Source organism: Anopheles coluzzii, chromosome 2 (genome assembly GCF_943734685.1).
Source record: "Anopheles coluzzii chromosome 2, AcolN3, whole genome shotgun sequence".
In the NCBI taxonomy this organism is placed as follows: Eukaryota; Metazoa; Arthropoda; class Insecta; order Diptera; family Culicidae; genus Anopheles; species Anopheles coluzzii.
In genome coordinates, this window is record NC_064670.1 from 69,328,222 (window position 1) to 69,400,310 (window position 72,089).

The following is a 72,089-nucleotide window of genomic DNA, read 5'->3' on the forward strand; positions in this document are numbered from 1 at the left end:
CGTGTGGAATACCCGGGTATGGTGGTTGCCAACTTAGGCCGAAAATATACGGACCGGAATTTCGCAGCCGCGGAATTCCGCCTGCTGTCAAACCCATATACAAAGTGTCAACGGCAACTTTCCCGAACTGTCATATCCATACATTTTTCAGCAAGCGGAATTCCGCGGCCACAAAATTCCGGTAGCGGAATTTGGGGCAAGTGTGCCATACGGGGCAAGAGTGCCACCTAGCATTTTTCCTTAAAAACTCTAGTTTAATGATCAATTGTGTATACAGTTGGTTCCTTTCCAATGACTAGGTATACTGAGCCGAATTTCATATAGACCAATCGATATTCCCCATTGTTTTGAACTGATTTATATTGAGTTTCAAAATTGAGCAGAATATTATAATTTTTTAATTCAACCAAATAAGCTCTCAAAAATCATGCGAACAATCAACCGAGAAAATATTTACACCACCGTATAGCTGAGAAAACGTGAAATTTTTTGTGGGGTTAGTTGAAAAAAACTTTCTTTTTGTCACTGAAAAATTCAATTTCAAAAAAGTTACAACTTTTGGGGCAAGTGTGCCATCTCTGTTTGGGGCAAGTGTGCCACCATCTTTCATAGGCGCGAGCTGTCAAAAATGTAAACATTGTTGTAGCGTGCTGCGGTATGGTGCGCTTTTACGAGCGGATTCTACTCCGGAAAAACAGACCAGCAACAACCCATATTGCGATACAGTTTGTGATGAAAAGGGGTTCATTGGTGACTTAAGACATGTAGGAATACATACATTAGTGGTACAAACGTAATAATTTCCAATTATCTAAGAAATACGGTTATTTTAACCAGGTGGCCGTCTTGCCCCATACGAGTGGCACTCTTGCCCCATAGCCCAAAAAACAACGTCTTTTTGGACCCTTTATAAAACGCTTCAAAAACAATTTTGTTTGCACGTTTTTCAAGCGAAACTCATTTATAAGTGAGGAAATAGATGTAAAATGGTTATGAGATTTAAATCGGCTTTTGAAAAACACGTTTTAGTGAGTTATAACTTGAAATGCTTAAGGTGGCACACTTGCCCCATGTTCCGCTACGTGTATTTTCGGCCTTACGTGTGTAAATCTGGTTGCCAACTTTACGGTTAAGCTTAAGCTGTTGCGCTTGGGAATCAGCCGCAAAGTTTCAAAGAGTACCGTGTACTTGTTAAAAAGCTTTATGGTTCCATCAAGTACCGTTTCATCTCTTAATCACCCGCAAAGCTCAACATTGGAACGATTTTTCGCTAAACAGCCCCAAATCAGCTATAGAGTTCGAACTGGCTATTTGGGTTTTAGCTGTGTGTGATAACCGCTTAAATGACTACTTTTAAATGTCAAAATCAAAATCGTGCAATCATGGTAAGTCAAGTGGTCGTATCTCGAGGGTCGCCTGTAATTGAAATGAGAAACGGAGAGAACGATAGAAATATGTCAGCATAGCTAACGAAAGCATATCCCATTCAGCAAACGAACTATTTTGTCTTGCTCTACTTAACGCACAGTTATACGATTTAAAGCAAGATAGCATGTCACTTTTGTTGGTTGGGATTGCTTTCTTAATGCTCACAGTTAGCTTAGAGAAAGAGAAACTTCATACTTGGTGCGCGAGTCAGTTGTTGTGCGTAATGTATTACAAATAATACAATATATGACTATTGTTGTGCGTAATGCGTTGTTAGAACAGTGAATACAAGTAAATGTTTTATCAAACAACCAATTATCAATATTTAAAGATATGCCGTGATAGAGACTGCTTATACATACTACGTGTTGTGCATTGCATTCCTTGTTTTGTGTGGAGCTTCATTGACCAACTACGCATTATCCATGACTCAAGTCTGCTGATGATGTAGGCTATACACTATATATATATATATATATATACATATATATATATATATATATATATATATATATATATATATATATATATATATATATATATATATATATATATATATATATATATATATATATATATATATATATATATATATGTGTGTGTGTGTGTGTGTGTGTGTGTAGGTGTGTGTGGTTGTGTGTATTTGCGTGTGCGGGTGTGTTTGTATGTGTGTGGGTGTTCCAGTTTCAGCTAAACCAATTCAAGTTGAATACATAGCACTCATCATGTTAGGTGACTTTGGGTGTCGATCATTTCAATCGATTTAAAAAAAATTGTTTTATTTTTAAGCATATGCAACCGCGAACAGAGTATACATGATTTAAAACGAAAAATAAATTGTATTATCGTCGAACATAAATGTTGGATTCAATTTATAAGAATCGTTTGAATCAACAGGAATCCTTTGTTTTACAAAACGAACAAATGTTAGTTGAATAAAATCGAAATACATTATCATAATTATTGACAGAACGAAAAGATTGAAGTTAATTCAGTTTTGGAATTTTACGTATGGCTTCCGACGCATTATTCCCGTCCACCGCGGAATCTTCTCGCCGAAGATCAACATTCTATGTACCATTGACCCAAACATCTGAGGAAATTGAAAGTATACATGAGATCGCAGAAACCACAGTTTCTGTTGAAAAAGAGTGCACGCAGAATATCCAGCACTTTTCTATAGAGAGCACCTATCAACCGGACCTGAGTGCATGTAGCTTTGCTTGGAGTTTGAATGATTCATTTAATGACAATTTGGACCATGCGGCATGTAAAAGTGAACAAGAAAACAAAATAAAACGCTATGGTGTGGTTTTGAACGCTAGTGTAAACATAGACGATGACGAAACAAAGTGCCATGAGGAACAAACTTCTTGTCGCCTTCAATCGAATACGTCAACACCGATTCGGTTGAGAAAATCTCGAAGCCGAAGCAACATCTTATCCAATCTATCAAAGGATCATGGTATCGCGGTAGAAAACCTCGCAAGCCGCAGTGGAATCGTATGTGATTTGATTAGAAGAGAACAGTCCAATACAATGTCAGACAATTCAATACTAACGGCAAAAGACAAATCTAAGACGTTGCCACAGAATTTATTTCTTGTGAATTCAATGCCACCGAAGAGTTCTTTCTTACACCATTCCTCATCACGCATTGGGAACAACAGCACTTTCGATAGTAAAAAATCGAGTAGCATTGCAGGACTATCTTCTAAACTACCCGCACCTGCCATGGATTATATGATTAGTCCTACAAAATCTATCAGTTTCATACGCCGAACCCATTCCACCAAACTTTCGAGAAGCAATTCATTGCTGAAAAGCCTTACTTCTAAATGTGTTGATCAAAGCGGTTGTAACACAAGTCTGCTTCGAATACCAGTCAAAGAATTAGAATACGATCGACTATGCCGTATATTGGAAAAACCTGCACAATTAGATCATATGATAAGAGATATCTTTATTTTATGTAAAGACGAGAAAGTGGAAGAAAACGCTGTACATTCAGGTAAACATGAAACTTGTTCTTATATTTTAAAGAAATTTGAGTCAATCCTCGTGATCTAAACGCAAACATGAGTTCATATCTAGAATTGATTGATGAGAACGACGTGTGTATAATGACGTGTTCTATTTCTTTTTTGACACAACAACCGTTGTCTACCTGGATCTATTGAGGTATATTTTACTTTTTCTTTATATTTTTTCTTTCTTTTTTCTTTGGCACAACAACCATTGTCGGCCAAGGCCTGCCTTAACTATTAGTGAGTTTGGCTTTCAGTGATTTATCCATAGCAGGATAGTAAGCCCTAAGTATAGAGGTTTCACCATCTGTGTTCAATGATGTATGCCTGGACACTTCAACATGAATTCAAATTCCTTATGCTAAATGAAAATTAATTATAATATTTCCTTTGATCTCGACAAAGCATGGCTCGCGAGTCGCAAACAGCTATTTACTGTCTATAGGGAAGATGGTTTTTTTTTTCTAATTTATTAATATTATTGTAATTATCATTATTATTATTTTATTATTATTATTATTATTATTATTATTCTTATTACTATTATTATTAGTATTGCAATTATTACTATCAAATTTATTGTTTATATTCCTTCTTTTTTCTTTTCTGTTGGGAATTTTTCAATTTTGCGCTTGGCTAGTAAATCATCACATAGAAACAGGGAAGATGGCTTGATTTTACGATTTTGATATAAAGGTTCAGTAATTGTTTCTCATAATTACAGAGGACCAAGAAACTGGACCCTGATGCGTAATCACTGTCGCGTAATCGCGTGCCTTTTACATAGAAAAAGAAACAGCGGCAGAAAGTTTAAGCAAATTATAAATAGTGTTGCGATTACTGCACTTTTTTTGTTTTAAACAATTCGATTTACAAAAGCAATGTATTCTACAATTACAGGGTTTCGAATCATATAAGGGAATAGTTCAATAACTTGGGGTAATGTGCAAATCAGTAGGGACAATCGGCAAATCGGTTGCAATCATATAGGGGAGCGTTACAATCGACTGGGGCAATTTTGCAAGCATACTGTGGAGCTGTCATCAGACTGTGGGTGCCGGAGTAAAAAGCATCGAATAGATACAGACGATGTTTTCTCAAAAACATCATTAAAAGTTTTTTTCGTGTAGCATTCAGCTGTACACATGACAAAACTAAATAAATCCAGCTGCTGAGCCATAATGTAACATCAAAAATTAGTAAAATTAACGAAAATATTTTAAGGGATTTACGGCGGCACCTACAGTCTGGCGACAGCTCCACAGTACGCTTGCTAAATTCCCCTAGTCGATTGCAACACTCCCCTAGATGATTGGAAACTTCCTCTGCATGCTTGTAACATTCCCCTAAGTGTTTTAATTACTGCCTTATATAATTCGAAACCCTGTATTGTTTATTATTCAGCTGTTATTTTATCTTACCTTATAATTTAATACGTTAAAAAACATGATTTTTTTATGTTGTTTCTTTGTGTTTCAGACACATCGTATGAAAAGGCGTGTCGTCGAGGATCAGCACCTAGCACACCTGTTATGGGTCAAAAGGGAGAGTCAACATCAAGATTTACAAATTTCTTCTCTAAAAGGTTATTCACGTAGTACAAATATTGTTGTTGAACAATAATTCTTATTTCTTAATATATATTTTTTTCAGATCCTTTCGATCTATTCCTTTAAAACGGACTAAATCTGTAATTAAATTAGAACGTTCTAAACGTGGACAAGGAGGTATCAGAGGTTCTAGGTCACACGAAAGTCTGCTATCCACTCACGTAGTAATGTCTAACATTGATTTAGCTTGTATCGGAACTATCGAAGTGGTTCCTGTGCATTCATCTGTCCTTGGCAGGCGCCATTGTTTTCAAGTGCGAGGTATTTCGCATGAAGAGCGATATTACAGCTGTGGGACACGCCAAGAACGTGATATATGGATACATAGCTTGCGTAAATCTATCTCTCCAAACAAAGACAATCGGCGACGACTAGATAATTCATTGAAAATGTGGGTTTATGAAGCAAAATCATTGCCACCAAAAAAGCGTTACTTTTGTGAGATATATATCGATAAAACGTTGTACGGTCGAACATCCGTCAAATTGCGAGCAGATCTCCTTTTTTGGGGTGAATACTTCGATTTTCCAGATATTCCAGAAGCAAGCATTATCACCGTAAATGTGTATCGAGAAGCAGAAAAGAAGAAAAAAAAAGATAAACATGTGCTTGTTGGATCGGTAGTCATTCCCATTGAAAAAGTTGCAGCGAGAACTTTTTCCGAAGATTGGTATCAAATTTTGATGGAGAAACAGGACAACGTAATAAAAAGCCCATCCAAAGAACCGGCACCAACACTTAGAATCAAATGTCGATACCAATCGATTGATATTATGCCATTGGATGTCTACGGAGAATTTCACGAATTTTTGAAAAAAAATTACAAAAAAATTTGCGAAGTTATTGAACCAATCATCGGAGTTAAAGCAAAAGAAGATATTGGACAAGCATTGGTACTTCAAATGCATTCTCAAGGAATGGCTGCCATATTTTTGTCTGATGTGGTTGCATTAGATTTATTGCGAGTGGATGATCAAAGACTAACGTTTCGCGGCAATTCTTTAGCCACAAAAAGTATGGAAGCGTTTCTTAAGCTCATCGGAGAGCAATATTTACAGGACACGTTGTCTATTCCAATAGCGGAAATAATTGCGTCCGATCGAGATTGCGAAGTAGATCCAACAAAAGTGAATGGATCGTTATCGCGTCAACAGCAGGCCCTTCGAAGAACTGTTAAATCCGTGTGGATAGCAATTGCTGAGAGTAGTAAGAATTTTCCCAAGCAGCTACGAGATTGTTTTGCAACATTTCGTGAACGATTACATGATTTGGATCGCGAAGACATGGCAGACAATTTAATAAGCGCTTCTATATTTCTACGTTTCTTATGTCCAGCCATTATGTCACCTAGCTTGTTTAACATCACTAATGAGCTTCCATCAGCGCGTGCAACACGAAATTTGACCCTTGTTGCCAAGACACTCCAAACGTTGGCAAATTTCACACGCTTTCAAGGAAAAGAAAATTTTATGGAATTTTTAAACGATTTTCTGGAACAAGAAGCACCACGTATGAAGCAGTTTCTTTACGACATATCGTGCTCCAATTTTAGTAATCCAGACAATTTTATGGATTGGTCTGGATGTATCGATCAGGGTAAACAGTTGTCCATTTTGCATAGCTTACTGTACGAAATAGTGCTAAAACTACCAGCTGATAAACAACATGAAATTCAGCCACTACCAGCGATTCTTGCGACGATTACGCATTGCAAGCAAGTAAATTGCACAACATTAAATGCAGATCAATATTGTACTGGAAAACCGCACATTGTTCAGGTCAAAGAAAACTTACTATCAAAAAAAGAAGACATTCTTCAAAGTGCTGGTTCCGCCAACATGTCATCCAAAGAATATTCCACGAAGAGAAACCCAAAAATACTCAAAAACGAATGTACCGTACAATCGTCAAATACTCTTCAACCGTCGACACATTCATCTAGTTTTTCTCTGCATTATTCTACGAGTACTTCTACTAACTCATTAGTCAATAACACAAAACAGTTGGACAAAGATGCCACAGATAAAAATGACGACATATGTGCAATGGGCAAGCTTAATTTCAATAGCCAATATGGCTCGAACATCATCTGTAGTGGTAGTTTACGGACTTATTCATCTACAGGAGCTACATCTTTCGGTGCCGTGAACAGCCTGATGACGAACAGTTTGCGAAACGAAAAAGAAAAATCGAATAATTTACAAGGTGATATTAGAGCCAATACGTTACCACGTTATAACAATTATACGACAAGCGTTTCCATTCGCGAAAATACTTATCCAGAGAGCAGTAACTCGGTAGGGTACGATCACGAAGTCAACGGAAATTCAAGGTTAAATGGAATCAATAAGAATCTTATCCAAATTGACATCGATCCCACAAATCCTATAAACAGGAAAAGTCCCACGCCATTATTAAAAAACATATCGTGTTGTCATTACATCGCTAACAATCGAATTCAAGAAGGGTCTCATCAACGTCTTACAAGTCCAGGCTCTAATCTTAGCGACTTGGATAAGAATGCATTTAATTTGGGTATTCCGCACAATGATACAAATCGAGAACAGCAATATTCTCAACATATCTACCCAGCACCTGCGCTGAAAGCTTCGAATATCACAACAATATCTTCGTTTGTACCGCGTCAGTCGACAACAACATTCAACCCATCCAAAATGCCAATGAGTCTAGAAGATTTGGAAGATTTGTTAAATTATGCTGATGAACAAAATCAAACTTCGTTTAGCGAAAGTGTTTCCAACCGTGGTGGATGCGATCCATGTGGTACAAATACCAAAGCAAATATAGCTTCCAACGGTAGCAATGCGTCTATTAGTCAAATCTCGAACATATGTAGTTCCGGCTATCAAAGTATCCCTACGCAATCGACGAGCTCAAGCCCGGTAGAATCAACAGGCGAGCAACATAGTCTAGTTACTAATAGAGCACCACCATCACGTAAATTAACAACTACCCTTATTGGTTACAATATAGGAACAAGTCAAAAATTATGCATGAATGATCAAGCAATCGCCAAAGCAGATTTACCAGTATCCAGTATTAACATGCAGCTATCCAATAAAAGCGACCCGCTCGTCACATCACACGGAACCATTCATCACTATTACGATCGTAAAACGCCAAATGAACAAAGCAATGTGAACAGAATTTTAAACAACAATTACGTTGATATCTCGTACGATGTCTTGTCACCGTGTAAAAGTCCGATTGCAAGCAAAAAAACTGAATGCACCAGCCTTGGAATTGATGAACACAACGATTTAGCACATCCTGTAGAGTATTTTGGAATAAATCGAACTAATCATCATTCACGACATAAAAGAAAAGTTATACATGGTATCCGCAGAAGTGGTAGTAGCATACAAAGTGAGTCGAGCGACGATGAACGAGTCAGCAATACCACATCAGAAAACTTTAATGATATTGATTCGTTAACCACGGGAAACGTATCAGCTTTAGAACGAAATCATATTTTGATAAGCAATGGTAACGATTATGATCAAGCTTCTTCCGGTTTATTTGGATGTCGATTAGGATGCAGGCGTATGCCGCGAACTAATCCATTGATGCAGGTAAGTTCAATTTTGTATTGACCGTTTATTGTTATTTTTTGCATTTTTTTCGTTGAGATATTATGATATTATTGTTGTGATTTTAAATAAATGGTTGAAACAACTTAAATTGTTCTGTAGATGCAACAACACAACGTTGTATACTATGATATCTAACAATTACCAATCCATCCAATGTATTCAGCCATTTAGGGTTGTTTCGAATGTGACTCTTGTATTATGCGGAATAACAACTATAATGTTTAAACAGATAAACAAATAATAATATTACATTTTCGTTTCAGTATGATAAGGATGATGTATCGGATATCATTGGAAATAGCGGTGTCGACACTGCTTTGACAAACCATCAAAGAAATCAAAGTTTTCAAAGCCGCTTTCATCGACGTCTATCGATAGAGTGTGCACGAGCACTGTCAGATAGCTCTACCGACGAAACCGAAAGTGAAAAAACGAAAACTTTCAACTCGAACCAGCACACAGCGCAGCATCATAATCTTAGCATTTCTACTACAACCCATACAAATATTTTCCACGAAAATGACACCAGAAGGCGACGGAATGCAAACAAATCAGTTGAGCAGTGTGAGAGAGAAATTCAGAGACTACAGGCATCATTAGACTCCATGCGGAAAAAACTAGAAATGTCTGAGCCAGCAGAAGGAAATGCCAATAAACTGGCAGCAATTACACAGCAAAGCGACAGTAAAATTCGAAGCATAATAGGAAGGTACGTATCAGTTTAAGTATGATTGACTTTTCAATCAAATTCAGTCGAACCCCTCATAACGAGAGTAATCCGTTCCAATGACTCACTCGTTATGCGGGAGGTTATTTTCAATACATGTTTATGAAAAAAGAAATAACTGATTCCAGGTCAAGAAAAGTGCAGATATATAGGGATTATATACATCACAACCTCCAAGTGGCAACAGTAATGCATTGAACAATTCTAAGTATCGAAATTCTCGCCTTCACGAGCAAGTAGATCAAGAATGCATACAAGAACACACTCATCAATACACCTAAGACTTGTGAAACACACGGTTCTTAGTAAGGTACACTAAACGCTAAAATACACGTTCTGCACACTTCCACGGCCGTAGCCGAAAAGCGCCTCCAATATTGTGAAATAAGAAGCAAGGAAATGGAGTGATTAAACTGATACTCCATCTCGCTTACTCCACCTGTCGATAAGCACAGCAAAGTTATTAGCTCCGCTATCTGATCTGAAAAGAGTTATCTGGACGTGGAGTCAAGGCGCTGACGGCCCACTCCGATTTTTTAGATTTTTGAATGACTTTGTGAGTTTTGGTTTGGTAGTGGGCATTACACTGTTGCCCGGTACGGTGTGAACAGCATTATTCAAAACTTACAATATGTATTTCAACAGCTGTCATTACTTGTGAGTGCTGTGCTGTTAAAAAAACCTCTCGCGATTGTTGCATAATGCCGTTCACATTAGAAAATGACTCGGAAAACAGTGTAATGTGTCACTTACACTTTTCCTCCCCAAATAACCAAATCGGCTTTAACCCACTGTAAAGCTACTTGAAACCCACGTGGATTACTGGTGGTCGATTCAGTCGTTAATCCACCAAATTTTAGAACAATCGGAGCTGTCAGTTCCGATCATATGTATTGACTTTGCCCGCGCTTGGCCCACCTTTTCCAAAAATGTTGACGAGGAAAAGATGGATCAAGGGCAGGCTAGGGTCAATATGCTGGACAGGATTTTAACACATCGATTACTTTAACTCATTCATTTACATCACAGCATAACTTCGGCAATTGAACATTGAAGTGGCCGCTTCTGCAGATGTGTGGTTTAACCCACCAAACTGACAGTTTTTTGGCTTTGTAACTGCAACTGGATTTTTAGTACAGGAAACTGATGGCGTTTTCAGTATCTTGGTTATTTGGGATGTTTTACAACAAATCAACTGAAATCCACAGGTTTAATCGCTTCCTTTGCATAATGAAACACATTTTGGGGTGAAACATGCCCAAATAACCAAATCGTCCTTAACCCACTGTAAAACCACTTCAAACCCACGTGGGTTTGTGGTGGTCGATTCAGTCGTTAACCCACCAAATTTTAGAACAATCGGAGCTGCCAGTTCCGATCCGATGTATTTATCCTGCCCACACTTAACCCACCTTTTCCAAAAATGCTTTGAGGAAAAGTTTGGTCAAGGGTTGGCTAAGGTCAATATTTTAACTCCTCAATTGATAAAATTCATTCACTTACATCACTGCACTTCAACTTCAGCAATATTATTAGTCTATAAACTATGCACTGACCAGCGAAATGGAAGATATCATTCGCAAGTAAACAAACACACATATACACATATTAAACATGAATGTTTTACAACAAACCAACTTAAACACACACGTTTAATTGTTTCCTTTGCACAATTAAATCACATTTTAACACAGGTGAAACATGTTGAGCAAATAAATTGCCCGTGCATAAAAAACTGATTTCAAGAACATTGAAGTGGCTGCTTCTGTGGTCATGTGGCTTAACCCACCAAACTGATAGTTTTTTAGTTTTGTTTGATGGAACTGGATTTTTAGTACAAGAAATTGGTGGCGTTTTCGGTATCTTGGTTATATGGGATGTTGAGCAAATGAATTATATAAAAACTATAAAATTAAGGATTGTATAAAAACTTACTTCAACAACATTGAAGTGAGCGCTTCTGTGGCCGTGTAGCTCAACCCACCAAACTGACAGTGCTTTTGCTTTGTTGCATGTAACTGGATTTTTAGTACAGGAAATTGGTGGCGTTTTCGGTATCTTAGTTAGTTTTGTCTACACCTATATTTTGCCCTTTTTAGAAATAACTTGATATTTAATGATTCTTAGTATTGAAATTCTCGAAATGATCACGATTTCTTATCGGGAACAAAAATGAAATTGCTCTTTATTCGAGATTTTACTCGTTAAGAGAGGTAATTCTGGAGCATTTAGATTTGCTCGTTATGCGAAAACTCGTTAATCGAGATACCCGCTATGAGGGGTTCCAATAGTATAACCGTTCAAATAGACATAGACGACAACGTCGCGCGCGACGAATAATAGCTCAAAATTTCACTCCGTGTAGATCAAAGTAGCTCACTTGGCTCAGTCAACCAACTTGTTTTATATTTGAAAACACACAAAAATAGGTTAAAATGTGTTCAAATCTATTTTTGCGTTTGGTATTAATCTGACTTGTAAACAAACTAGATAATTTGATTATTTCGAATAAAGTAAAAATGTCGTGCGATACGAGTAGCACTGTTTGCAAAATTGAGCTACTTTTTGTCGCGCGCCACGTTGTCGCTGTATGTTTATTTGAACGGTAATCGTTTAATAGCCGCGTTCTCACACGGCATATTCTACTAGAAAATATCTGTCAAACATACATGTTCACTGAGGTAGGGGAAGTCTAGCAGCCTGTGGCTACCCGCTGCGTAAATTCGAGCAGTTTCCTGCGCAGGACTTCAGCGAATCCTGCGCAGGCCTGCACAGGTTTGACGCCCTCTATTGGCGAAATGGACGAACTATTTTAGGTGGCGAAGCAAAAAATAAGGTCAAAAAATTTAAAAATATTCGTCCCAATTTTTCAGCCACTTCTTCACCCTCCTTCCTTAGTGCCTTGCTAGTTGAGCTTCAGCCCGTGCCTTTCGCCGCCAGCTCATTGGGTGTTGTGGTGTATGCGTTGATTCATATATGTGCATTGCGGTTGTGCATTGTAATTGGTGGGTGTTAGCATTTATTAATTTGTGTGTGACCTTGAGACGATGCCGGAGAAGCTGGTTCATTTGGGATTTAAAGTATTACCAGTGTATTGATGGATTATTTTATTTGGTGCCGCTGCTGATGAGACCATTCGATGCCCGTGCCAATCGAGGGAGAAGAAACGTATTTCACGCACGCACGCACGCACGCACGCACGTACGCACACAAAAACACTCTCTCTCTCTCTCTCTCTCTCTCTCTCTCTCTCTCTCTCTCTCTCTCTCTCTCTCTCTCTCTCACACACACACACACACACACACACACTGCATGGCTGCAAAACAAATCAAAACAAAGTGCAACGCGAAACGCAAGAAGTATCGTACCAATTTATAATTATTTATACGTGTGGCATATCTTTAAATGTTTTTGGCAATGTCATGCAAAGTAGCGCTTATGTTATGTTTCTCTAATTTCTGTGCATTTTTATATTCCCGGCCTTTTAAAGTAAATAGTTTCAAAACATCCTTTCAGAATATAAGTACTTGCAATTCGTGTGGTTTAAAAATATGTATTTAGTAGTTAAACCGTAAAACTAAACGCTTTCCGTAGCTTTAATCTGCCGGAAAGCTGTTGGACAAAAACCGGTTTCCCTTTTGAGTCAGGTAATGCAAATGACCTTCGTTCAGTTAGATAGAGCAATCATCCGCAGTAAGCGATACCCGATAAACGCGATTTCGCAATACGCGATTCCTCTAAATTTGACAGCTCAGAGTATTTTTCGAAAACATTTTTGTTTTGAAATTATCGACCCTGAAACCAGTAGTATAAACTCTCTTTCCATAGAAATCCGCTATACACGAAAACTCGAGATGCGCTATTGTACTCGGATCCGTACGATAGCGTATGTCGGATAGTGACTGTATCTTGAAGTTTTCAAAGCGGTTTAAATTAAAACAAACATCTTCTTCTTTGGCACAACTACCGCTGTCGCTCAAGTCCTGCCTGTATCCTCTTAGTGGAGTGAGCTTGGCTTTCAGTGACTTATTGTTACAATTGCAGGAAAGGCAGTCCTACGTATGGGTGCACTGTCTATTCGGGACTTGAACCCATGACGGGCGTGTTGTTATGTCGTACGAGTTGACGACTGTACCACCAGACCGGCCCACAAAACAAACATCAGTGTTTTTTTTTAATTATCAGAAAGATAATTATAAACTAAGTACAGTGGAGCGCCGTTTATCCGGGCTTCTCGGGACTTGACATCGCCCGGATAAGCAAATAACACGAATAATTAGTCAAATGATATATTTTATCATCAATTCCTCATTAGGTTTTGGAAAATTTTCTTATTTTTTGATTAAAATAACCCAGTTTTTATTAAATTCATGTTTTTCCACTGAGAATATTTGAAATATGCCATGACTTATAATGTTTTTTGTTAAGACGATGTGCTCTTATAACCGCTTTTTCAAATACCCTCCTCAGAACGCAATGTCATCTTTGTATTGAACTATCATTTCTCAACAGCACGGATAAACGGAAAGCCGGATAATAGGTACCCGGATAAACGGCGCTCCACTGTAATGATTAAAATGTAATTTATAAAATTTGCGTATAACGATAACCTAACTAGTAAGCATATACATGCACGTGTGTTATTAATTAATTCAATTTTTGTGATCCACATATGAGTGTAATTAAGTAAAACAGACAATTTGCTCTATTCCTTTTTCAATTTTTCAAGATATTTTTTTAAATATAAACTTGTAAATTTCACATTCTTAAAAGTGAAGTAACATGTACATAAATATATATTTAAATAAATATATACGCCGCTTCCCTTTATATGTATATATAACTAAATGGAAAGATGTCCGGTGTATATATATTTTTTTATATTTATGTTATATTTCTACGTTGTTTATATAATTATTTTTTATATCATTACATCGACATTTCATTATCATTATTTATATCATTATGTATCTTAGAATACATGATGAATATTTTATGAGAATGATCTTAAAATATTCATCATTCATCTTTGCCAAATTCAACCTGTCAATTTCACTTTGCTTTGAATTCTAAGTTAGAGTAGTGGGTGCGCGTTTTAAAAAAATAACATCAATAGCTGGCATCGCGAAAGATAAGGTATAAATTAACAGTCGTTAAAAATTAACCAGAGTTGTTAAAAATTGCTAGAATTTGGCATCGCGAACGTATTGAGTTCATTTGTTAATTTTGACGACTGGTCCTATGCCGTCGTTAAACGTCTGTCAAGAGCGTATGCGATACAAATTAACAGTCGTTTAATTATACTGCTCCAAATTCCCTCCTGTGTTTGTCTATATGCGATATCGAACAGTCGTTAGCTGTTTTGACGATCGTTTCTTTTAAAAGGAATGAACAACAAATGAACTCGGTTAAACCAAAATGAATTTTAAACGGCTGTTGAAATGTGTTCATTTATTCACTATGCCGGCTGATAGCTGGTATCGCGAACGTAATATCTCGAGAACGAATAGTCCGATCGTAGATTCCAGCCGGTTGTGATACCAGCCGACTCCGAACGAACCCGGACGACTCGGGAATACTCATGACTGCCCCGAAAACTCCGGATGGCTTCAGACTATTCCAACTAATACAATCAATATGCTTTTCAGTTCTGCCCAACAAAACAGACAACGTCCATCACGCTTTTCAGTGATAATCTCCACGACTCCGAACGACTCCATACGACTCCGGACGGCTTCGGACGACTCCGGACGACTCCGGACGACTCCGGACGACTCCGGACGACTCTGGGCGACTCTGATTCCGGGCGGATCTAGTGGTTCCATTTTGCCGGAGTCGGAATCGGACTAACAATAGTAGGAGTTGGATCGGAGTCGTACGTGCGCCAATACGTAGCGAGAAGAACAAGATAGCTCGCGAGTAGAAGAACAAGACCAACTTGCATAGTGAGAAAGTCAAAGTTAGCTCGCGACCGCGCTGCCTGTCCAAAATACGCATCGAGAACAAATGTGGCGCTCGCGAATTACTTTGTTTTTGAAGATACTTGGTAATCTTTAACGTTGGTAATCTTTTAAAACGTTCTGACAACGCATATAACACTGACTTATAAAACTTATAAGATGGTTGCAACAAACATCCTGTAAACGTATTCTTAAGCACGTTTTAAAACTTGTTTTTTGAGACTAAGGAAACAAGATCAACAGATCTTGTTGAATGCATATTATGTCTTGAATGAAGGTAACTTGGAACAAATTGTACAGGCTCTAGCTGAGATATGCTATTAACGCAAAACGGTTTTCCGCCATTATATCTTGTTAGTTTGCATAGTTTGCATATTTAAATTTGTTAGTTTGCACAAGTGCTTCCTAAAGCTATGTGCTGTTCAAAACTATCTTAGCCATACATATAGCACTACAAATCGACTGAAGTTGTGATCAAAAAAGTTCTTCTGATCTTAAGACAATGGAATCCATTTTTATTTATATGATTTTGATTTGTGCGTCCAATATGTGTCAGCCATATTAATATTGTGATAAACAAATTCATGGTTTACATGAAAAATTGAAAAAGGCAAATGGCAATCAAGACGCTTTTCACGTCTTGTTTATTATGGCACAGCCTTGAAATAGCTTTTGGTTCAAATTGAGGGCGTTCCAAACAAATCTATATTTTTAAAATAATTAATTTTTACAAAGATGCATATTATTGATATGTTCAAGAAGCCCTGCGGTAACGCATCGTTAGATGCCACAGCTTAGGTTTAAATATGGTTTTATAAAAGGGTGTAGCGCTATGTACGCAAAAATAGTGTATTTTTTGCACAGTTTCTTTATTCTTCATTATTTTTACAGATAAAATCGTTGATAAACACCTGTCGTCGCTTATTTCCACTTCCAATGAAGTGGCTACCTAAATCACAGCTTTAGTTTCTTCCACCTTCACAGATAATAAGCGCTCCAAAGTCTCCAACGTCTTGAACAGCTACATGCTAAACGAGAAAATTACAAGAGCTGATTTTTTTTTACCGGCCTCGTGGAACAGTCGTCACCTCGTTCGACTTAACAACATACCCATCATGGGTTCAAGCCCCAAATGGGCCGTGTTCCCATATATGTCAGTCCTATATTCTGCTATGGGTAAATCAATAAGTCACTGAAAGCCCAGCCCACTAGTGCTACAAGCAGGCTTTGACCGACAACGGTTGATGTGCTATGCAAGAAATTTTCTGCGCTCTGGAGACTATGGCCGTTCATTACTCCTCAATACCAGGTGCTAATGCGAATTTGTTTAAGACAATGATTCCGGACAGCCAAATTGCTGCCAAGCTAGAGATAGGACGCACAAAATTTCCCTATTTCATAATCATAGTCCATATAGGATAAAGGTCGATGCATAGCTCTTTTTTGCACTAATACAAAGCTCTTGGATTTGACAATTGGTTTGAAACATTGAAACATGAAATTAAGTGTCGCAGCGCCAACAGATGGATTGCAGTGTGAGATTTTAGAACGTAAATAACGAACAGGAGGAAAGCCATTATCTAGGGTCAGCGGTTTTTGGATTTTACTGGTGCTATTGATGTATTTAACTAATTGAAATAGTGTACAGAAAGAATGTCAGCTCTTTTAAATAACGTGGTGCAACTTAGCATGGATGGGCGAAACGTAAATTGGCGTTTAATGAATGACTTCAACTAAGGATTGCAAAATTGTTGTGAGTAATACAGGGTTTACCTAGCCCATCCGGCATCGTCAAAATGTTATTGGTCGCCATAAATACTTTTTCGGGTGACGCAAACCCTCAATTGGCCATTGTCATTTCTATTCGGACCTTATGAAGTATGAATCGGGCATAGAAGAGAATTAAAGCCCATCTCCCTGAATGCCCATCCTTTCCTGGGCTACGGTTTTTTGGTGAATTTCGAATTGTATCGTAAATGTTTTTCATTGTTAGTTCTTTTGTTATAGTTCGATTTAATTCACAATTCTCTGGAATTCTAGAAGAACATGTAAAATTAGAGTCTTAGATCTGTTCTTCTGTTGAGAAAAGCTGTTGTTTGGTATGAAAAAAATGTTTGGTATGTAGTCATGAATCTCTCTAGCGTTTTCTAATACAGGGTTTTCGGGGGCCGTCATTTGAAATCATATGACGCGGCGCTTAAGGTGTTAATACATAAATTAGTTGAAATAAGCCTATTTTTTTGAAAACCGTTTATTTACCTTTTGATGAGAATGATGCATGTTGCAGTCCAAGGGGTACGAAAGTGACAGCTCTACAGTATAACCGAACATGTCAACGCATAATTCCGAACAATTCTATCAGTCGTATCGGGGAACTCGTTCGTCGAAGAACGTTCGTCGCTCATGAGTGGACAGGGTTGTAACACCAGATTGGGCAGTACAAAACCTAGACGGTTTTCTAATTTTTGACAATAGAGGGCTATGAAAAGAGTGAAAATGAGCGTCGCGGCGAACGTTCCCGGGAACGAACGAGCTCCCCGATACGGCCGATTATTGCTGGATGTTGATCGGCCAGACCATGCCCGTCCGGCAAAATGAGTGTATTTTTTGAGTGATTTGAGTGACGCTGTCGAAATACAGTGTCTCTTCGACCAATGAGTTACACAATCACGCGAGCCCTCCCCCACCCCACCCGCAGCGCACGGTGCGCTCTGCAGTTCTCAATGTGTTTGTGTTCTTTCGATCCATGCTACGAACACATGTAAAGATAGTTGTTTCTTTCGTTTCTCGTTTTTTTTCATGAATAGACACGATCGCAAATGCGCACTAATTCTAAAAGCAAACACAAACACGGTCATTTTTGGTTACATTAAACACTTTATTGAAACTTAATGTAAACTTTCGTCACACATTTAGAACCTGACAAAAACACACATCATGTCGTCGTCCTGCTAAGTACGACCTCCATCCAGCAAACACATATCTGTGAATAAATGGATCCTTACCTGTCGATGTCCGCACTGCATGTGCGTCTGTGCACACTGTTTTTTTACTTCACACTTCACCAAAACACACCAGCGCATGAGACTTTGACGAAATGCGCACCAACGCACAAACACTGAGCGCGGGAACAAAACGCGCACAACCATCTCCGACAAAGCGTCGCGCTGTACTGGTGGTTTTGTACTCGTACCCAACGGGACAAAAGTAGAAAGCTTGGAGCAAAATAATCGTTTGTCTCCCTCTATCCTCTATACCGCGCTTGCTTGCACTCATGCGCGAGCGCTCGATTATATTCTCTCAGAACTGAGCATTCGCAGTTCAACCCATGCAGTGAGAATGTATGTGTTAATGTACAGCGAAATTTGTCTCTGTATCTCATTCCCCCACCCCCAAAAACCACAATCACTCTCCGCGCACTCTTAAAATTTTGGCGCGCACGCTACGTACAACACAATACAAAAGGTCGTTTTAACCGCGCGCATTGATCAAAGTCGCGATGGTTCAATCGGTACGCCGACGCTCCATGTCAGAGATTGGTGTGAAGAAAAAGTTTTTCTGACCAAATCGACAACACACACGCGACGACACACATCGTCACATCGACCGCCGTCGATGGAAGTGTGATGATCTAAAAATAGATCTGTGGGGCGAGTGAGAAGGGGGAGGGGCGTAGAACAAGAACGTGTAAGCGTGAGTCGTCGCGTGTGCGTGTGTGTACACTCAAGAACTCATTTTTTGCTCTTTCCTGGAAACCACATGTTTCTACATTCTTCTGATTTTAAGCAACAAAAGTAGAAGGGGAAGTAGAAGGCTACTTCATTTCTACTTTCCTTGCTACTTTCGAGCGTGTTGACTCGCTTGGGTAGGAGGGGGGGCGACATACGTAGCGATGGTTCGATGCTGCAGTATAAGCGAGACAACACGATGTGACGAGCAGCTCCAAGTTGAGCTCGCTGAAAGAAGACACACACACACATTCACAGACGGCTCGTCAAAGCACGGTATTTGTATTGGTGTTAGTGAAGCGCGCGTGTAAAACAGAATGCGAACTCTCATCGCAGTGCGTTTCTCCTTGCTTCCTCAAGCTTCCTCATACCCCTCGGCCTGAATCACTCAAAATTTGGGGTCTCAGCGCCGTCACTATCTCATGAGTGCAAATGAGTGCAGATTGGGTGTCGCGGCGAACGGAGTCTATACTCTGGCCGGGTATCTCATTCGCAGGGAGGGAGTTCTATGGGGACTGATACATTTGTAACACGTTCCCTACACATAACGTTTCCTATACCTAAATTTGCAGAAGGGGGAGAGAACACCGATATGAATGTGCTTAATTTCCTTTGTTCTCACTGATAATGATAGGGGCACTCAGCAAAAGTTAGTGACTCTCAGCTCGGTTACCTTGTTCCATTTCTGTTCTGCCTCACAAGGTGGGAACAGAACTGGAACTAAATTTTGCCCGTTTTGAATGGAATAAGATGTTCTATGTAGGGAACGTGTCACAAATGTATGGCCACGGGGCCATGGGGTTTCTCAACGCTCATTTTCTCAAGCACTCATTAGTGCCTTTGAGAAACCTACGTTCTAAACGTTTGTTGATTCGGCACAAAATCGGTTTGAGATTCTTTGAGAATCTTTGAGAATGTTGACGATGCAGCGATCGGCTAACTGAAATATAGTCAATTGTGCTATTTGTTTTTCGGTTATCACTTTTAAAAATGTATTCAAAGTTTATAACTGAAAAAAATGCGATCAAAAACATATTTTCTATTTAAAGCTCCAAATAAAGCTTGAGTGGCTTTATCAGTTTCTCAGAATGAGAAAAAATGACAACGGCCACGAGCTCGCGTGTGAGAACAAGTTTTGAGTGCTTGAGAAACTTAAATGAGTGCTTGAGAATGTTTTCCCAGCTTGAGAAAGCCCCGTAGCCCCGCGACCTATCAGTCCCCTATCAGTCCCTATAGTCGATGGTTAATGTCGTTTGTTTTACTTATTAGCCGGCGATTTAAGTTACACGTTATACTGTGGTTTACGTGTTGCCCACAACATCTACATGTGGGTTTCTGACCTCTGTGTGTGGCCAGCGTGGATTCATCTTGTAGTCCTATGTACGAAGGGAGAGGTTTTGCTATCACAATTCTCACCAAGCGATGTCCGTTTGGCAAACTGAAAGCCCGTTTTTCTTCTTTCCAACATCCTTAGAGATGTGGAGCACTTTCTCATAGCGTTGAAAGTGGTATTTAATTTTTTCAACCGCAATTCGGGGAGAGATGTCGTGCAGTTTGAAAATAAAATAAATAAAATAAACCAAAAGAAACTAAAAAAATAAAAAATATGAGAATGAATACTTGTGTGGCTTGACACAAAAGGGCATGCTTACCATCGTGTTCTTCCACAATCTTCAGAGACTGGTCTCTGGTTCAGACAATGGTCTTTTACGTCGATATAGGCGCAAATGGATGTTTTTCGTAGGTGAATATGACTCACATGTTCTTGTGCTAAGCATAGTTTTGAAGTGATGAAGTCCATTACTTCCTTAGACGTTGGTTTCTCAGCCATCTTCGAGAAGTCCACTCTAAGCGAAGCTCCTCCTGACGCCATGACGGATGTATTAGACTTACACTTTTGATCGCTCTCTCTCTCTCTCTAAACACATCAGTTCACTCAGAGCTCTAGAGCCGAACTGTAACTAGTACACTCGAAACGCCCTGGTACGCTAGCTGGAGAGTCTGGGCAAAAGAAGAAGGAAAATGCACCAATAGGCAATGCCAGTGTAAGGTATTATTATTACAAAATGGGTAACAAAACTGTTCATTAGAAAATAGTCTTTTTCTAAATTCGCTAAAATAATATGTCATAAAACAAAACCTTACTACATACTTATTTACTTACTTACTTATCCGGCGCTACAACTGCTTTCCGGTCTAAGTCTGTCTCATGAGTGTCCGAAGCCGCTCACGGTCTTGCGCCTTCGTCTACCAAGCCGTTATCCCGGCCGTAATGGCGGACGCTTCCACGCCATCCTTTCATCTCAATTTGGGCCTACCACGCTTCCTTTGTCTTTGTGGATGGCCTAAAAAGACTTAAGACATTCAACATTAAACATTACTGCACTCAACATGTTAAAGGAGCCAAAAATCTAACGATTTTTTTTCATTTTGATTTCAGATTGCTGACCATGGAGGAAGAACTGCGACAAGAGCAATACAAAATGTCTTTAGTTTTGTCTCACAAACAACGTGTAATTGAAGCTCAAGGGAAACAAATCGCAGCTTTAGATGCGGCAAACAATCGACTTCTATCCGCATTATCTACCTTGCAGAACCGATATGAAAGTCAATCAAATCAAAGTGATGATACTTCATCATCGCATCCAAACGCGGGTGCATCCTCTTGCTAGATGTATAGAATTATCATGTAATACCACATTATCATGTCTAGACGACCCAAAAAATCTTTAGTAACAATGTTTGGCGACTCTTTCTTTGATAGATGTTTTAGCACGAAAGTATGGCTAAGTTGGGTTGTTTCGTCTGTGAAAAACTCACAAACCCGCTACAAACACAGTTGCTCCTGATTTTGTTCTAAAATTGAGAATGTTTGTTTAGAATAAAGAGTTTGCAAAAATACGTCGCGGTACAAAAGTTGGTCGTCTGGAAGTAGTAGCCGGCATCGGGAAAGAAATAATTTCACTTTCTTTCTGGTTTTTTAATTGAATTTAGACTAGCGGCATACTTTTTTTGTACCGTCGCAATAGGTTTTGACTAGCATAATCTATTTTTGATTACGAGCAATGTATTATTAACTAGGAGCAATTTATTTCTGCATGTCCCTGCATGACAGCCTAAGAGTCTCGCGTTTATAACACCCGGTGTGACAGATCGACCTGAATAATAATCTGTGGATAATATTTAATTTCATCCACCTATTACTTTAAAGGATTTGTTTTACTGTATATATCATCCACAAAATACAGGGTTTTACAAGTCAGAATCGAATGTCAGCAAAACAATTTCATACGCTCAAGATCAAGGATAATGTATTTAGAAGGTTGATTTTTATCGTTTTTGCTGGGCGACATTGTGGGGGACATCTGTCACTCTCTTCATACAAATTTCATTACCCCGCACCAGCCCTCCCCGATTTTTATACCGGAGCCTGCGGAAGAGATAAGTCAAGTCGAGAAATGTCATTTTGCTCTGAACAACTTCACCTTGTCATTTATAATACCTTGCTCAAGATGCAGTTTAGCTGTCAAAAGTTGTTGATTCACCGCACCGATGTTATTTTTAACAAGCGCAAAAAAGAGGCCTTTCGCATTGTTTTGCAAATTCAAACACGCATTTTGAGATTATTTGTATAAACATCAATTATTTTCAATTAAAAAACAATTATTTTCAATTCAAAAATCAATAAATACGTTGTACAAGTATTTTAGCCAGTATCGCATAAAAAAACGGTGGAAAAGCTACTTAAATTTGGGATCCGGCACGACTATTCCCTCGATGAAACTGAGAGCGAAAAAACTGCTAAAAAACTTCTTCAATACCCGTCAAACATTGCGAGGGTTGCAAGTGGTATCATCTGCTCGAAATCTTAAGATATTCTAAAAATATTTTAAAATATCTATTTTTTATTCATTTATTATTGTTTTGCTGTGTGATTTGTCGAAAAGATCACTATTTAAATTTTTGTGGATTTTTTCAAAATAAAATCTCAAAATTTAGGTGTTTAGTAAGCTATAATTGGCAATGTTATACCTCCCGCTGCGCAAAGCGACGGAAGGCGTTATGGCGTTCTGAGAATTTTATCATGCCTTCCTTTTCTCTCCAACGGCAAATTTGTCAAGCAGCTCGTCGAGCTACCCGTCCCTGGCTCCGCCTCGTACCCCTCGCCTGAGCACGCTGTCGAAGGTTTGAATGTGTTGGTGCGTCAGACGGCCAATCGCTGTCAGCCGTCGTCCGTGCTTTTTCCCACCATAGCGCTATCTCTTTCTCGCGTGTGGTCAATGCTCGCGAGCTGTTGTGGCGCCTAAAAATGCCGTTAACAAACATTGCGGCGATGAAGTTGTATTTTCACAAATCAAACCAAAAAAGCGCAATAAGTTCAAACACTGCAATGTAAAAATGACCAAGGAAACGCCAGCTCACTCGCAGAACCCTAATTCGCATTAACACGTTTATCCCGACGCTGATTTTAATCAACTTTCCGTTCCGCCAGCATCAAGAACGCAAGCTGATTGTGAAACCAGCATCCTGGAAAGTTCACTGGTAGTCCCTGGGACATGTCATCGTGCTGAACGTGTTAAGCATTAAGCATAACTTTGTTACCCTAAGCTTTTGCTTTCGTATGCTGTAGATTACATAGATATCCTGAGCTATCCGCGCGTGGGTGTGAGCGTGCGTGTGTGTGCAACACTTTCTCCAAATGTGTTTTCTTCCGGAATGTTATGATCCATCGGTCAAAGAAAGGAAGGTGTTCATGAAAGGCGGAAAGACGAATTGAGGCCCCTGTCAATGGTAACTGATGACCGGGAGCAGGGGGTACTGGCACACAGCTGTTGGAAGATTGAACGGTATACTTAAATTGCCGGCGGATGGGGGGGAGAGAGGGTGGCCATGGGACCCCTACGATCATCGGTCACAGGCCCTAAAATTGTAGTAGCAATGGGGGAAGGGGAGATGCAAATGGTTCTCCAGCCACGGAGCCCCAACGACCATCTTTCCGGGGGCCCTTGTCGTTAATACTCTGTACACTTGTAGAGATCATCGGCGACCGCCTAGTCCGCCTACCGTTAGGTCCGCCGCTGGTTCATGACGATTTTTTTTATCGTGGAGGTCCATCCTTCCCCCTACCTGCAGCGTATGCATCGGGCAAGAGACAGTGTGGCAGTATGCAAGTTGCCCGCTGGATAGGAGCGGTCCCGCGGCACCGCTATCATTCAGCACATCTGCATGCCCGTCGTGGGTTCTAACCGCGTATGAACCGTCCGCCGTAGCAAGAGGTGACTATCCGGCTACGTGGTACTCAAGTCCTGAAAAGGCCGGCATGATCGCGTAGGCCATTACGCCAATAATAATAATTATAATAATAAGAAGAACTTAGCATAGCAGTCCACACTCGGGGAAGGTTTTTGTTTTGACTTTGGTGCTGCCGGGTCTACTGCTGTGGCGCGACAAATGCACGGAATGCAATCGACCAAAACATGAACCTACCAATCCGAACCCATTCCAAGGCATTGCCGGTCAATCGGCGTCATGATAACTACTCCAAACCAACAAGCCACCAGATTCTGGACGGACAGGTGCAGCACCATACGCGCACCGTAATAAACAAATCCAGAATCCTCTTTTGTATGAATTCAATTCAAAATGTTGTTTCAACTTGCGTCCGCTAGCTGAATTCGAAATAAATGTGCAATATATCACACGCACGTTTGGTTAGATCGTGTGTCTTTTTAATACCCCCAACAGCAGAGCCGATCGCAAAGATGTCAATGCCAATGGTTGTGTTGTCTCTCAGGTAGCGAGATCGAAAATGCATGGACTTTGTAGCTGCTACCTCGATTCAGGCTACCTTATCGGAAGAAAGGCTGGTTCAGCTATCATGTAGCGCATCCTCATCCCTAGCGCCGGGCGGGGTGGGGAATCGCGACATGATAGAGTGAACGGTCACTTTCCCCGCGCTGTGTGTGTGCGTGTGTGTGACGAGACCCGAAAACGCGAGACAGATTTCGGCACATTAAAAAAAATATTTTATTGCCACTATACACTGTGCTACATGATGCTTAGACGGTCGCTGAAGCATCAAACATGTTCAAATTAAAAAAATATTAGATTAGTGTTAGACGTTCTCGTACGCTTGTTTTAAATAGGCTTCTTCACCCTCAATTGGCAGGGGCATCGAATGGTCTCATCAGCAGCGGCACGAAATAAAATAAACCATCAATACACCGATAACACTTTGAATCCCAATCCAGCTTCTACCACAGCGTCTCAAGGTCACACACAAATTAATAAATGCTAACACCCACCAATAACAATACACAACCGCAATGCACATATGAGTATCAACGCATACACCGCAACAGCCAATCAGCTGGCGGCGGTAGGCACGGGCAGAAGCGCAAGTAAGGCAAGGCAGGGTGAGAGAGGGAGAAGAAGCGGACGAAAAAATGGGCGCCAATATTTTTAAATTTTTTGACCGTTTTTTTTTGCTCCGCCGCCATAAATAGTTCGTCCATTTCGCCAGCAGATGGCGCTAAACTTGCTCGACCCAGCGCAGGATTGAAGTCCAGCGCGGGGAACGGGCCAAAATCTGCGCTGGCCAGCGCAGATTTTGGTGCATTTTCTGCGCTGGAAACTGCTCGAATTTGCGCAGCGGGCATTCACAACCCTCGCAATGTTTGACGGGGCGTGCTCGTAGACTGCTCGAATTTGTTTAGCGGGGAGACGTTTAAAATTGCTCGAATTTGTTAAGGCGAACGCATTGAGTTCATTTCTTTATTTTAACGTCTGGTCCTAAACCGTCGTTAAACAAACGACGTTTAATTATACTGCTCGATTTTTTTTTCTGGTCTTTGCCCATATGCGATATCGAGCAGTCGTTAACTGTTTTGACAATATGTAAATTTTATCATAATGATACTCTCTAATCTTTTCATGTGTGTATGATTTATTATTATTCACTTAGAAAAACTTTTTTTTTAAATTACAACTTGAGTTTTTATGTATTCAGTGATGCTTTAATCTCAATTTGTGTTGCTATCTCTCGGTACATTTCGCATAATAATATTGATTCTTAACCCAAGTGACTCTCTCTCTGTCTCTCTCTCTCTCTTGTTGACCTGCTCACGATATAGCACGTCCCAACAGTTAAAGCCGAAGTCGCTCAAACCTTTTACTCTGTGCCAGTGCAAGAAAGCATGCATTCTGCATCAAGTTCTACAGATTCAAACACAGCGCGTGTAGATGTGTGTGTGCGCGGAGCGAATGTATGGATGAAGATAGGAAGCAGCGGGGCTTTCTCGTTCAGTTGACGAGACCCGAACAATTCCCCATGGTTTGGTCAGTCGAATACAAACGCTGCTGAGGAAAGGATGCGCTGGTTTTTCGCACGGTGAGATTCATGCTCATGATGTTGAATACTGTATTTTCTATGCAATATATGTTTCCTTTGTTATTGTTTTTACCATTTTTTCAGTTTTATTCATTTTTCATGAGACAATCTTGAAATTCTGGGGAGTAAAAATGAAATGTATTAAAATAATAACTCCGAGCTCATATCGTGTAATGAATAATAGTCAGCCGTATCGGGGAGCTCGTTCGTCGAAGAACGTTCGTTGCTCATGAGTGACCAGGGTTGTACCACTAGACTGGGCAGAACAAAATCTAGACGGTCTTCTAATTTTTGATCATAGAGGGCTATGAAAAGAGTGAAAATGAGCGTCGCGGCGAACGTTCCCGGGAACGAACGAACTCCCCGATACGGCCATGTATCTTTGATTTGGTAAATTTATACACTTAAGACACGTTAAAGTTTAAATAGATAATCAGCCGTACCGGCGAACTCGTTCAACGAGAAACATTCGTCGCTCATGAGTGGACAGGGTTGTACCACTAGGTTGGCCAGTACAAAATCTATACGGTTTTCTAATTTTTGATCTAGAGGGCTATGAAATGAGTGAAAATGAGCGTCACGGCGAACGTTCCCAGGAACGAACGAGTTCGCCGGTACGGCTGAATATTTTCAGAAGGAACGGTGCAAAAAAGCCGCAATGCTAAGATTAATATAATCCATCGATTTCTTTCGATGTTCTGAGTTTTGAACATCTGAAATAGTTTCTGAACCCGTAATAAAAAAAATATGAAAAACTTTTTTTACGTGTATTTTGAGTTGCTGAATCTAACTCTCCAAGATCGTTTTTGGATACGATGAATAGTTTCTAAGATATCAATCAATGATCAATAAGTTCCGTCAAAACGTGATCGTATATAGTGATGGTGCCGCACAAGTTAAAACCGGAGAAAGTGTATGCCATTCTTCACGCGATCATTGATATCTCGCTGGTAATGCGCCACACATTGGCATTATTAACGTCGTTTACTTGGGTTAGAGAGAGAAAGAAAGAAAGCGTGCTCTCTAGTTCAGTCCTGTACGACAAGAGCACAGCTCGAGCGTTTTGGTTACACCTTACGCCAAAGGCCTGCCGCTATTTTTGTTGGCCGTGTAATGTTGTTGGTGTACGGACGTGTGTTCAGTCGAACGTCCAAACGGAAAAAGAGACTCCGCTCGGGTTTATTAATTACTTTTATACAAATTAACACTAACACTTACAGATTAAACTTAACGCATCTAACTTAACGAATCTAACGTAACAAATCTAACTTAACGAATGTAGCTTAACGAACCTAAATGACCTAATTCGATAAAAACGCGGCTACACTACACAAGAAGCAATTTTGTGGCGCAGCCACCGCATACACAAAGCAATTTGGAGAGAGAAGCAGTATTCGCATCTACCTTGAGGTGTCATCGCCACTAATAACCGTCGAGGCAACGATAAGGGACAACTAATTCTACTCATCATCGCCGTACCCAGCGGTAAAAGACGATCGCAGTTATCGACACGCCACCGTTCCTTCTTACTCCGCTGCATCGCCATAGCTAGTGGCACGAGAGGCCTGATTCTGCAACACACATACTGGTCCCGGTCGCCACACCGATTTATGAAGATCGGTACGAACATCCACATCAGCAGCTTCACATCACGGCCATCGGCAGTTGCAGCGTTCTCTACAGGTATCATGTGAGTAAACGAGTATTGCCAAATAAAGAACAGGAATAAGACAATAGTGAGCAATTGTGCAGTGCATTACGTAAAAATGCATCTAGTTAAAAAAAATAACAATTACAATTTTTTTGCACAACATTTACCGTTCCAAATTAAAATACCACATTCGAATTGAAAATATATGGTGCGGTGCGTAACATTATGTCATGCGTGATTTAAAGTGAAACAAAATTAGTATAAGCACAACGTTTGAAATGATTTCGATTTCATATTGCGTAAACGCTTGTATAACCTAATGTATCTTTAGATTCAATTATTTTTTTATGTTAAATATGCAATAGGGTTCGATGAGCTAGGTTTACATAAAAAAAGGACTAGGGGCGATTGGTGATTTCATTAAATTATCCCTGCATTTATCGTTAGATTTTAGATTCAGTTAGATTTTAGTTACCCACATTCAGTTTTCTTTTTCTGCATATTACATTGTAAAATTATTGCTACTATGTCATTAGACAAAAAGCTTGAACTCACTACTGCCTCTGCTTCTGGGGAAATTTCAACAATTAAGTTGCCACAATTCTGGGCTAGCTCTCCAGTAGGATGGTTTATACAAGCGGAGGCGATATTTGAAACCGCTCGCATTGTCAGAGACCAAACCAAATGCATACACCTGCTGAGTGCCATGGCACCAGAGACGTTCGAGAGGGCGATGGACATTATTCAAGATCCTCCTGCTGAAGATAGATATAAATATTTAAAAGTCAAACTTATAGAACGTTTTTCTGTTAGCGAGGAACAACGTATTTCACGATTAGTTTTTCATGCGTAGATGGGAGACGATTCTCCGTCAGTTTTTTCAGGAAAATGTCACAACTCGCTGGTAGTACTGAATTGTCAACAAGTTTCATTAAAAGACTTTGGTTAGGGCGATTATCAAAGCAAATAGAAGTAGCTTTGATTGCCGTAGGAGAAAGAGATATTTCAGAGCTATTGAAAATTGCAGACAAAATATGGCAAGCATCATTATGAAAAAAAAACATAGATGAAATTCGAATCAACACACACTCTTCCCAAGTTTCCCAGAGCATTGATGAAATTGCATCACTACAGTCTGAAATAAGAGAATTGACAAGAAGTAAAATTTAGTAAGTAGACCCAGTAGATCATTTCAGCGCAATCAAAATCAAAGGCGCCCAAGCAAGTCAAAGTTCTGTTGGTACCATCAAAAATATGGGAAAGAAGCAAATTCTTGTGTCAATCCGTTTTTCTGGAAATCTAATGAAAAAAACTAAAAATTGCTTCGAAATTGACAGGTATCGGAGCAACCCTGCCAGTTTCAATTGGTAAACATTCCTGTCGACTTTTCGTTCATGATTCTCTCAGTGCACTTACTTATTTAATGGATTCATGGGCAGATGTTTCAGTTATTCCTCAGTATATGTTCGGAAAAATAACTAAAACACAAATTAATAAACTTTCAGCCGCAAACCGAAGCACTATATAAACTTTCGGAACAAAAAATTTAAAAGTTTCCCCTTGGGTTGAGACGTAAGTTTCAGCATGAATTTGTGCTTGCTGCGGTCAATAGACCTCTAATTGGAGCTGTTTTTTAGCAAAATTTGGAATCCTTTTGAATTTAAAAAAAACAAAAAAGTGATCGATCCTCTGACCAGTCTCTTTTCAAAAGGATCAATAGCTAGTGTCGATACACCGACGCCAACATTATTTCAAGTAAATGGAAAGTTCAAAACCATATTGGACAAGTTTCCATCACTAACTGCTCCACCGGATTACAGCAAACCAGTTCAGCACTCAGTGGTACATTACATCACCACCAGAGGAGCACTGCCTTTTTCAAAGCCGAGGCGTCTAGACGCAGTGAAATATAAGGCAGCTCAGGCAGAATTTCAATTGATGATGGACTTAGGAATCTGTCGTCCGTCATCTTTATCAGCTTCATCTCCATTACATTTGGTTGCAAAAGCTGATCAAGATTGGAGACCCTGCGGAGACTATCGTCGATTAAATGCTATAACGATTCCAGATAGAAATCCAAATCCTCATATTCAGGATTTTCATTAAATTTAAATGGTTACAGTATCTTTTCGAAGTTAGACATAGTCAAAGCGTATCATCTCATCCCAGTAGCTGAGGAGGATATCTCTAAAACAGCAATTGTCACCTTTTGGACTGTTTGAATTTACTCGAATGCCATTTGGTCTTCGAAATGCAAGTAAAAAATGTCAAAGATTCACAAATGGAATATTTAGTGATGTAAGTTATGTTTTTGTTTACATAGACGATATTTTGATCGCAAGCAAAGATGCTTGTCAACATGAGAAACACGTAGAAGAAGTCTTACAACGTCTGTCACAAAACGACATTAAAATCAAAACTTCTAAATGCATTTTTGGTGTTGAAACAATAGGTCTGCAGAGATTCAAGGGTATTGTTGGAACCTTACAACAGCATAATAGAAGGGTTCCAACGACCTGTCGACATTAGCGTTAGGAATTGTTTAGGAGAAAAAGAGATAGGAAAAAAGGGAGAAAAAGCTAGGTGAAAAACGATAAAACGGTCTCGAAAGACAAATTCTGGCATTATCGTAAACGAACCGGCGGAATAAACAGACTAATTTTTTGGCAACAGCTAAAGTATAACAAAAAAACCTTTAACGTGTTCGGCACTTAATTATTTTCCGCTTCGTTTTCTAACAGGTATGTTCACCTACTGTTATAGATTCATAAAAGATAAATCTAAAACAATACAACCATCTTCTCACGATTTGGTAGTATATCACAACAAACATAAGAAAACTTTGTTTTCATTACCAGCAAATGTCGGTGATGCTATAAATAAGCTAAAATCTAAAGCTCCGACAACGCCAATCTGTCAAAGCGACAAACCGCATGAAGAAGAAATAAACGGGCATTACGGGCAAAGTGAAAAATGTTGCAGAACTGTTGCCGCTGTTTTTGGATGGCGGAGAGAACCTGGTGTACGATCGCTTGAGCGATGAGAAGAAGAAAAATTCAGAGGCAATAAAGGTGGCGCTTAGAAAAGCCTTTGGTCCGGATCCGGCTGAATCTTACGCATCGTTCATTGGCGCACAGTGGGTTGGCGAACCACCCGAACAGTATCACCAAAAAATTATGCCGCTTAATAAAAGACGCAGGCATCAAAGGCGACGAGGTGTTACGTGCACAATACTGCCACGGGTTGCCCTTGTCGGTCAGAAGCGCGCTGCATGCGATGACAGAAATTTAGACCGACACTGAGAAGCTTCTAGATGGGACGCGATCTCTTCTCTAGATGCGACGCGAGTACGGGAAGCGGCAAACAGATGAAAGAGTGCGCGTGAACGACAACATGGCGGCAGCAGCTATTGTTAACTGGCGGTATACAGAGCAACGACAAGGAGAAACAATGCAGGTATGCCCGCGATGCAGGGGACAGCATTCGGCAAAAAAGTGTAAAACTCCAAAGCAACCACCTCTATGCTGGACGTGTGGTCAGGTAGGGCATTTTCGGCCTTATTGCCCTGCGGGAAACGGACAAGGGAGTTCTACGGCGCCAGCGGATCTCCCACGACATGCTTAGAGGCGCTGCTTATTGTTCGAGTTGCTGTAAACGGTGTACAAGCGCAGGCTCTTATCGACATTGGCTGTGGAAAATCGAACATCTCACCCCGGTTCTCTACATCTACGGCGTTTGGACCGCTCGCAACGATAGTAACAATTAATGAAGACAGGGTTTCTTGCTAAGGTTATGCACGTGTACTGGCGGAATGTTCTGGAATGTCAGCCCGCATCGAGTATCTTGTTTTGGACAAGCTGGTCGATGGCGTTGATGTAGTGCTTGGAATGGACGCTATAGAATTGTTCGGTGGCGTAATGATTACGAGCACCGAAATTTTTCTGGGAACCAATACTGCGATACGGAGACAAAGTCGTGCGCTAACCTCGAAGCCATCGTGTGGTGCGGCATGTGGAGCAGTGCCAACAGCAGTGCCAATAGACGATAGAGATTTTGAGGCGAGCTTTGATGGGAAAGAGTGGACTGCACGGTGGAAATGGAAAAAAGACCCTGCGATGCTGAGAAACACTACCGCTAGTTACGACAGCGTTGAACATCCTGTAAAGAAAGATCGTTTCGATAAAGAGGTTCAAACATGAATTGAGAATGGTTGGCTGTGACCATGGAAGTCACAGGAATACGGTAGGATACCACTCATGGCGGTAGAACAACCGAACAATAACAAGATTAGACCGGTTCTTGACTATCGTGAACTTAAAAGCTTTGTTCGATCGAACCCTGGATTGGATGCTCCTGCCTGCGATGAAACGAAGGTGGCGGAGTATGAAGGGACCCTTAAAGTTGGTGGACCTGCGATCTGCCTATCTTCAGGTACGGATCGATCCTAGCCTCTGGAACTTTCAACACGTATGTTTCAAAAACCGATCTTATTGCTTAACACGCTTGGGCTTTGGGTAGTACACCAAAAATCATGGGTAAAATAGTTGAATATGTATTATCTCAAAATGACACTATCAGACGAAGCACTGGTAGCTACATTGACGATATTATTGTGGATGAAAGTGTGGTCTCAGCATGCGAAGTTGTCAACCACCTGAAGCGGTATGGGCTAGAAGCGAAACCACCAGTACATTTGCATGGAGGGCGAGTTCTTGGGCTAGAACTTAGCGAGAACGAAAGGCAAGTGTTGTTTCGTCGTGGGACTGATTTGCCGACTTTCCCTGATCACGTGTTGACGAGGAGGGAATTTTTCTCTGTGTGTGGACGCCTGGCCTGTATGTGTGGAAGGACAATGGAGGAGCCGCTATAATGACGAGCTATACGAGATGTACGGCGACCTCACTGTCGTACAGCGTATAAAGCTCGCCAGGCTCCGGTGGGCTGGCCATGTTATACGCATGGAAACGGACGACCCAGCCCGTAAAGTCTTTTTAGGCCGTCCACAAGGACAGAGGAGGCGTGGTAGGCCCAAATTGAGGTGGCAAGATGGCGTGGAGGCGTCCGCCATTAAGGCCGGGATAACGGACTGGCAGACGAAGGCGCGAGACCGTGAGCGGTTTCGGACACTCCTGAGGCAGGCCAAGACCGCAAAGCGGTTGTAGCGCCGGATAAGTAAGTAAGTAAGTGGACGCCTGGTGGGACACTACCCAGTGGCTAATTGGTTGCGCGTCGCTTGCAGCTACTCGAAAAACCATTGTCAGGGGCAGCGACAATGGTGTTGGAGAAAAGGCAATGATGATCCTACGGGAAATATTAGAAAGAGTGCAACGCGATGATCCGGTTAGAGGTTGTTGGATGGTGCCACCAGATGCTGTGGAAGGCATTGTTTGGTGTGATGCTCGCTCTGTAGCATACGGTGTAGTCTTGGAAATAGGTGGCGAGATAGTAGAAGAGCGGCTTGGTTGCGAAAAGAAACAGATGTTGGCCATATTAACATTGCGGAGCTAGACGCGGTGATGAGGGGAATCAAACTTGCACTAAAATGGGGCTTGAGTAAGCTGAAAGTGATGTGTGATTCGGCTACTGTAGTTAGCTGGCTTCGATCGGCCTGTGATTTGGGACCAAGAGCCAAGGTTTCTGGTGCTTCAGAGATGTTGATCAGAAGACGTTTGGGCACAATACGAGAACTCATGAACGAATATGCACTGGAGTTGAACGTGATTTTTGTTCAGTCCGAAAAGAACAAAGCGGATGCCTTGACGCGAGTGAAAAAATCATGGCTCACTAAACCGATCACACGTGAGTTACACGTGGCATATGAAGAGGTTGCATGAACATCATCATTTTGGCGTAGATTGTTCAATCTATCTGGCAAGACTGGTAGATCCAACAGTACATAGAAATGAAATATCGCAGCGCGTACGCGAATGCATACAGTGTCAATCTATCGACCCAGCACCGACCACACACGAGCTAGGTGATCTCGAAGTAAAAAGAATATGGCAACGATTGGCTGTAGACGTAACCCACTTTGAATCAAGTAAATATTTTACAATGGGGCTCTTTCCGTTTGAAGTTCGTAGGCTGCAATTTCAGCCTGTCAGCTGTTTGCATTGTATTGCAGTTTTCGAGCAGCTATCTAAGTGAGTATAATATACAGGTGGGCTTATCCCAAGGATCTGATCCCAATTTAGAAGGCTGATTTTTATCGCTTCTACTTTTGAATGAAGATTTTAAGAGTGTTTTGAGTATTCGTCAAGCCTCTAGAAAGCTCGTTGGAGCAAAAGTTTTCACTCGTTCTGTCAAAAAGTGATCAAAATTCAAAATTGATTATAAAAAAATGCTATGAGACCACCTGGACTACATACACTAGTGATGGGCAAAACGGCTCCGACCGGCTCCAGGCAATTTCGGAGCCGGCTCCGGAGCCGGCTCCGCACCAACGGCTCCGGAGCCGGCTCCGCTCCGACGGCTCCGGAGCCGGCTCCGCTCCGACGGCTCCAGAGCCGGCTCCGCACCAACGGCTCCGGAACCGGCTCCGCACCAACGGCTTCGGAGCCGGCTCCGCACCAACGGCTCCGGAGCCAGCTCCGCACCAACGGCTTTGGAGCCGGCTCAGCTCCGACGGCTCCGGAGCCGGCTCTGCACCAACGGCTCCGGAGCCGGCTCCGCACCAACGGCTCCGGAGCCGGCTCCGCTTCAACGGCTCCGGAGACGGTTTTAACACAAAGGACCAAAAGAACTTTTTCAATGAAGTTTCAATCGAGGAAATCCGTAAATAACGGAGTACGTCATGTTTAAAAGAATTTATCAAAAAAAAACATCGATTAGTTTTGAATATTGTTAAGAAAGACGAGACTAACGAATGCTACACAACGTCATGTATGTCAATACTGCAATCATATCGTGTGTTAGCTTCCACACGTGCGAGAAGATATATTCGTTTTTTTATTACGCTATCATACAATGATGTCTCTATTGAACCGTTAGTGCAGAGCCGTTTGTTCGGAGCCGTTGTTTCGTCGCCGGCTCCGAACGGTGGGCCCGATGTCGGCTCCGCAGCCATTATAACGGAGCCGTGAGTGAAAAGCCGTTAGTCCGGAGCCGACGCCTTTTTCTGAAGGCTCTCAAGGCTCTCAAGCCGTTGGTGCGGAGCCGGCTCCGAAGCCGTTGGTGCGGAGCCGGCTCCGGAGCTGTGGGTGCCCCCCCACCCCCCCACGAAATTTTCGGGGCCCCAACTCTGTCCATACGGCATACTATAGACTAGCGATCTACGAGGCCCCTAAATTGGCGGGGCCTCATGCGACCGCCTAGTCCGCCTACTGTTAGATCCGCCTCTGGTGCTGCGCATTGTATTGAGTGCGAAATCCTTCAGCGTTGTGTAATTAACTGGAAATGTGGTTTTATTGCTGTGTTTTTGCTCCTTGGTCGTTTCACCATCACCGTGTTGTTGACATCCTGATGGTATCGGAATGTACGCTATTCGTAAAGCGAAAATACTCCTGCGTGTGATAGAAGTGAAACAACAATAGCATAACTACACATTGAATGCTGCCTTTTATATCAACAGATGACTCTGGATAACAAAACAGCAGCTTTCTGTATCTTTACGGTTTTATTTGCACTGGATACTAGCTGCTGATTATCGTCTGTGTTGTTTACATTTTTGTGACGTTAGCTGCTTAGAGAATATTCAATAACCAAAGGTTGGCATGTTCTGCACACTTTCATCCATTATATTTATATTCGTCTTATACAGAAACAAATATATGCTCCGGTAGCCGTTGAGTCTGATGCAACAGTTCTCGTCAACAGTTGTTTGTTATGGACATGGATCATGTTGGCTGGAGAACGGATCACGAGTGGAATAGTGGCAGACGGATGACAACTGGAACAGTTGAAACATATTCTATCGACGATGCAACAGATTGTGTCGACAACTATAGTTACTGCCATCCATAATTATTCGCGCTAGGCGGCACTGCACTCCACGAGCACCGGAATCCAATACAGTTGATGGTGCAGCTAGGAGCACATGTTAGTTTATAAATCGCCAACTGAAGGTGTTACTACTTTTTAATTGCTTCTATTCGTCAATTCTTCTATTCAGCAATCGACTACAGAAAGCCAAAGTAATTTTCGAAACGGACCCAACGATACCGACCATACGCAATGCCCTCGGACTACTCTAAAAATGGGCTCATGAAACGTACGCGCTCTAAGCGAAGCTGGAGCCTTGAAAAAACTTGATGATGCCTTAGCCACACTGAGCATGGACCTCGTAGCTCTACAAGAGATTCGGAGTCTAGGGAACGGTGTGCACAACAGGCGAGGTAAGCAATGCTACGACATTTACTACAGCTGCCACGACCGCCACCACGTGCTCGGAACGGGTTTCGCCGTAGGTCCCCGGCTGAAGAGGAAGAGGAGAAGGACCTTTTTTACGGCCGCCTCGCTAGAACTATAGATGCGTGCCCCAGGCATGACCTCAAAATCATCCTGGGGGACTTCAACGCAAAAGTCGGTAGGGAGCCAATGTACCGCCAATACACTGGCTGTCACAGTCTGCATGAGCACAGTAACGATAATGGTAGTAGATTGGTCCAGTTCGCCGCAGCAAACAATCTGGTTGTAGGAAGTACCAAATTTGCGCGGAGGGACATCCACAAAATGACGTGGGCGCACCCGGAGGGCGAATCCTTCAACCAGATCGACCACGTGTTATTAAGCCGCCGACGACAGTCGAGCCTGTTAAACGTCAGAACTTATCGAGGAGCCAATATCGATTCCGATCACTACTTGGTTGGCTTAGTGATACGTTGTAGAATCGCCCGCCCCCGCGCCAATGGGGGCGGAGAAAACACGCAGCCTCGGCTCAACACGGACTCTCTAAGGGACATTACTGTCCAACAGGAATTCAAAGCCGCTTTAGAAGAGTCTCTACCACCAGAAAACAGATATGAAACTACGAGCGAGAGGTGGAACGCTCTAAAAACAAAAATAATAAACTGTGCAAGAAATATACTCCCACCACGTCGTGGCAACACCAAATCTGGCTGGTTCGACGATGAATGCAGACAAATGACCAAACGTAAGAATACTGCATACCGAGCAATGCAGCAACGGCATAGAACGCGGGCATGCGCAGAGGAATATTCACGGCTCAGACGCGAAGAGAAACGAGTTCACCGCTCCAAGAAGCATGCTTTGGAAGAGCAAAACATGCGGGAACTCGAGCAAACCAGAGAGGCGTACGGACCGACACGAAAGTTTTACCAAGCGATAGCAGGTCACCGCAACAACGTTGTACAGTATCGGATATAAAGATAGAACCCTGGTGTTTTCAACGCAGCATGCACCTGTTGGGACAGGTTTATGTGTGGTTTGTGTGTTTGTGTTTGTGTGTGTGTGTATGTGTGTGAACATGTGTGTGTGTGTGTGCATGTGTGTGTGTGTGTATGTATGTTTGAATGTGTATTGGTGTGTGTGTTTGTTTCACAAGTATGTCGTTTCGTATAGATTTGTTAGTAGTTTTTCTGTGTTTTGGGTAAGGTTTTTGATGTAATAAGCAGAACCACCGCCCTCGCGATCAGTGTTTTTTCGATCTATTAACAACTTTACGGTCTTCTTTCGCCGTGGTCTTCTGAGGACGTCCGGTTGACTTGCGCGTTTCGGTTGTCCAAGCGCGTTTCAGTTGTCCAAGCGCGTTTTGGTTGTCCAAACACATTTCGGATGTCCGAAGCGCGTTTGCGACAAAAGTGCGCGATCGTTCCATTACAAACTCGATCGTTTTGCGCTTAATGCCAGCAGCCGCCATTCGCTTTATTATATGGCGCTGATCATCGGTACAATGTTTACCTCGACCCATTGTTACTAAAATTGCTTGCTTGGACCGTCAAGAACGCGCTGGTTAAAAAGTTGGACACGGCTGATCCCGTGCTCAGCCTGCGTTCTGCTTCTACACGTGATGAATTACATCGTTGTAGAGCAGCAAAAAAAGCGTATGGATAAAAACTATCAATGAGTAAGCGAGTGAGTGTCTACCCATTTAAATCGAGAACCGAATACTGCCGCGCTCATGAAACAAAACGCCCATTGAAAAGAACAACTGCGCGCCAGCTCAATGCACGCACAAAGTTTAACATGCGCACACAACGTTCAACGCAGAGATGCACGCAGGCATTTCTATGGCGTGCACTGGAGAAACACCTGTAAGGGAATGCCGAGTTCATTGCTGTTGTGCGCGTGTCCATTTCACATCGCTGCGCATGCACATTCATCAACCAGCACACTTGCGGTTTCTTCCGAGGAACAAGCGCTGCTGTCGATGCAAACTTTAGCTTTTATCCAAGTGCAAACGCACGCTGTCTCACATGATAACACACATTATCAGAATACTTTCCATGCAATATGAAACCATAGCAAGCTACGTTTTTCAGACACAAACCCGCGCACTTGCAAATACACATTAAAAAGCACACTCTCTTTTTACCACACACACACACACACACACACACACACACACACACACACACACACACACACACACACACACACACACACACACACACACACACACACACACACACACACACACACACACACACACACACACACACACACACACACACACACACACACACACACACACACACACACACACACACACACACACACACACACACACACACACACTCACACACACACACACACACACACACACACACATACACACACACAAACACAAGTAACGTGGTAAAACAAGTGCAAGGTGCGTTGAAAACACCAGGGTTCTATCTTTATGTCCGATATTGTACCTAAGGTAACCTGCTGTCGCAACAAGGATGGAGATCTGGTCAGTAACCAGCTAGAGGTCCTCTCGCGGTGGGCTCAGTACTTTGATGAATTACTCAACGACCAGTTAAACGAACAGCTAGAAGCGCCACTAGCAGATAGTGTCATGCTACTGCCACCTACCATAGAAGAAACACGAAAGGCTATCCGTCGGCTGAAAAATAACAAGGCACCCGGACCCGACGGAATTGCAGCTGAACTGGTCAAGAATGGAGGTGCACGACTAGAAAACGAGATTCATCAAATTGTTACTGAGGTGTTGGATAGCGAATCGATGCCTTGTGATTGGAATCTCGGCATCATCTACCCCGTATACAAGAAGGGAGACAGGTGAACTAAACTACACTTTATATTAATAAAAGAAACTAGTTTTATTTTTGTTACACCGTGTTAATAACCAATTTATTGCACCTTCTAGCTTCCCGTCCACCGAGTTAATCCTCCTTCGTATCCAAGTTTGCCACCACTTGACCTCTCTCCCGAGGAGGAATGACCGGACGACCCCCCCTTCTTCTGCTTCTTCTCAATTTCTCTATCTTTGACAATCTTTCGTCGATCCTTACGTTGTCCTCCGCGCGATCACTAACGCGCCGCTTTGTTTTATCCTAGCGTTGCGCTTTATAGCGTGAGCGGAACGCTTCATCTCATTACCCTTTTTTTTTTTTTTTTTTTTTCTTCACCTCGTGACAAACGTCATAGCTCATTCCGGAAACATCCTTTCGTGCAGCAATACCGAACCTACCTTTAACTTCGCCGAAGTGTCTTAACTAAGTAGTTTTTCATGGTTATCATATTGCTTTCCTAATCCTTCTAATAACATTCTCTATCACCGACTTTTAGCTGTACGGTGTTCTGCTGTGCTGATCCACATACCATTCGGCTCCCTACACATCGTCATCGATTCATGATTATCGCTCAGCGATCGCTATCCCTTCTTCATTGTCATATCATCATCGTTCGTTACTATCGTCGTTCCGTTGGGCTATACTCAGTGTGTGTGCGCGGAAATAGTACGTAATATGGATATCTATTTTTCTTTGTGACCCATTCTAACCTTTTTTCCGTTGAGTTTTTAGCCATACTACTACCGTTGTATCCTGGTGTACAATACATGTAACTTCACCTCTCATCTCTCTCAATCATCGCTCTCTTCGATCAACGTTTACAAATGATCGATCATCTTCTTCACATAATCATTCCGCCTACGCATACGATACGTTGAGCGCGAGGCTTCCGGATCGCCTATCAAACCCCTCCGAGATCAAAACCAAGCAGTTGCTAAAATGGAATGTAACTGTTAGTGGCTTACAGTGGCATAATGTGGTGTATGTGTGTGCTAGTGTTTTTTTTTCCAAATAACGTTATAAAAGTAATCTTAACCTACGCGTACTTAAAGCTACCTACAATCTAAACCTAGTGAAAGAGCCTACCTAAAATTAGCGATGAAACCTTTCTAAACCTAGTGAAAAAGCGTACCTAAACCTAATGAATTAACCTACCTAAACCTAGTGAACTTATTAATATTTTAATGATAATAGGGGTATGAAGTATTTCAAGAGAATTCACAGAGTTTCTTTTTTTTTTTTACCTAGCTAAATCCTAAACTTATCACTCATAGAATCTTTTTAACCTATTATTGTGAACTTTTTCGAATCTTTTTCCATTTCTTACGACACATGTTTGGTCGCTGGGAATCTCTACTACTTCATACGGACCTTTCCACAGGCTTTGTAGCTTCTGTCCTGCACCTGTTGGGATATTTCTTACCAACACTTTTTCTCCCCACATAGGCTTCCATTCTTTCGCATCTTGATCATATTGTTGTTTCCTCATCTCTTTTGATTTGATTAGATTTGTTTTTGCTATTATATGCATTTCGTTTAATCTTAATTTCAGTTCCTCGCAATAATCATTATACACTCGCTTATTACTATTTTGGTTAAAAATTGATGTCGGTAATCTTGCCTTCCTGCCATAGATTAGCTCATATGGGGTAAATCCGGTTGATGTATTTACTGTAGTATTATATTCAAATGCGAAGTATGGTAGATATCTGTCCCATGTTTTATAGTTTTGCCCTACAAACTGTCTTAAGTAAATTTTTAGCTCTCTATTAGCTCGTTCTACGAGGTTTGCTTGAGGATGATATGCCGAAGTGTTTATTTTTTTAATTTTCAACAGTTTGCAAGTGTCCTTCATAACCTGGCTCATAAAGTTTGTCCCTTGGTCGGTTACTAATTCCAAAGGAGCTCCAACATAGCATATAACTCCTTCGACAAATGCTTTTGCTACGGTTGTTGACTCTTGATTTTCCATTGGTAAAACTATTAAATATCTTGTTAAGTCATCCTGAATCACTAGTCCGTATTTGTTACCCTTTTCTGATTCCGGGAGAATGACAATATCCATGTATAGCTTATCAAAGGGGTTATTTGAAGTGGTTGTTATTTGCATGGGTATTTTGTTGTACCGGCTAATTTTGTTACATTGACAAGATCTACACGTTTTAACGTATCTTTCTATATCGACGTTCATATCCTTCCAGTAAAACAGTTCTTTTATTCTTTTTTTCATCCTACGTACCCCTACGTGTCCTCCTAAAGGTGCGTCGTGAAATTCTTTCAAAACTGTTTCTATCTCACTTCTATCTACTTCTATTCTCTCATTGCCCGGTTTGTAATTTTTAAATTTAGTTTTATCAACTTGTTGCATATCCTTCAATCGTTCTTTCCTTCGCATTTCGTTCTCATTTGGATCGTTGTCGATAGTTATTTTTAATAAATCCTCCCAGTGTTGTTGCTCTAAATTCTCACATGTCTCTTCCGTAGCTTTATGTTGCTTATTGTTTTCACAAATTATATTGTTTTTCATTTGCTGGCGCGTTACAACAGCTAATGTGTGATTTTCAGCTTCTATCTCTTTCATTTCCACACCCGGAAGCCGAGACAGAAGGTCTGCGACTACATTTTCTCTTCCTTTCATGTATCGTACTTCGCATTCTAAACCTTGCAATCTAAGTCTTAGTCTTGTTAATATCGTAGAATTTTCTTTGAGGCGCCAAATAGAAACAAGCGGTCTATGATCAGAATAGATAACAAATTTCTGACCATATACATAGTGCTTAAAATGTTCTACTGCCCATACAATCGCTAATAATTCTTTTTCGATAGGGTGGTATCTTTTCTCTGCCCCTACAAGAGATCTACTAGCATATGCAATAGGTTTTTCTTTAGTTTTTTCATTAGAAAGCACTGCTCCAAGTGCATAATCACTGGCATCTGTAGTGATTATAAACATATCATTGTAATTTGGTCGTACTAATATAGGTTCAGAAATTAAAAAAAATTTAAGTGTTTGGAAAGCCTCATCGCAGTTTTCATCCCAAGCAAATTTCGAATCTTTCTTTAAAAGTTCGTGCAAGGGCTTTCGTACCTCGGAAACATTGGGAATGAATTTTCCGTAAAAGTTAATAGCACCTAAAAACGATCTGAGTTGCTTTAATGTTTTTGGTGCTGGCATATTTGCTATTGCATCAATATTAGATTTTGTAGGTTTAATTCCCTCTGAATTGATTGTATGCCCCAGATAATTTATTTGTTTATGTAATAGTTTGCATTTAGATGGTTCTATTTTTAGGTGGTAATGCTTTAGACCATTAAAAATTTTAATTAAATTGATATTGTGTTCTTCTATGGTTTCACCAAAAACTACAATGACATCTAAATAGACAAATGCTTTTACCGGCTGTATAGCATATATGACGGTATTCATCAGCTTTTGGAACGTAGATGGGCTGTTTTTTAGTCCCATAGGCATTCGTGTAAATTCATAATGCCCTCTAGTTGTAGAGAAAGCTGTCTTTGCAGCATCTTTAGGATCTATTAATATTTGAAAAAAACCGGACTTCAGATCGATAGTGGAAAAAAAATTACTTTTGCCTATATTATCCATTATATCGTCTATTCTAGGTATAGGATAGATAAATGGTTTAGTTATTTGATTTAGTGCCCTGAAATCTACAACAATACGATATTTCTTTTTTTCATTTTCGTCCGTCTTTTTCGGGATACACATGACAGGTGAATTCCACGGACTTTTGCTTGGTCGTATTATATTTTGTGCTAACATTTCCTCAATTTCTTCTTCCATTATCGCATTTATTGTAGCCGGGAATCTGTATTGTCTCTTGTAAATTGGTATATTTGAACTAGTTTCTATTTCATGTTTAGTTGCTTCAGTGAATGTGAGCTTATCTCCCGGCAAGTAAAATGTATCAGAAAAATCCATTATTATTTTTGTGATGCATGTTTTTTCATGCAAATCTAAATGGTTGGTATTAATTTTGTTTAATAATTCTTTATATCTTGCTTCACCTATTGCCTCTTTCCCCTTACCTAGTAAATCGCAATCTGCATCTTTTTCCTCCAAGTAAGAGAGGCATTCATGTGCATTCTCTTCTGAGTTTATCTTCTCCAAGAATACCTCCTTATCGTTTTCATCATTCCCTTCTAAATTATTACCCTCTTTACACTCTTCTTCGTTGTGCGGCTTTGTTAAAAGAATGTTTTGAAAATGTCTTTCAACCTTGCTTGCATATTTTCTTAAAAAGTTCGATCCGATAATTCCCGGTACCAAAAGAACTTTCACTATGTGAAATTTCTCACAATATATAAATTTTCCAATGTACAAGCGTACTAACATTGAACCCATAGTTTCAACACAACTTCCATCGAAACTTGACAACGTTATTTTATCGGTATAATTAATAGCCGATTCCCCTAATATTTTAGCTGCATCCCAGCTTAGCACATTGAAACAAGCTCCAGAGTCTATTAAATATTTTAGCTCGATTTTTTCACGATGCTCGGATAAAATATTAGCCATTGGTTTTCCTTCATTTGTGAAACTAACCTGAATGTTTTCATAATAATCCCCATCTGTTGGCTCTGCCTGACTATGATTTGACTCTGGATGGCTTATATGAAAAATATTTTTCTTTTCTATGGGAACACTAGAGGTTTTAGTAGCAATATCTAATGTTCCAATATTTAGTTTTTTTGCTGTTGGTTCTGGCATAACTGTTGCTGTATTTTATCGTTGTGATATGGGTTATGTTTTGGTATTTGTTGGGTGTTATGGTTTTGATTGTTGTGGTTGTTGCAAATAACTACTTTGATGTTGGTTACGTTGGAAGGAGGATTGATTATTTGGGTAGTTTATGTGTTGTGATGAGTGTTGATTATATGAGGAGCCATATGAAGTGAATTGTTTAGGTTGAGAAAAGTTTCTTGAAGTGTTAGGATAATAAGTGGTACTGTTGTGTTGAGGTTGGAAATTACCCTTATCTACCCGTAAATTATTACATCTACTTTCATCGCAGCGTGTTAATCTATCTCTATTGTAAAAACTACCGTGTTGACAATTTCTACTTTGCATCGGTTGTTGCACATTATCATCTATGAAACTTTCCTCCAGGTTGGGTTGATAATTGGTGTGTGTATCATGTGTGAGGAAACTGTGTGAGGAAACTTGGCTTCGATTTAACCTTTCCTCAATCTTTCGAATGTGCTCAATTTGCACCACCTCCTCTTCGAGGTAATCTAACAAATCATCAAATTCGAGATGCTTGTTGGTTCGAGCCAGTGTTTTCAGTTCTTGATTTTTGAGTCCAGCTAAGAAATGAATTTTTAAACTTTTAATGGCATATGAATCTTCTGCGTTTTTTGCATAGTTATTCATGATCTGCTCTTTTAATTTTAGAACTCTTTCCTTATACGTTGTGAAAGGTTCATTGAACTCCTGCTGTAGCGTTTCCACTTGTTGGAAAATGGCCTCCACGTTAACCTTTTCACCAAATTGCTTGATTAAATTTGTTTTCACATTATCCCAACTTTCATCAACAATGCGATTAAACAAACTTGCAGCCTTTCCTTTAAGTTTGAACATTACTACTTGAATAAGCTCTTCCTCTGACTCCCCCTCAGGGATTCGTTTAGCAAAGAAGTCGATTTGATATAAAAATCTTTCCAAATCTTTCGATTCACCGTGAAAGTCCGGAATGCACATCATTGCTCTCTCTGTTGGGAACGCGTACTCCATATTTGTTAATGTGTTATTCAAAGCTTTTTCAATCTCAATACTTTGGTTAAAAAATTCCGCCTTAAGTATTTGAAGTCGTTGCTTGTAACAATAAGCTTTATTTACGTTTGATTCACTTATTGCAGTTGAATTGAAATCGTGCAAATTGTGAATTTGGTTAATATTATCCGAACTATTGTTAATTCGAACAGCTCTATTCCTTAGCGCCAGCACTCTGTCGTTCATTCCCGTACCAATGCTCTTATACAAATGCTGTATACGCAATAATTATTTGACTTATTTAACTACTTTTAAACTTATTGTATACATAAAAATAACTTTAATATTTAAAATAACCCAAAAAAATATATTTAAAAAATATGTTTAATAAAAAAAACTGAAAAATCCAAAACCAAAAACTTCACTATGTGTTAATCACTATTATAATCACTAACTAATTAATCACTAAATTTTACTATAACTACGCTGCGATTTACCTTTCACCAATTTACTTTATCACCTAGCCACTTGAATTTTAGCACCAGCCAGAAATCACCATGCAAATATTTGCTTTACCGCTGTCACCAGATGAACTAAACTACACTTTATATTAATAAAAGAAACTAGTTTTTTTTGTTACACCGTGTTAATAACCAATTTATTGCACCTTCTAGCTTCCCGTCCACCGAGTTAATCCTCCTTCGTATCCAAGTTTGCCACCACTTGACCTCTCTCCCGAGGAGGAATGACCGGACGACCCCCCCTTCTTCTGCTTCTTCTCAATTTCTCTATCTTTGACAATCTTTCGTCGATCCTTACGTTGTCCTCCGCGCGATCACTAACGCGCCGCTTTGTTTTATCCTAGCGTTGCGCTTTATAGCGTGAGCGGAACGCTTCACAGGTTGGACTGCAACAACTACAGGGGTATTACGGTGTTGAATACTGCCTATAAAATATTCTCCCTGATCCTTCAGGATCGCCTTGTCCCGCACGTCGAATAGATAGTAGGAAACTATCAAAGAGGATTCCGAAACGGAAAATCAACCACTGATCAGATCTTCACCATGCGGCAGATCTTGGAGAAGATGGCTGAATACAGAAACGACACATACCATCTCTTCATAGACTTCAAAGCCGCATACGATAGCATAGCCAGGGTAAAACTGTACGACGCTATGAGCTCATTTGGAATCCCGGCCAAACTGATAAGGCTAGTTAGAATGACTATGACCAGGTATGTCAAACTGGCGGCCCGCGGGCCGCATGCGGCCCCCGTCGATTCTGAATGCGGCCCGCGAGAGTGTTTTGAGAATTGCTAAAAGCACTGCAAACCATAAATCTGTTATTACTATTTCAAAGTGTATTAAATTTTCCAAAGAAGAACAATCCTTTTGTTGGTATATTTTTCGAAACTATGAATGTACCCATAACATCTCATAAACTTATTCTACACAAACGTACATATCAATCGAGACCCGTAAGAAACATGAAATCGAATGCAAACTCAGTGGTATTATGTTTCGATTAAATTCTGAATATTAGCATAATTTTGTGCACACTCGATTGCACATTCTGTATGGAAATATAGATCTGCGTCAACTGGCTACAAACGAAAAAGGAATGAAAATAACTTGATACATACACTAGGAAACTTTGCAACAACTAGTGATTGATTGCCGGAATCGCATCCACGGCTCAAAACCATTTCCGATCATAGCTATTCCGACTTCGAATCCGGCCAAATCAAACCAACAGTTCCGTTCGGTGCCGTCCGAAGCCTATAGAGCCGTTTAGAGCCATTCGGAACCGTTGGATCATCGGTTGTCCCACCGAATTTGACAATCTCCATGCCCCCGACTGCCGAGTAAAGGATTCATTCGGCTCCGATTTTTTTCCGACCTTAGAATGTTACATCATTGATATTCGATTGGAGCCACTTCTGTTTTTTGTCATAAACATGCCACCATAAATGTTAATAAAAATGATTGTAGCCAAGTTGGAATTATTTGTACCCAACATTCTGCAAGACGAATTAATGTAATTTCCAACCTCCCCAAAAATCAAATCCAAAATGATATGATTACGCTTAAGCCTAAAGGATTTAGATTAAGGATAAAAATAATCGAAATGCCGAAGCCTTGCAATACAAAGCTTACAGGGTTTCCCACGATTTATTGGTCAGTTCCCATGATTTTTTGGTGCGTTCCCACGATTTTTTGGTAGTATCCCATAGATTGTTGGTTCGATCCCATAATTTATTGGTATTTTCCGATTGGATATCAATACAATTAGACCAAAAAATTATGGGAAACGACCAAAAAATCGTGGGAACGCACGAAAAAAATATGGGAATACACCAAAAATTAATGGGAACCAACCAATAAATCGTGGGAAACCCTGTATTATTAGATTAGCTCACACAGTCCTCAATTCCTCAATTCGCGAATCATCTCCCTTCAAGTGTCACAAACAGATTTGCCGATCTGTATGGGATCACACACCACGACTCTTCGTCTGATAAAATTATCGTAATTTAAAAAAAGTTATTCGTAAAATACGGGTTCTTGTTATAAGAAATGAATATATCACCAGAACACTTGGAACTTGGAAATTAGCGAAAAATAATTGTTTAGGATTGAAATGCACCAAAATGCAGGCAATTTGTTGTGCACGTGAATTAAGCCATAAAACCAATAGCAGCGCCATCTCGAGGCAATGACACAATTACTCCCAACTTCACAGTAGCGCCATCTGCGTGATTAGTTATGCATATCATAGGGTCAAAGGGTGATGATATTGGCTAATAATTAGGAAACATTTGTATGTCCACGGAAAGAGGGGAAATTAAGCCAGCGTACAAACCCAAAAATGTAAACATCGCTAACGGAACACAGCAATTTGTAATGAGTACCCCAAGAAATACATTCAGAATTCAGTTAACAGCACAGATTTTGGAGCCAGAATTTATTTCTACATCTTCATATCACCTTGCTAGCAAATCTTGCATAGAGTCCTTGGCGGGTAGCTCTTGCTTGACACTTGTTAGCGCTCTCCGGTGAATATGGTATCTGTGCTGATTTTTGCTCCCATAGAAAACTCGAGTCGCGAGTTTTAACTATCTAGTGTAGGGCGCAATCCTACACAATAATGTTAAAACACGTGTTATTACAATTTTTCTCTTGATCTGTCAAAAAATTGCAAGCAAATATGGTTGTTATTCATCCATTGATGGATAGCTCGGATTGCTTGACAAAGATTCACTACAGGCTGCTAGACTTCTCCTACTTCAGTGAAAAAGTGTGTTTGACAGATATTTTCTAGCAGAACTGCCGTAAGAGAACGCGAGTAATGAAAAAAGTCCTATTTTAATAATAACATTGAAAGTACATTAAAATTTTTTTCCTATGTAGCAGAAGCCTACCAAGGGATTGAGCAGGCGGCAGAGAACCTCGGATTGCAGATAAAAGAGGCAAAGACCAAACTGATGGTGGCAACATCAGCGGACCTACCAATAAATAATCCGAATCTACGTAGGCGTGATGTACAGATAGGTGAACGCACTTTTGAAGTCGTTCCAGAATTCACCTATCTTGGGTCAAAGGTCAGCAACGACAACAGTATGGAAGTTGAGTTGCGCGCAAGGATGCTGGCTGCCAACCGGTCATTCTACAGCCTGAAAAAGCAGTTCACCTCAAAGAACCTGTCGCGACGGACGAAGCTGGGACTATATAGTACCTATATAGTACCAGTACTCACATACGCCTCTGAGACATGGACACTGTCCAAATCTGACGAAGCCCTCTTAGCCGCGTTCGAGAGGAAGATGCTCAGAAGGATACTTGGCCCCGTATGTGTGGAAGGACAATGGAGGAGCCGATATAATGACGAGCTATACGAGATCTCGCCAGGCTCCGGTGGGCTGGCCATGTTGTACGCATGGAAACGGACGACCCAGCCCGTAAAGTCTTTTTAGGCCGTCCACAAGGACAGAGGAGGCGTGGTAGGCCCAAATTGAGGTGGCAAGATGGCGTGGAGGCGTCCTCCATTAAGGCCGGGATAACGGACTGGCAGACGAAGGCGCGAGACCGTGAGCGGTTTCAGACACTCCTGAGGCAGACCAAGACCGCAAAGCGGTTGTAGCGCCGGATAAGTAAGTAAAGGGAATTGATTTAGGAAGCTATCGTGATGGACTACCCAAAATAATTATCGAGTTACCACATGCTCACCTCAAGTGTGCATTACGCACCACATTAGGATGAGCGGGAGGACCAATAGCTATGCAAACCCACCCGGGGTGGGTATTACTAGGAGCAAGTAGTTCAAAATCAAAACAGGAAAGATTGTTTTCTCTCATGGAGAATGGCAAAGACTAAAAAACAATGGCGGATCTAATGAAAGGATATTTACATTTAACGAATTCGACGGACAGACTCTCCTCGGGCATTGTTTCCAATGCTGTTACAACGGTTGAATATGACGATCCGAGCGTAACTAACAAATGGCAAACCACATCAAGCTCTTCCAGCACAGCACCAGTAGCCGATATTCTCGCACTAGTTTATCAAACTTTAAAAAATGCTGCTGAAGTGTTCCGTCTTTGAAACAAAGATTAAGCATTTGACGCTTCAAATGCATGCGTCCTGAATGTACTCCAATTGCGAGTCGTGTATTCTCGATACAAGCAATTAGCGCGTGGCCACGGAGCTGAAAAAATGTTGAAAAAAAATTCAACTTTGTCAAAATTGCTTGTCAACTGCAAAAAAGAGCTTTTCTCGTGGCCGCACCAAAAACATACACAAGAGCGACAAAAAGCTCCAACATCTGAATATCATCGATATTTTGTTTAAGAAACACTAACTAGGTACATAAATCAATTAGAATCATGCAATGTAGCATTATTATCATAACAATGGGTCACAACTGCGCCAAATAGCTGTTTGTTTACGCTTTTTCTTGAACGTCGAATTTTGTCAACTTTTGTCAACTTTTTTTCCTGACTGCTCCAGGTCATAAAATTTTGACAAAAGCTCAAAAAAGTGACAAAAGCTCACATTTTGAAAAATTTGTCAGCATTTTGTCACTCCCGTGGCCTTTCGCTTAATAATTTGCATCGCCGATCCAACTTGGCGCGCGCTTCACGGTTCCGCTCCTTTTCCCTAGCTATCGCCTCACTATCTCCCGCCTGGTCCTTCAGCACCTCTAGCCCATCGTTCGTATTAATGCACTCTAAGAGCTCATGCTCCTCCAATAGTACTGTCATCCGATACTTCCATGCGATATAATTTGTGCCGTCAAACAGCGGGAGAAAATGACGATCGTTCTTTTCTTGCTCCATCACAATACACAATTTCGATTAGTCACTTTCCCTTTGTTCAAAAACGTGCTGGGCCCATAACCTAAAATTGTATTTATTGAAACAAAACGATATGCGACTTGTTGCTACAACAGTACAGGAAAGAAGAAATTCAATGAATCAAGATTAACGGCATGACTGCCAACCAAAAAGAGAGAAATGCGTTCCCAATGAACAAAGTCCAAATGTCAAAGTGACATCCGAATAAGCAATATTTACAGGGTTTCACACTTTATCTCAAGACCGCGGGACCCCTTCCCGAATCTGTCTTAGCCAAAGCCAAGATTGCGGTATGATGCTTGAAATCGTTGATGATACCTGAAAACGTGGATGATACCTGAAAACGTTGATGATACCTGAATTCATCGGATGCAATGCTGAATCTGCGGCACATTTCTCGAAACACACTGGTCCGCGCCGCGGACATGCGGTCGAATATTTTTTTACATGGATAACCTTTGTGTACATCAGTCTATTAGAAACAGTCAATTATCCTTTTCGTTTTTTTTACAAAAAAAAAAGACAATTTAATAAAACGAGTGAATGCATATTTGTTTAATTAAAATATTTACATGTGTTAAGAAAGTAGTTTGAACTGGTAAAAACACGAAAAAATAATTCACTGTTTTCAGTACACTGATGTACACAAAGGTTATCCGTGTAAAAAAATATTCGACCGCATGTCCTCGGCGCGGACCAGTGTGTTTCGAGAAATGTGCCGCAGATTCAGCATTGCATCCGATGAATTCAGGTATCATCAACGTTTTCAAGCATCATACCGCAGTCTTGGCTTTGGCTAAGACAGATTCGGGAAGGGGTCCCGCGGTCTTGAGATAAAGTGTGAAACCCTGTAAGCAGAGGTTGCTCACTTTAACTGCTCCTTTAGAAGCAGCTTTTAACAGTCGCATTGCCACCTTAATATTGGCCTCCCAAAGTCCTCCGAAATTGGGGCTCCGAGGAGGGATGAATGAAAATCGAATTCCCTTCTCGGCAGCGGCCCCTACTACGTCGTCTTGAAATTCTCGGTTGTTGAACGTTTTCCGAAGCTCACTTAGCTCCTTTTCAGCACCCACGAAGTTGCGACCATTATCCGAATATATAATATCTGGTCTTCCACGAAGGGACACGAATCTAAGTAGTGCCGAGATGCAGATGTCGACTGATTCTCTATAGTTCCAGGTGAATTGCTTTGGTTGAGAAGCACACGAATATACATACGTAGATCGTTATTTTGTATTTAGATCGCGAACCGGGTATCACCTCGAATGGACCGCACAAGTCTACGCCAGTGTGGGTGAATGCCGGCGATTCTGTTACTCGGGCGGCTGGCAACTGCCCAGCTGTTGACAAAACTGTCGAGGCCTAGCGTGAACGCATAATACGCAACGAGATAACATACCTATTACCATGCGCCTAAGATCCCGCATCCAAAATTTCGAGCGAAACTCAGTGATGACAAAATCTGCACCTGCGTGAAAGTTGTCTTCATGGATATGTCGAATCATTACTTTAACAAATGGGTGAGCCTTAGGCACAAGTATGGGCAACTTACATTGGACAGACAGGTCAGCGTTCAATAGTCGTCCTTGCACGTGAATCAAGTTATCCTTGACGATTGGGTTGAGGTGTTGGAAAGGTCCCTTCGCACTTACGGACCCGGTGTTATTCTTTTCTTTAACTTCATTCGGAAATGCTGAAGTTTACATCACCAGCAGTAGAAGCTTTAGTCCATGATCTAGTTCATTAAATCCTAGTGGGCCATTCCTTTTCTCGGCTGCCTGCTTGCAATTGACACGAAGTTTAGTGCCGTCAGTAACTGTGAGGTGCCAGCGCCTTCGTCTGGGATAGGAATGCTGTAGGTACACTGCAGGGGTGTTTCATCAGTACTGTTGAAAGATGGCCCCTCGAACCACAGCTGTACGAATTCAGCGCTAATTAATTTGCGAGCTGACAGTCCTCGAGAAACTATGTCTGCTGGGTTGAGTTTTGTGGGTACGTAATGCCAGTCTGAAGCATGTGTTATTGCTTGTATTTTTGCCACCCTGTTCTTCACGAATACATCCCATTTCATATTGTTAGAGCGCACCCAAGCTAGCACTACTTGGGAATCTGTCCACCATTTTGTTTGAGTTATGCGAGTATCGAATACGTCCTTTATTTTTTCGTAGACTTCGGCTAGAAGCCACGCTGCCTGTAGCTCCAATCGCGGAAGGGTGACTTCTTTTAGTGGTGCAACCCTTGATTTTGAACACAACAGGTGCGATTTCCCTTGACATTTACATAACGCACGTATACAGCACAACCATACGCTTTCACGGAGGCGTCGCAAAATCCGTAAATGGAGGCATCTTTGGTTTCACTTGGCAGTACTATTCGTGGTATCTGCAACTGGCGAAGTAAGGGAAGCTGGGCAGTGAACTCATTCCATTCCTTTATCACGCAAGGTGACACCTCCTCGTCCCATTCTATGCCATCGCGCCACAGATTCTGCCTCATGATCTTTGCTCTGATGATCACTGGCTGAAGCATTCCAATGGGATCATATAGTTTTGCAATTCTCGATACCAAATGTCGTTTACTCATGGTCTTAACTGGTTCAAAAAAGGAGTCATCAATGATCAGTTGAAAAGTATCCTCTGAGGGACACCAAGCCAAACCTAGCATTTTTTGGCCTGCTTATCGCCAATCTGAACCGTAGACTCTCGATGTTCTACGGGTATGTCATCGATCACGTCAGTAACATTGGATGCCCATTTTCGTAAGGGCATTCCTCTGCTCAAGAGTGCCCTTTCGACGCACTTTTGAAGTTCACGTAGTTCTTCTGACGTTGCAGCGCCGAAAGATAGGTTATACACGTAGAATGATTATTGAATTACGTCGACAATTTTTGGGTACGTAGAGCGTACTTCCTGGCCGGCCTCGTGAAGTACCCTACAGGCGAGATATGAGGACGAAGCTTCACCGTATGTGACAGTGCGAAATCGATACATTTGCGCCGATTGCTGTGGATCATTACGCCATAGGATACATTGCATCCAGGTATCAGGTTCTGCCACCTATATCTGACGATACATCTTTGCGATGTCTGCAGTGGCCACTACCGTTTGTGTACGAAAATCCAACCAAATATGCATTAGGTCAGGTTGCAGTACTGGTCCGATGGCTTGGATGTCGTTGAGTGAAACTACACTGCTGGATTTTGCACTCGCATCAAATACTACACGCAATTTGGTGGTGGTTGAATCAGGTTTGATCACACACGAATGCGGTATCACGTAGCGTACCATATGTAGTTCATTCGCCTGAACTGACGTCATATGTCCCATTTCCAAATATTCACGCATGAATTTCCGGTATTCATCGTAAGTAGGCTCATGCCGGGATAACCTCCGTTCGAGGGAAAATAGTCGTCGTTGTGCTTGTTCAAGAGAGTCTCCTAGCTGAGTCAACTCCCCCCGTAGAGGAATTCGAACCACGTAGCGATCATCTTCAGCACGGGTTAAGTGTCTTTTGAAGTGTTCGTCCAGGTCGAGTTCTTGAGAAATACCACTGATTGTTGAGATCGGAGTGATCTCCTCAACCTTCCAAAATTGCTCGATACATTCCTTGAACTCATCTCCACACTCCAAAGAGTTACAAATACGCATGTACCGATTGGACGAATCAATGTTGCTCAATGATCCCCCTACTAACCAACCAAATTTGGAATTCAGAAGCCTGAGGCCATTGGATAACTGACGAACGCCGGAACGAAGAGCATCAAAGAAGACTCCAGCTCCTAGAATAGCATCAATCGAACCAGGATAACTGAAGCGGGCATCAGCAAGTGATTTCATGGGGGGCAATTCCGATTCAGCATACTCGATTACTCGGGTAGGTTGGTCATTTAGTCCAGGAAGAAGGTACAGTATCGGACAGAAAGATAGGGCATTGGTTTTTTAACGCACCGTGCACCCGTTGGGCCAAGTTTATGTGTGGTTTGTATGTGTTTGTGTGTGTGTGTATGTGTGTGTATGTATGTATGTATGTATGTGTGTGTGTGTGTGTGTGTGTGTGTGTGTGTGTGTGTGTGTGTGTGTGTGTGTGTGTGTGTGTGTGTGTGTGTGTGTGTGTGTGTGTGTGTGTGTGTGTGTGTGTGTGTGTGTGTGTGTGTGTGTGTGTGTGTGCATGTGTGTGTGCATGTGTGTGCATGTGTGTGTGTGTGTGTGGATGTATGTTTGAATGTGTATTGATGTGTGTGTTTGTTTCACAAGTAGGTCGTTTCGGATAGATTTGTAAGTAGCTTTTTTGTGTTTTGGGTTAGGTTTTTGGTGTGATAAGCAGGACCACCGCCCTCGCGATCAGTGTGTTTTCGATATATTAACAATGTTACGGTCTTCTTTCGCCGTGCTCTTCTGAGGACGTCCGGTTGACTTGCGCGTTTCGGTTGTCCAAGCGCGTTTCAGTTGTCTAAGCACGTTTCGGTTGTCCGAAGCGCGTTTGCCACAAAAGTGCGCGATCGTTCCATTACGAACTCGATCCTTTTGCGCTTAATGCCAGCAGCAGCCATTCGCTTTTACATATGGCGCTGATGATCGGTACAACGTTTACCTCGACCCATTGTTACTAACATTGCTTGCTTGGACCGTCAAGAACGCGCTGGTTAAAAAGTTGGACACGGCTGATCCCGTGCTCTGCCTGCGTTCTACTTCTATACGCGATGAATTACATCGTTTGGGAGCAGCGAAAACATCGCATGGATAAAAACTATCAACGAGTATGCGAGTTAGCGTCTTCCCTTCAAAATCGAGAAAAGAATACTGCCGCGTTCATGAAACAAAACGCCCATTGAAAAGAACAACTGCGCGCCAGCTCAATGCACGCACAAAGTTTACCATTCGCACACAACGTGCAACGCAGAGATGCACGAAGGCCTTTCAATGGCGTGCACTGGAGAAACACCTGTGAGGGAATGCCGAGTTCATTGCTATTGTGCGCGTGTCCATTTCGCACCGGTGTCGCATTCACATTCATGAAACAGAACACCTGCGTTTTCGTCCGAGGAACAAGCGCTGCTGTCGATGCAAACTTTAGTTTTTATCCAAGTGTAAACGCACAATGTTTCACATGATAACACACATAATATGAATAATTTCAACGCAATATGACATCATGGCAAGCTATATTTTTCAGACACAAACCCGCGCACTTGCAAATACTCATTAAAAAGCACACTCTCTTTCTACTACTTCACACACACACACACACACATACACACACACACACACTCACACACACACACACACACACATACACACACACAAACACAAGTAACGTAGCAAAACAAGTGCACGGTGCATTGAAAAAAAAGGGTCCTATCTTAATGTCCGATACTGTACATATTTAATTGGCACCGATACGTGCCATTTGTGGTAGTAATTGAAACTTGTGTTATTATTATTATTTATTTAATCTTCAACGGGCCGTATGGCCTAATTAAGATGTAACAGTTCAATATAAAAAAAAAAAACCTAGCAAAAACAAGATTTGCATCGCAATTCACTGCGGCCACGGCAAAAGCCGGAGACATTCCTTGAAGCACTGAGTTGAGATGTCGAAGTCGCAGCAATCCGAGACAGTGTTGAAGACAGCCGACATGCGGAACATAGGGTCAGACCGACCAGCACTGGAACGGGGTTGAGCGAGCCGTAGAGTTTCTCTGGACCTAAGTGTTCGGGATGGTGCATAGATATCGACTCGATGCAACAAAGGCGATGAGTCGATTGAGCCATTTAGCAATCCAGCGATGAAAGAGCACATTGCATTGCGTCTTCTAACCGAAAGAGGTTCAAGGCCTAGAAGACGGTACCGCGCAGCAAACGGAGGAAGATTATTGCGATCCTGCCAGAGAATCGCCTCAAGTCGAGCAATTGAAGAAACGTTAGTTGGGCTCCAGACTACGCACGAATATTCCAGAACCGAACGAACGATACAGTTGTACACAGCTTTGATGCACATGGGGTTGCGGAATTCATGAGTTGTCCGGATAACCACGCAAAGTAATTGATTTCCTCTGGCTACAACGTCATCGATATGCTGTTTAAAGTTCAAACTAGAGTCAAGCAGAACGCCCAGGTCTTTGGCATGATTCTGTCGATTAACTGCAGTGCCGTCCATGAAGTAGGTCCCAGTCACTGGGCTCCTGCATCGACTAAAAGACACACAGTAGCATTTCTCGATGCAGATGGTCAGTCCATTACGCTTGCACCACGAACAGAAAATTTCGATGCAGTCTTGCAGGAATGTACAATCACCTGTGTTGTGAATAGGCGCAAAAATTTTTGCGTCGTCGGCAAACAGACTGATACTGTCGGGAGGTAAAGCGAGGGTAACATCGTTGATAAACAATATGATGAGAAGCGGGCCAATATTGCTTCCTTGTGGCACACCCGAGCTGCTGACTATTTCTTTGGACATGTGCTTATCAATTTTCACGATGTATGTGCGATTAATTAGGTAAGACTTAAGCCACTGTACGAGCGGGCTGGGAACTCCTAGCTTATCGAGTTTAGCGAGAAGAATTGCGTGCGGAAGAGAGTCGAATGCTGCTTTCAGATCTGTATAAATTGCATCGACTTGAGCTCCGGCATCAATTTGACTAGTGCAATAGGTTACAAATTCAACCAGATTCGTGGTAGTCGACTTTTTTGGCACGAATCCATGTTGATACGGGCTTAGGTAGCTGCGGCATGCATGTAGCAGATTTTTGTATATCACTAGTTCGAACATTTTGGCAATGGCACACAAGGATGTAACACCCCGGTAGTTGATGGCATCTGTCCTGTCGCCCTTTTTGTAAATAGGAACCATCCAAGATTTCCTCCATGTTTTGGGAAAGTAGCCATTGGCTAGCGATGCATTGAACAATTTTGCAAGGATAGGTGCTACTGTCGTTTGACAGCGTTTCAGCACGGTAGAAGGAATTCCGTCGGGTCCAGGAGCGAAGGAAGGCTTTAGTTGCGCTAGGGCAGATAAAACGATCTCACTGTCGATGAAAGGAGTGCTCATGTTATTTGCGCCAGACGGAGTGTTGACGAGAGCAGCATCAATGGTATCGGTATCATTCATGGCCGGTGAAAAGCAATCTGCGAAGCGATCCGCGAAAAGGTTGCACATTTCATTAGTGTTGGCACTTGTTGCTCCTTTGTACGTAATGGATTTCGGTGTATGCGTGGATTTTGTTTTGCTGTTGTAGAAGCGCCAAAACGAGTCAGGCCACCTGCAGAGGTTACGTTGAATTTTACTCAAATATCTGCGATATCGAAACCTGTTATAGCTGCAGTATAAAGAGTGCGTGTCAAAGTAGATCGAGCGAGATCTTTGGCAGCGGCGCGTTTGGTAGTGACGATAAGCAGCTCTTTTTACACGTTTGAGTCGTTTGAGTGTGCGGTACGCCCAGGGGGGGTTAGGTTTAGGACGCTGAACTGGGACGCATACAACAAAGGTTTGCAGCATGAAGGACGAGATACGACGAGGACATACTGCTTCGTCAAGTGAAATAAAATTGGAACAATGAAAGCTATTGTTAAACATTGATATCATGTCGTTCAGTTTCACATAGTCAGCTTTAGCAAAGTTATAACGATAAAATGCGGTTGTCGTCGAGTTTTGTCGAGTCGTCGAATTGCGTCGGGTCGACGAGTTAATACGTATATTGAAGTCAAACGCCGGATGGTAGGAGTCAAGAGGTACAAGCGGAACAACACTTGGAAAGACAGGCGAACACAATTTAGCTGCAGCATTGTTAGCGTAGAGCAGGTCAAGCATGCGTCCGTGCGAATTATTGGTGTGATTAAGTTGCACTAATCCGTTAAATTTAAATCCATCCACAAAGGTGTTGTTGGCCAGTGAGCGCGCAGTTGGTTCATAGTGCGTGATTGATGAGTATGCTGGCGAGGACGAAGGATCAGCTGTGGACCAGCTTATGCTGGGCTGATTGAAATCGCCAATAACAAACAGCAGATCCGAAGGCTTTATTGTGAGAGTGAAGCCGCTGATACAATCATGTAGAGAGCGAAGAGTCGATATCTCGGAGCTAAGCTGCGGTGGAATGTATACTACCATGACGTACAGATGTGCGTTATTGCAGGTGACGCGCACACAAATATACTCGAGAGAACGATCACGGGAAGGTAATTCTATCGACTCGTATGCGTTAGAAACGGCTAGCAAAACACCACCACCGCGAGAGCTAGAGCCGCTGAGAGAGCGATCACAGCGGTAAACAGAGAAGTTGTTGTTGAAGAGAAGAGCAGATGGAATGTTGTCAACAAGCCAAGTTTCCGTGAGGGCGATGAGGTCGAAGTCAGCCTCCGATACAGCTAAGTGAAATTCTTTTGTTTTAGTACGCAAACCTCTAACGTTTTAATAATATCAGCTTAAATACTTAGCGGTAGCGTTGTCATTGTGGCGGTTGGATAAAGCGGGTATACGGTAAGTCAATTGAGCTGCGTTGTCAGCGCATGAGGCTTGGCGTGTTTGTTGCGTGCAATGAGTGGTACTTCATCTAGTTGAGAAAAAAGCGATCGATTGTAGACTGGTGCAGGTGCGGAGATGAAGCGCGGTGGTTTTGGGGCGGTCCAGAAACAAGTGTTGAGTTGGGTGCTTCCAAGGTATCATTCACCGGGGGGTGACACTGTTGTGATGATGTTGTTTCAGGACCAGGTGGAGTAGACGTGCGTGCTGCTAAACGGTGAGTCATTGGTGTGCGTGTGGTGTAGCGGTGATCAGTACTAGTAGCTGGTGTGCGTGTTGTAAAGCGATTTCGGGTGGCTATAGGAGATGAGGTTTGGTGGTCGTGTTGACGGGATGGAAAAAACTCACGTACACCGATACCGACGGGCCAAGTGGATGGTGTGAGTGCCGCATCTCGAAGGATAGCCGGGACTCTCACTTTGAATGAAAGCCAATTCATGCTGTCCACACTAACCCCTCTTCTCAGCAGGCAATACGCTATAACGTCATCGGTGGCTAAGCGACGCTTTACAGAAGCGACCACTTGTTCCACAGTAACGGCCGTTGATAAGCGGAATAGGCGGATCCAGATCCTATCTGTGAATGGCTCACGAGGTGCAGCTTGAAGCGGTGATGATAACGATCGGTTCCCACCAGTTCATGCGGTTGTGTAGGTGCCGGCTGGACGCCAATCGTGGTGTTGGTGTATGCGTTTGGCGATGACGCGGCACAAAGGATGTTACCGCGACTGTTTACAATTTTGTTTACACCAGGAGATGTCGAATCCTCGATTATGCGCCTCCGCTTTCTACCAGTAGCTGGTCGAGGATCAGAGTTCCGATTGTGAGGCGTGGATGCAGTTTGAAGGAGGGCAAAACCACTGCGAACTTCGGCGACAATAGGCTCAACGAGCTTGCCAATAGCTGCTACAGCTGAGTTGAGGGCGGCTTGGAAACCGACCTGGTCGCCTATTTCTTTTACCGAACGGCAGCGCGGTATTTTTAAGCATGTTAGTGCAGCCAATGCAGCTCCAGTGGAGGTCGACATTGGACAATACTGCGTCAATCAGCTCGGGGGGCAATTTGCAACAGCCGCGGTGGAACGTAGCGTCACAATATGCACGACTGATGATGCAGCCGGTGGCCTCTAGCGGTTCAGCACACGAGAAGCAAATAGCCGCCATCGCAAAATCACGCGTAATCACAGCACAACACTGCTAAGCCGAGCAGGAAAAAACAGCAGGAAACCACATTTGCTTTGCAACTAAACAATTCGCCAACACGCAACGATGATGTGAAGCAGTTTAATAGTCCGTAGAATAGGCAACAATGCGATGCGACGCAGAAAACACAAGAAAATTACTGAAAAATCACGGAGCGCGACGAAAGTGCGGCCGAACAGTTAAACGTCAAACGTCAACGTCAGAACCGCTGCATGGTCTCCTCCAGTGGTGTGTCGTATGCAGATAGATGGCACAGCCGCGGACCGACTTTCGAATGATGAGTGTTGGCGGTGACAACCCAACCAAAATGAGTTTCGACCAGCCACGGTTTGCCTCTACCGATAGAGCGCTTGCGACCGAAGTGGAGCTCCCAGAACGTATCGCCTCCGATGACGATGTCGATTTGCCCCGGACTGTTAAAGGTGCTGTCTGCCAATGCCACGTCCGGCATTTTCCATGAAGAGACGTCCGTTGGTGATGTAGGGATGTTTACGGATGGCGTGTCCAGAACCAAGAAAGTCATCTCCGTTGCGAAGGGTTGTGTCTTGGACTGAACGGTAGCGACGATGGAACCCTTGATCTGCTGTACTGCATTGCCGATGCCCGATACAGCCCTTGCTTCATGGGTGCTCCCGTAGTCATCCTTGATCTGGATGTTTGCCGTCGCCAGAAACACATTGTCTTCATTCGACTGAGCTGACAATGTTACCGTTGCGGGTGGAGCATAGGGTGATGAATGGTGTAGAAGTGTATGATGACGCTCACGACACGTGCGACATGAATAATCCGACTTGCACGCTATAATTTGATGATTGCTGCTCAAACAGTTGCAGCACAGTCGTTTCGATGCAGCAGGAGCCGAGCTGTTGTTGGTCGATTTAAAGATTTGGATACGATCTTGCACGAAGTCGATCACATCCTTATATTTGTCCGTCGTGAAGTGCACGGAAAGTTTCTCCCAAGCTAACAATGTCTCTCGATCCAACTTCATCAGCAGCATGTTTGACAGGGGTGTATCCCACGAGTCAACCGGTTCATTCAGCTTTTTCAACTCGTTGACAAAGCGGGTGAATTCATCCACCAGGTGAGTGAGCTTATCAACGCACACCAATTGCACTCCCGGAAGGTAGTGCAATTTGCGATAGTATTCGCGAATTAACAGAATCGCGAATCATCACTCGAATATTTCGCCTGGAACCGTTCCAGCGATTTTATGTTCTCTAGGGCGATCCTATTTTTCAGTTGCACTGCTTTAATTTTCTTATCCATTGCACAAAGAAAATACTGCGATATCATACGAAAATAACGAACAAAGCGATGGCGCGAATTTCAAAATGATAGCGTGTAACCGACCGTTGTCCTTGATGCGGGGCGATATGCGATGGCGGGAATTGTCACGGAATGACTTGCACACTTGACAACGAATACCGAATTCCACTCTTGATGCAGAATGAAATTTATTTCTTCTCCGTATATCACGATCCGGTTCGAAGGACCAAAAATGTGAAATATATTCACGAAAATTGGCTGGCTGTGATATTTGGAGGAAATTTGAATAGGAAAGTGTACACCTTTATCGCATGTCGGTTTGCAACTGTATATTCGTTTGTCCTTTTTTGTATATAATAATTCATGCAGTTCATAATTCATGCAGATCGAGCAGTTTCTAACGTCGAGTAGTTTATAACCTAATCGTAGTTTCCTAACGCTTTGTTTCATGTACAATTCAAATTAAAGTTCGAAAATAATTATTCAAATTCCAACAATATTCGCAACCAAGTCGGTCCAAACGGTAAAGTAAATGCTCGTTAAGTAGTATTTGAACCGTTCAACTGACCATACTATGGCTAAAGCCTCTTTTAGGGTATGAGGGTATCGTTGTTTTGTTACCGTCAATGATTTGGAAATACATGCTATTACACGAGGTACACCTGCAGAATTGCAGAATAAAATGATGATGAATTTGCAAGAGCTCTTAAATGTTTAGTTCTCTCTGCTCTACGAATAGTGAATCTTTCGAGGAAATTGATGAGGCCTAAGAAGCTCTTTACTTCTGATAATGTTTCTGGCCGTCGAAACCCATCAATGGCTTTTCTCTTATCTTCGTCGACTCGCCACCCATCGCGAGAAAGTAAGAAACCTAAGAATTTTACCGTTTGTTTACCGAAAACGCATTTACTGGAGTTTAATAACACATTGTGTTTCTGTAGACGTGAAAGTGTATAGCGAAGATTATCGTCGTGTTCTTCCTTCGTATTGCCGAATACAAGGATGTCATAAAGATAGTTTACCGTTCCGGGGCAATCTGCAAGTACAACTGTCTGAAGTATTTCTTGAAAGATATCAGGAGCATTGCACAATCCAAAGGGTAATCGAATGAAGCGGTAAGTATTGTTACCTGAGAAAAAATTGGTTAAATATCTGCATCATTCATCTAGCACAATATGGTAGAATGCATTAGTCAGATCTATAGTAGAGAACCAACTAGCTCCATTAAGTTTTGATAGAATTTCTTCCAACATAGGCATTCTAAATGGGGTCCTCATAATACATTTGTTCGGGCCCCGTAAATCGACTATCAAACGAATGTCTTGTTTACCTTTCGGAACAACTAACAGCGATGAGCAAAAAGTTTTATCCATGCCGCTAGTCACCTTTTCAATTATATTAGATGATAGAAGGTTTTCAAGTCGATTTTCAACTTCGGTTTTGAATGCGGGGGGAATATTTGTATATACCTTTCTAGATGGTGGCAAGCTTTTATCATAAAAAAGCATAACTGGAGGTACATTGAATTTTGAAAAATGTTTCAACACACCTACAGCATTTACATCTCCCGACTCTATTTTGTGTCCTGTCCTATGAGAGCCTACAATGGGAACGCTTAAGCCAAGCTGTAACACACTGTATCTTGTCGCAGTCGAAAGCCCTTCTTCTTCTTCTTCTTCTTCTTCGGTGAGTGAGGATGTATTCCCCTACATTTGACGTTTCAAATGTATTCAAGGTTTTACCCACTCTATATTTTAACCTGACCGTTGTCATTTGGTTGTTTTTTTTTGTTATTCTGTTTTTTTTTCTTGACTTCATTTTTGTCTTTCTATGCTATTTTTTTTTGTATTTTTTAAATTTCTATTTGATTTTCCTTCATGAATTTGGTAATTTTTTTAATTTCATATCCTGATTTTTGTTTCCATCTTTCTTTTAATCTATCAAATGTTATGTCTCCTCTATTTGTTTCGTATTTTTTGCAGTTAAAAACCATATGCCGCCCTGTATTTTGTGTTTGGCATATTTGGCACAATCCTGATTCTACTAATTTCATTTTGGCCAGCCAAAATGGTGACAGGTCGTGTCCTGTTAACAATTTGTTTATTGTTCTCACTTCTTCCGGGTTTATGTCAATATCTTTTTCCCACGGTATCATTTCAATTTTTTTTTGAAATGCCTGGAATTTTGCTCCTTTGTTTTGACATTGTTCCTCGTACCAGATTTTTGTTGTCTTTATCATTTCTATTTTGTATCTTTCGTACGCATCTACCAATCTTATTTTGTTTTCTGTTGTTATATTTGAGATTGTTCCTTCTCTGGCTAATCTATCCGCACATTCGTTTCCATGTATTCCTACATGTGCGGGTATCCACCATATTTTTGCCTTTAATCTATTTCCTATTTCTATTATATTGTATATCGTTTCTTCAATTTCTTCCTCATCTTTGGCTTTTTTCAGGATATCACAGCTTGTTAAACTATCCGTGTATATTGTTGGTCTCTCCATCTTTAGTTCTTCTGCCGTTTTCATAGCTATTTCAATTGCTGTCAGTTCTATGCTTGCTATGCAAGCATCGTTATTTGCTTTAATGCTATGATACCAGTTTTCTTGTCCTTTCTGTATGTATATTCCTATTCCGTTTTTTTCTTGTTGTTTACTCCCATCTGTAAATATGTTGTTTCTTTTTTTCATTTGTTCATTTATGTTCTCTAATACTATTTGTTTTGTTACTTGGTTATTCCTATTTTTCTTCTCTTCTATCTTGTTTTTTATGCTGGTATTTATGCTTACGTTATGTTCTATGTCGTTTATTTTACTTATGGCTATGTTTTGTATGGTACTTCTGTTCTCTTTAAATAATTGTTGTTGTACTGTTAATGTTTTCTTGTTTGTGTTGTTTCGTACTGCATTCAACAGTTGTTCTCTTATTATGGGGCTAACTGTGTAAGCTTTGGTCATTTCTTTGTTTGCTATATATTTACACCTTATCTCTAATGGGATTTCTGCATTTATGGCATGCAGCGAATTAATCGGTTGCAGTTCTCGAGCATACTGCGAATTGTAGCTCTATATATATTCCTTGCTTTATCTGTTCCTAATCCTCGATTTTTTCCACACAGCGCTTTGAAGACATATAATCTGTCTCTTGCCTTATTTTTTATATCTTCAATATGTTTTTTGAAGTTAAGTTGTTTGTCTATTGTTATTCCCAGATATTTGTATGCCGTTACGTTTTCTATTTCTATGTTATTTATTTTTAATCTGACTTTCTGTTTTGTTTTGCCCATTATCATCATTTTTGTTTTGTTTATGTTCATTTCTAATTTTAGTTCGCTTATTGCCCTTTGGAATTCTATTATACCTCTTTGGAGTGTTCTATTTAATAGTGTTATATTTTTATCTGCAGCCACTATAGCAAAATCATCCGCGTACTGTATTAGTCTAATCTTTGGTATTTTGTTTATCCTACTATGTATTTTTCTTGTATAAATATTAAATAATGTTGGGGACATCACGTCACCCTGTGGCAGTCCATCACTGACTAGTTTTTTGATTATTTTTTTATTACATTCTAATTCTATGGTCCTATTTTTTAAAAATTGACTAATCCAGGTTATTATTTGGCTATTCATGTTTGTCTTGACGAGTTCTTCTATCAGTATTTTTAGTTTTACGTTATTATATGCGTTTTCGAGGTCTGCAAAGATAATACCTATTTTTCTCTTTTGTTTTTTCTTTTTTTGTATCCAGTTTAGTAGATAGTTTGCGCACATTTGTGTTGATTTATTTTTTCTGAACCCAAAAGATCTGTCTGGTAGTATTTTGTTTATTGTACAGTGTTTATTTATTTTTTTTAGGACTGCCGAATTGCCTACCTTCATCATTGTATTGATTAATGATATGAATCTATAATTTTCTACCTTTGTTTTGTCCCTGTTTGGTTTTTGTATGGCTATAGTTTTTATTCTTTTTAGCTCTTTTTTTATTTTCCCTTTTTCCCACATCTCGTTTATTTCGTCCCTTATAATTTTAGATGTTCCTGGGTGAATGTTTTTCAGCATTTCGTATGTTATTTTGTCTACTCCGGGAGCTGATTTTTTCTTTTTGTTTATAATTTTTTCCCACTCTTCTTCGTCTATCAGCTTGTTTTCGTTTATGAATTCAGGTATGTTTATTGATTCAATATCTATTTTTTCATTTTTTCCATATGTTTTTCTGAGAAGTTCTCTCGCCGATTCTTCGTTGTTGTGGATTATATTTTCTTCTCTTATACTTTCTTCTTTACCTTCTAACTTTTTAACTAGCCTCCATAGTTCCTTAGTCGTGGTGTTTTTATTTATTTTTTCTATTGAGTTTTTGTAGAATTCTTTTTTACTCAATTTTATTTTTCTTTTTAGTACTGCTTCATTTTTTTTGTACTCTATGGCATCTTTTATATTTTTTGTATTGTTGTATATTTTTCTTGCTGTATTTCTGTTTTTTAGTGCCGTTTTAATATCTTTATTCCACCACGACTTAGGCTCATAATTTACCTTAGTTATATTTTGTTTAATTATTGTTTCTATTTTTTTTTTGTTATTTGGTTAATTGTTGATATTTTATCTATTTTAAGGTTTTGCAAGTTTTTAATTACTTTTCCCTTATTTAGTTGTGTTCTTTGTTGTTTCTTCGTTTTTTCTTTTATGCATGCTTTTATTATCCTGTGTTTGCTGCTTCCTATTTGTTGTTCTATTATATTTTTTTCTATCCTAGTAAATAAATCTTGAGTGATTATGGTCAAATCAATTGAAGTGTCTCTCTTGTTTGGATCTTCTGATATGCATGTGTTTTTTTTTCATTTTTTAAAATTAAGAAGTTTGTATAATCAAATTCTTCTATTAATTTAGTTCCTTTATTATCGATTTTTTTGTCTCCCCAAAATGTATGGTGACAGTTAAAATCTCCCATTATAACTGTTCTTCTGTTGAATATTGAGTTGATTTGTTGTGTTATTTCTGTTATTTCTTGTATAGTTGTTTTTGGGCTCATGTATATCGATACTATATTTATACTACTTTCTATTACCTCTATTGCTACTATTTGTATGTTTTTTATCCTATTTCCTATTTTTATTTGTTTAAATTTCATACCCTTTTTTATGATTATTGCGCTTCCGCCATATCCATCTTCTCTGTTTTCTGTAATAATATTATATCCTGATATTTTTGTGTTATCTTTTCCTTTTATCCATGTTTCTTGGATGCATGCTATGTTGATTTTCTCCATTTTTATTATGTGTTCTATTTCATCTTTGTTTTTCATAAAGCTTTGTACGTTTGCTTGTAAGATATTTCAGTTGTTCATTTAATTGATTATTTTTGGTTTTTTTTTACTATTGTTTTTTTTTTATATTGTTTTTTTATGGAGAAAAGGGATATTATACTATATTTTGTTTTTTTCGCTCTTTTTACATTTGTTTAATCTTTTTTTTCTATTGTTTTTTTTCATGTTGCAGTGGGATTAGTTCACCGTTTTCATTTTGTATTAAAATTTGATCTAAGTCTAGTTGTGCCACGTCTATGGGCGTGTTCATTGATATTCTAGTTTCACTGATGTGAATGGGTTTTTCTGTATTGTTAGTGTTTACTGTTTCTTCTGTTGTGTTATTTTCTTTTTGTGTGTTTTCTTGTGTTTTGTTTTCTGTTATATTTTCATTATTTTTGTTATTTTCTGTATATGTTGTGTTTTGAATCATTATTTTTTTTGAATATGTTTTTTATTACTCTCTGTTTGGCTTCTATTTTCTGTGTTATCTGTTATTTTTGTTTTTTGAGCGTATGTTTGTCCGTTAGTGAATATTCGGGCATTGTGATCTGCGTATTTTTCTTGCCTCTCCGTATGTTATTTTATTAACTGTTTTTATTTTTTGTATCTCCATCTCATCCACAAACACTGGACATTGTTTGTCAAGTGTATGGTGATCTCCTCCACAAGATACGCATTTCAGGTCCTTGCACTCCTCGATGTGTACATTCTCACTACATTTGGCGCATACTTTTTCTCGTCTACACACTTTTTTGGTGTGTCCTATTTTTAGACATGTTCCACATCGCATTGGCTTCGGTATGTATAGTTCTACTTTTAACGGATACCAACCGAAATCTATTTTTCTAGGCACCTTGGTCGTATTGAAAGTAATTACTGCCGTGCGTGTGTTTACTACTTTATCATTAACTTTTCTTTTTAATATTACTACTTCCGTCACTTTGTCCTCGGTGAGGCCTTCCATAATTTCGTTTTCGGTGAGGAATTCGATGTCCGGGCACCTTATTACACCTTTGCACGCATTTAGTGTGGGATGTTCTTTCACTACAATTTTTGTTTCGTTTTCTCCCACCCCTATTTTTTTAGACGTTTAAGTTTTTCCGCATTTTTGTTTGAGTTCACTCTCACTAGTAGTTTTCCACCTCTTATTCTCGTAATATTTGCATTGTTTTCTCCAACTATCACATAAATTGTCTTTTTCACTAAGAATGGGTTTGCACGACTTAAGTCTTTGTCTTCTTTTTCCGCTTCTATCACCAAAAATCTTTCTTCCGATTCGTTCACTTCACTTATTTTCCTCAATTGGGTCCCTTTTTTTATTTTCCTTCTAGGTTCCTCTGCGGATCCTATTTGGAAATCTACTCCTAATCCACTATAATAGCTTGAGAGGGAAATTCCCCCTCCGGGGTCGTTGACCCCCATCGTTTCGGTACTTCGTATGCTTAGTGTCCTTTTTCACTTATTTCTTTGATTTATTTCGTCCAATTCACAAAATATCACTCCACGTGTTTCTATCTTTTGTGCTTTTGGGTTCACTGTCCTTGTAAACTGTCTGCTCAAAATGGCACGTGTGGTTCCTTCAAGATGCAATTGGTTTGTGCAGTCGAAAGCCCTAAAAGTGGTTTTGCTCCTGGTATGACATAAAATTTTTCGATTGCGGAGGGCCGATCATGGGAAATAAACAATTCAGCGAGGATTGTAGCGATAACTGAAATAGGTTTACTTGCATCATAGGCCCTCAACGGTTTATGGGTCCCTTTTTTCAATGCATAAATTGGATGAGCAATGGTATCTCTCATTATTTGATCGAAAACATTATCACCGACAGTATTCACTTCGGCCCCAGAATCTATCAAAAACTTAACCTCAACACCAGCTACTGTACATGTAATTGATCCTGCGCTTTATATTCCATTGAAATCCAACCCGCGCATTGATACCTTTGTTGGGCTGACGAAAATATTTGGATCCGATAGCTTACTTGAGCTAGTTGGTATTGAATAATTGCTCGTATGCATGTTGATATTATAAACTGCTGGAATTAGTTGAAGAGTTGTCTAAAATGATACAAAATGCCGATTAATGTCTAATTCAAATCCATCAAGTGAAAAGTTTATTAATTTCTTCTGTGCACAACTACTATGTCATTGATTCATTTCTTTGATCAAAACTTACAGCTTCCTCTTCTTGGTCGTTGGACGCAACTGCTGCGATTTTCCTAATTTTAGAAGCGGGCGAACCATCTCGATCTCTACCGGTTTCACGTTTAACACGATATGACGTACATGCTCTTTGAATATGCCCTTTAGCTCGGCACAAATGGCAAAACAGTGATCCGGTTGATGGCCTGTGCTCGTACAACGCCAGCACGGTTTAGATGAAGACGAAACGGGTCCACTCATGCGTGAATATCCTCCGCGGCTACGCGGAAAATATCCTCTGCCTCTGTAGCCGAATGTTGATGTTCGAATCTCTCCTCGGCTCGAACCCGGAACACCATACGACACCGCCAATACATTTGAAGCTTCTTCCGTAGGATACTTCTTGCTAAAATTTTATTCTGCTTGTTGTTCAATTTCGACCGTACGCACACGGGCCAATAACTCTTGTAAAGAGTTTCCTTTGCAGCTTTTCGGGCTACTTCGCGGACTTTACGGTTTCTGGCATGGTTCTGTAAAACATCTGCTACAGTCTCGACAAGTTGGTCATGAACATAACCGCATAGTTTGGCAATAGTTGACACACGACGCACATGTTTTAGGTCAGTTTCGTCCTTATTCTGCGGCAACGATCGAAGTTTCTGCCGCTGGAATAGTAAATAATCCCTTGAACCAAAATACTCCTCAAGGCGATACATTGCATTGGAATATGGCTGGGTAAGTGCATCAGGACCGCCTTTATTAGATGTGTTGTCCAAGATGTCAAGCAATTTTGAGCCCGCTTTCATTTTAAAAATGTTTGCCTTCGTCGAATCTTCCTTTATTCCTGCTAATGCCATACCCGATTCGAGGATCTCACGCCATCTATTCAAGGAAATTTTGTCAATTTCCTCCTCTCCGTCTAAGGCTTTGCATTCCCCAAATTGTAGCGAAGTAAATGAAAGTAAGGGAAATGCTGAAGCTTCCTCTATTCCTGGTTTGGACGAACGCACACTATGCTCGACGTCATCCTCCACCAACCACCCGGAATCCCGCAAGTTTCTTGGCATAATTGCAACTTTATAAATGTTATCTCCGTAGTTTAATTGACAAGCCGTAATGAAACAATATGCAATTAGATTAACAACGCGACTTTTGTGTAATCAGGAACCTTTGTTCAGTTAACACGTTGATTCTCGTTTCCGCCATTTTACCGCGTCGCTTGACATTACTCACACCATCACCGTCCAAATAGACATACAGCGACAACGTCGCGCGCGACAAACAGTAGCTCAATTTTGAAAACAGAGCTACTCGTCGCGCGCGACAATTTTGCTTCATCCTAAATAATCGAATTACAGGCGGTCCCCGAGATACACGGTTAATGGGGACCAAAAACGGCCGCAAAATACCGCGTATCTCGAATTTCCGCGTAAGTCGAATCTCGTGATTTCCAGCTAAAATATCACAAATTTTCGTGTAATTTTGCAAGTAGGGGGTGGTTTTAGTCACTTTATGAATTATTTGATATGATTTTGACTGAATATAACAGTTTTAAACCTTTTGAAAAAGTTTTTAACATTGGATCGAAACGGACATTATTTGGCATTTGACAATTGATATGTCAAATCAGTACAATTTGCTCAAAGAACTGTCAAATTTAGAAAACCGCGTATCTCCGAATCCGCGTATAAGAGGTACCGTGTATCTCGGGGACCGCCTGTATCTAGTTTTTTTACAAGCCAGATTAATGCCAAATGCAAAAAATAGATTTGAACACATTTTAACCTATTTTTGTGTATTTTCAAATAAAAAACAAGTTGGTTGACTGAGTCAAATGAGCTACTTTGATCTACACCGAGTGAAATTTTGAGCTATTTTTCGTAGGGCGCGACGTTGTCGCTCTATGTCTATTTGGATGGTTAAGTGTGATCTCCCTTCAGAAACGGTGGAAACCGCTAATCTGAACCGGTTCGTTGATGATAAACTTAACCCTTACCACCGTGTGTAACATGAACGTGGGCTAACCCTACATATTGTATCGATTATCATTAGTTGATTATTATTATTTTTATTATTATAATTATTAACTTAAGTATTATTTATTTTTGTTGTATATATATTAGTGTTAGGTCATACGATTCATTTCACGACCCGACCCGGAGTCGGGTGCAAGCCAGACAGAATCGATTCCGACCCGTGGGTGCAGCGGGTGCGCTAGGTCGGAGTCGGAATCAAATCCGACCCGCGGGGGCAATGAGTTCGGGTCGACCCGATAGATCAGTAGAACTCGTTGCACCAACGGGTCGGAGTCGCTTATGCTTTCTCGCACCTACTGTTCTATCGGGTTAACCCGAACTCATTGCCCCCGCACCTCATTTCTCGCACCTACCGGAGTCGTTGCACCCACTGAACCAACTTGTACCTTTCGGGTCGACCCGAACGACTCGTTTACGGATGGCTCCGACCCGATAGGTTTGGGTCGACCCGCCCATCAATAATATATATATATATATATATATATATATATATATATATATATATATATATATATATATATATATATATATATATATATATATATATATATACTCATTGCCCCCGCGGGTCGGATTTGATTCCGACTCCGACCTAGCGCATCCGCTGCACCCACGGGTCGGAATCGATTCCGTCTGGCTTTATATATATATACATATATAGATATACATATATATATGTATATATATATATATATATATATATATAGATATGTACTTGAGGCACACCTGCCCTTGGCTGGGGAATTGCCTACGTTCTTCACGTCGGTGCACTGTAAGATTGCACGCATACATGTACGCCATCCGCACAGTCACAGTTACCATCCTCGTCGAGTGACACATTAGGATTGTGATAGTGGATGTGAACATCATTAGATGCGTGCGCGGCTGATCCTAACACACTAACGGCGGGTCAGTTGCAAATCAGAGGTACTTGTGTTCGGATCAATACAACAATAAAAATTGCTCTCGCTTTATCCATAACTATATATATATATATATATATATATATATATATATATATATATATATATATATATATATATATATATATATATATATATATATATATATATATATATATATATATATATATATATATATATATATATATATATATATATATATATATATATATATATATATATATAATTTTTTTATTAATTCCTATTGGAATGTGCAATAATATTTACGATTGCATCGATC

The 72,089-nt window shown here is 40.8% G+C and overlaps 2 protein-coding genes across 4 annotated transcripts; one reads left to right on the forward strand and one right to left on the reverse strand.

The window, feature by feature from the left end:
* Positions 1 to 1,542: 1,542 nt before the first annotated feature.
* On the forward strand, positions 1,543 to 21,995 carry LOC120947736 (ras GTPase-activating protein raskol). Of its 3 annotated transcripts, none has more exons than XM_040363352.2 (5): positions 1,543 to 1,644; positions 4,935 to 5,040; positions 5,109 to 8,658; positions 8,943 to 9,388; positions 21,535 to 21,995. In XM_040363352.2, exons 2-5 carry the CDS (start codon positions 4,988 to 4,990, stop codon positions 21,764 to 21,766), a joined length of 4,281 nt encoding a protein of 1,426 aa, XP_040219286.2. In that variant the 5' UTR covers positions 1,543 to 1,644; positions 4,935 to 4,987; the 3' UTR covers positions 21,767 to 21,995. The 3 variants fall into 3 exon arrangements, with proteins under 3 accessions (XP_040219286.2, XP_040219283.2, XP_040219285.2); XM_040363349.2 differs by having other exon boundaries at positions 1,579 to 1,719; XM_040363351.2 differs by lacking the exon at positions 1,543 to 1,644 and adding an exon at positions 3,472 to 3,609.
* A 37,295-nt stretch (positions 21,996 to 59,290) lies between these two features.
* On the reverse strand, positions 59,291 to 60,005 carry LOC125906516 (uncharacterized). The gene has a single exon (XM_049605570.1). The coding sequence runs from the start codon at positions 59,958 to 59,960 to the stop codon at positions 59,442 to 59,444; it is 519 nt and encodes a 172-aa protein (XP_049461527.1). The 5' UTR covers positions 59,961 to 60,005; the 3' UTR covers positions 59,291 to 59,441.
* Between the last annotated feature and the right edge of the window lie 12,084 nt (positions 60,006 to 72,089).

Excerpts from the sequence above, each read along its gene's own strand:
- LOC125906516 (XM_049605570.1), bottom strand. The coding sequence starts at position 59,960 with ATGTCGACCTCCACTGGAGCTGCATTGGCTGCACTAACATGCTTAAAA.
- LOC120947736 (XM_040363352.2), top strand. The coding sequence starts at position 4,988 with ATGGGTCAAAAGGGAGAGTCAACATCAAGATTTACAAATTTCTTCTCT. Across the intron at positions 5,041-5,108 it reads ACAAATTTCTTCTCTAAAAG|ATCCTTTCGATCTATTCCTT; the intron begins GTTATTCACGTA and ends TATTTTTTTCAG. Across the intron at positions 8,659-8,942 it reads GAACTAATCCATTGATGCAG|TATGATAAGGATGATGTATC; the intron begins GTAAGTTCAATT and ends TTTTCGTTTCAG.